Source organism: Neolamprologus brichardi, chromosome 3 (genome assembly GCF_056152115.1).
Source record: "Neolamprologus brichardi isolate AB-2024 chromosome 3, ASM5615211v1, whole genome shotgun sequence".
In the NCBI taxonomy this organism is placed as follows: domain Eukaryota; kingdom Metazoa; phylum Chordata; class Actinopteri; order Cichliformes; family Cichlidae; genus Neolamprologus; species Neolamprologus brichardi.
In genome coordinates this window covers 55,055,778-55,126,244 of record NC_142106.1, presented here as the reverse complement: position 1 = coordinate 55,126,244, position 70,467 = coordinate 55,055,778, and the positions used below count along the sequence as shown (strand labels likewise).

The 70,467-nt window shown below is 42.6% G+C and overlaps 6 protein-coding genes across 6 annotated transcripts; 5 read left to right on the top strand and 1 right to left on the bottom strand.

The window, feature by feature from the left end:
- Positions 1–8,725: 8,725 nt before the first annotated feature.
- Positions 8,726–17,990, top strand: LOC148105884 (protein NLRC3-like). The gene is made up of 8 exons (XM_087838408.1): positions 8,726–8,850; positions 8,935–9,033; positions 9,187–9,285; positions 10,050–10,151; positions 11,818–11,911; positions 12,805–14,642; positions 15,918–16,094; positions 17,795–17,990. Exons 1-8 carry the CDS (start codon positions 8,762–8,764, stop codon positions 17,988–17,990), a joined length of 2,694 nt encoding a protein of 897 aa, XP_087694534.1. The 5' UTR covers positions 8,726–8,761.
- Positions 17,991–48,055: 30,065 nt separating this feature from the next.
- On the top strand, positions 48,056–50,383 carry LOC148105883 (focadhesin-like). The gene is made up of 3 exons (XM_087838407.1): positions 48,056–48,334; positions 48,427–48,554; positions 50,317–50,383. The coding sequence occupies exons 1-3, from the start codon at positions 48,266–48,268 to the stop codon at positions 50,381–50,383; spliced, it is 264 nt and encodes an 87-aa protein (XP_087694533.1). The 5' UTR covers positions 48,056–48,265.
- A 253-nt stretch (positions 50,384–50,636) lies between these two features.
- Positions 50,637–55,435, top strand: LOC148105882 (focadhesin-like). The gene is made up of 3 exons (XM_087838406.1): positions 50,637–50,774; positions 50,889–51,023; positions 55,131–55,435. The coding sequence occupies exons 1-3, from the start codon at positions 50,637–50,639 to the stop codon at positions 55,221–55,223; spliced, it is 366 nt and encodes a 121-aa protein (XP_087694532.1). The 3' UTR covers positions 55,224–55,435.
- Positions 55,436–55,588: 153 nt separating this feature from the next.
- LOC148105881 (focadhesin-like) lies at positions 55,589–56,447 on the top strand. Its single transcript, XM_087838405.1, has 4 exons — positions 55,589–55,597; positions 55,796–55,915; positions 55,992–56,114; positions 56,219–56,447. Exons 1-4 carry the CDS (start codon positions 55,589–55,591, stop codon positions 56,402–56,404), a joined length of 438 nt encoding a protein of 145 aa, XP_087694531.1. The 3' UTR covers positions 56,405–56,447.
- A 273-nt stretch (positions 56,448–56,720) lies between these two features.
- On the top strand, positions 56,721–59,617 carry LOC148105880 (focadhesin-like). The gene is made up of 5 exons (XM_087839028.1): positions 56,721–56,785; positions 56,903–57,000; positions 57,230–57,481; positions 57,572–57,647; positions 59,400–59,617. Exons 1-5 carry the CDS (start codon positions 56,746–56,748, stop codon positions 59,471–59,473), a joined length of 540 nt encoding a protein of 179 aa, XP_087695154.1. The 5' UTR covers positions 56,721–56,745; the 3' UTR covers positions 59,474–59,617.
- LOC148105879 (very-long-chain (3R)-3-hydroxyacyl-CoA dehydratase 4-like) lies at positions 59,492–61,892 on the bottom strand. The gene is made up of 3 exons (XM_087839044.1): positions 61,805–61,892; positions 61,327–61,458; positions 59,492–59,781 (listed from the first exon to the last, which is right to left on the bottom strand). The coding sequence occupies exons 1-3, from the start codon at positions 61,884–61,886 to the stop codon at positions 59,705–59,707; spliced, it is 291 nt and encodes a 96-aa protein (XP_087695170.1). The 5' UTR covers positions 61,887–61,892; the 3' UTR covers positions 59,492–59,704.
- Between the last annotated feature and the right edge of the window lie 8,575 nt (positions 61,893–70,467).

The following is a 70,467-nucleotide window of genomic DNA, read 5'->3' as shown; positions in this document are numbered from 1 at the left end:
TAATTCTTCAAGTCCACAGTGTTGTTCTGTCTGTCTTCTGTCTTCATCAGGAGATTAACTGTCCTTTAAGCTTCTTCTCAGGATAAGGACAGGATGAGAGGTGAAGCTGTGAAATTTTAAACCAAAGCCTGTTTTCATCCCAATTCAGTTAATCTATCATTTTTCTGCTGTATTCTTCCAGGAGGTTGAGCAAGTCCATGGGCACCTGTATTAACGCACTAAGACATTTATTTAATATCATTTTCATTACTATTACTTTCATTCTCTAATTCCTCTGTTTTCATTTTGAAACGTCTCTCACAAACTCACAAGCTATATTCAGACTTCCTGCTTCACTTCCTGCCAGACACAAACACACACACACACACACTCTTCACTTTACTGGATTTTCATCCGTTTCTACAGCCTAATCGAGCTCTTATTTTATGTTCACACTCTGACCTAGTTCTTTCTCACATCTGGGCTTGGTTTATAAAGGCCTCTCTTATTAAAAATACATAAAACAATCTAATCAGAAAATAAGTACTAAGAATATATTTTTATCTTGTAACATTATTTAAGTTAATGAACAATTGTGTTGAAAACTGACATTACAATATCAATCAAGATAATTATAATTATGGTTTTTTGCTGTAATTAAACAGTCATGCGGAAATGTGTCAACCACAGAACTTTAGAGGCCTTTTGTTCAATTATGTGTGGACTGTTTCTTTAGTCTCATACACAAATTGTTCTCAGTGTCTATGAGACTGATGAAATATCCATGTGTGCTGAAAGAGACTGTGCTGGTCTGACCCCCTCAACCTAGGTATTGTGGGTAATGAAAGCGCAGATAGGTTGGCTAAAGCAGCTGTTAAAAAAGTAGACATAGATGTGCAGATACCATTGTTGAAATCTGAGGAAAAAGAATAGTTTGGACACAAAGTAAGAACTTGGGATAATGGAACAAAAGGGAGACATGGGGTACAAAACACAATAGAAGTTAAGAGGAGTAGTGGGTTAAATAGGTAGCAGGAGAATACAAACAGGTCATTGCTTTCTGAATGGTTCTCTTTTTATGATAGGGAAACATCCGACTGGGTTATGTGATGGTGTAATGCTATGGAGACGGTTGAACATGTGGTTATTAGTTGCAGGAAGTATAGAAGTCAAAGGAGAGTGTTGAGGGTGGGAACTGGTGGTGAAATGAAACTTACGTTTGAAAAAGTGGTTAATCAGTTAAGTCCTGATGAGGTGAAAGGAGTGTTTTTCATTTTTGAGAAATACTGATGTCATCAAGAGGATCTGAGGATCTGGAAGAGAAGTAAGAGTAAAAGCCAGGAGATGGCAGTAGTGCAACATCTTTGGATGCAAGCTGCTGTTAAAAATGACAGAAGAAGACGTTTGCTTGATCATTCCTCAGCTCGTCTGTGTGAAGCTGAGTGTAAAGAAGCTCCTGCTGTTAGAGAAACACTCTGACTGTTTAACAGAGTCAGACATGTTCAGACTGAATTTCAGTCAGAAACTCAGCATCACATTGATGAAGCTGCAGATTAATTGTGGTTAATTTCTGATTAATTTCTTTGCTACCAGCTGAAATTTAAATGTAATTTAACAGAAGGATTCAAGGTTATTGTGTTTTTTGAACCCAAAGATATCACATGAACGTATATGAATTGTATGATATGTCTCTTCTATTTTTCCATCCATCCGTTTGCTTCCACATCTCCTTTTCAGGGTCATGGGGGGTGCTGGAGCTGTCATCTTCTTCTTCTATTTTTCTATGATCATATTTTGATGTTGATTGTGATTGGTTTTATTTGTTTCTTCTGCGGTTGTAGTTAATATTTAGACTTTTTTCCATTATTGTAATTGTGTATAAAGTTTGATTTGAATGAAATTTACACTCAAATGCTTTCAGTGTTGCTGTGTTAAGTGTTTGCATGTCTAACGTTTGTATGGAAGACTGGTGGGGGAGGCTGTTACACCTTGCAGGAGGTCTCCTCTCTCCAGGAACTCACTCTGCAGGTGGGGGAGATACAGGAGAGGTGGAGGAACAACTCAGCCTGGGTGTCTATGTCTTGTGTAGTCTGGAGGATAAATGGATGACGGGGTGGGTGCAGTTTTCTCTGTGGTGGGGTCGGGTGGGCCGTCCTGTGGGGCCGGGCGGCTCTGCTGAACTGGGCCCTTTCCCTCGTGGGTTGCAGAGTATGGGGGTGCCCCCTTGCCCCTCCCTTGCTTCCCTCTCCATCTCCAGCTGCCTCCCTCTTCCCGCTCCACCACAATCACCCACACATGCAGGGCCTTGGGGTAAAGGTGTGTCACCAGGGTGCAGGGGAGGCATCCCCCCCTCTGCCCCCTTCTGGCTGCCTGTGCCTCAATTTTATCTTATACATTCACATTACTCACACTCTCATAACACATACATATAGGACCTTGGGGGTGGGCACACTACACAGCATCCAGAAGACCATCAGGGTGTACGACCTCACACCTGGCGCCGTTGCCCACCTCTCAATTTTGAATCCACGTAGACATTGAGGGCTATCAGGAGGGGCTCTGCTCTTACCTGCTGCTGAGTAATTGCATATGAGAGCATGAGGGTGGGAATGGATGTTTGTATCTGTGTGTGCCTGTTTGTCTGTGTCTATATGACAGGTCGGGTATCAGACGCCACCTCTCTGGGGACATCTCAGGCCCTCCAAGGTATGGAGGCCTATCTCCCCCCACCACTCCCCCTGCCAGTGGCAGACGCCCTCAGACATCGGTGCATTGGTTGTTCTTTGTGTCCAGGGATGGGCGTTCAGGTACGCAGCGGCTCACTCCTGGTGGCTGCTTGTCGGGGCCTGGAGCCTGGGGCTCGCTCGGGCTCCTTCAGGGGTGGGGTGCCTTTGGCCTCTCAGCCTGGGGCTCGGTCACTCTGGCACAGCTGGCTGCCGGCGGAGCTCACGGGCACGTCACATTTAAATCATGCTTTTTATCTGTTTTTGTTTTTTAATGTCTCTGTAAAGAACTTGGGATCACCTTGTTGTTGAATTGTGCGATATAAATAAACTTGCCTTGCATTTTGGCTGCTACCTCAAAGCACACTGTGCGCTGTCGATCTTACGTGCTGCACAATAATATTCAATATTTAGTATTTACAGTTATATTCACATAGATCATTGCGATGATGTTGTTTATTATATTGCTCTCTTTTTCTTTGATTGTTTTCTCTTTTTTCTTTCCCAACAGGTGATCCAGGTGATTGATATATGGATTTTTTGTCTGTTTGTTTTATTGTCTTGGACAACTTCCTACCAGACCCATGGAAGTGGAAGCTTCAATGAAGAAAGATTCCTGCTCCCAGCCGTTCATTGGCTCGGCATTTTAAACCCCTAAAGGGTCACCTGGCCTGTAAATAAACGGGGCCAATAAAAAAAAATCACAAGAATAATACAAAAATTTCAGACAGATGTTGTTTATTATATTGCTCTCTTTTTTTTGCTTGTTTTGTCTTTTTTTTTCTCAACTGGTGATCCAGGTGATTGATATGTGGATTTTTTGTCTGTTTGTTTTGTTTGTTTTTGTTTTTTGCCCTTTATCGCCGTACCTCTTCCCTGCTGTTTTTCTTTCCCTCTTTCTTTTCCCCAGTGATGTCTGTCCCGTGTTTAGCAAGTGAAAATAAAATAAATATTATAATCTTATTTAGCTTCTCTGGAGCTGTAACATACAAGTCTTTAATAGCACTTTGAATGGCCAGTAGTTTTCTGGGTGGTCATCAAACTGCAAATGTCCAGTACATTTCCCTTATTGTCAGGTACCTTGTAATATCCTGGACCCCCTGTGTCTCTTTTGATGTTTGAAGAGTGTTGTACAGATAAGGTTTGGGGGAACCCAGTCTCTCTATCTGTTGTGTTTGGAGTTCCACTTTAACATTAGCCTTTTGAGCACTGTGTGAGCCCTGATTGTGTATATCTGCATTCATGGCCATTTCGCATTGTTCACATGCAGTTTTGTGACAGGATAGTGGATCTACATTTAATTTGAATCCTTCAAGGCAAATGTCTGAGTTTTCTTGTACATACTTTGCTGTGCGTTGTTTTGGACTGGCGGGTGGTCCCACCAATGGATAGGGCAGTTCAGTTCACTATCTGAGGGTCCCTCCTCTTCTTCATAAACTGCAACCTCTGCTTCTGCAACTGCAACAGCCTTTTGACAACTCAAAACATGTAAATTAGCCTCAAGTTCAGTTTTTGGTTTCATTATAGCTGCTTCTCTTTCTGAATACGCCAGCTGTGCGCGTGCAATCTCTGCCTTTGCTGCAGAACTTGTGGATGAACGCTTGGATGTATGCGAGCGTCTAGACTCAGCCTGTGTGTCTCCGTTGCTTGCATTATCCTTGTTCTCCATATTCTCTGCGTTGTGCACTTGTTGTGTTTCTCTTTGGTCTGGTGTTTCTTCCTCTTCTGGAAGATCCAGTTGATATTGCTCTCCTGACCATAGACTCATAACTGATGCGCTGAAAATAGCTCCTCATGGTTGTGCCCACTGCGCTAATGTCTTTTTACTTTGCTGTCCTCGCCCTGAGTCTCTTAGTGTCACCAAATAACGATGCTCCAATAACTTATTTTACTTTTTGTGCTGATTTATTGAAGAATGGCCTCTGACCATTGGCTTCTCTTTGACCATTGTAAAACTGAAAGTACAAAATACTGTATTAGCTAACTAACATTGTAAACTAACTTGTTACACTCTTACTGCAAGCTAACAAGATAAAACTTTCAAATGTACAAATTATTCCCAAAGTAGTCAAACCCATATTACAAAGCAGCCACTAGAGGGAGCTCTTGGGCCGTTTATAACCATAATATCCAGTTTACCTTATAAAAGGCAGAACAGTAACTATAGTGTTTGCAATAAATGGAGACATTTAAAAACAGAAGGCTATCATCTATTGTGATTCAAGTGTATAAACTAAACCACATAAAATGGCTTAAACTGAATATGGTCACGTTTTATTTTTTGTGTGGCCATTACTGCATTTTAATGGTGTTATAGATACTGTCAAGGCTAAGGCTACATTTAAAGCCACTGAGCTGTTTGTTGGCAGGTTAATGCTTGGTCACTGGTATGAATAAACTTATTAAACTTAGTTCAATAACTGAAACCATATCTTGTCCTTTAGATTCTTTATTCCAACACAATTTAACATAACAGCGCAGCGGTCACAAACTGTTTGCTCCTTCCGAACAACAACACACCTGCTGCTAATTACGTACAAAAGAAGAAAGAAAAGAATTATCTAAACAGTTTAACTGCTATGTACAGATAAAGGTTTCATAGCTTTAAAACATTTGCTATCCAGCAAATATCAGTCAAACTCAACACAAAAGGTAACATAACAATTGTTCAAATTGTTTGGACCAGTGATCCAAATCAACTGGCGTTGGTCAAACAGATGTGTGGTAGACTTACTTTGAAGGAGCTGCTACCGACAAACCAGCAAATAAACACCAAATATTTCATCTGTGACATTTGTGAGGTTTCCTCAAACACACTCCGTCAGTCTTGTTGCTGTTGAACGACAAACTATTTAAAAATGTCGCGGGTTTACCTGGTCATATTCTCATTCCGGGGCGATCGCCAAAACAAAAGCAAACAATTAACACCATGCCGCTGCTGTTCACAGGACAGCAAGAGTAACGGTCAGGATCATCTTGTCTTCGTTATCGTTCCCCTCGTAGGTGTTATTACTGCGATTTTGCGCTTCACAACTAAAGTGTGCACTTTACTTTGTGCGCACTCAAATGGAGTCAAGTCAATTACCGCCACCTGTGGTCAAGTGCCATAGCCTACAGCCAGATTAACTTGTGACACACATCTGAGCCACGTTTGAATTCCTGTTTCATGCACAATACATTTGTAACTTTTCATTTTTTCTGTTTTTGTGTCTTGCAAATAAACCTTTAAAGTGATTGAAATGATGTTATGTATTTATTTTTGGCCTTTAACTACGGTGGCCCTGAGAAGCCAAACGGACTGCAACTTAAGAAAACACCAGCAATAAAAAAAAAAGCTGCAAAAGCACAAGAAACACAACTGAAATAGGAAAAAAGAAAACGGAAGTGTTTCTGGTGAGACAATAGTAATTAGTAATAAACAGAGCCAGTGTGACTAAGTGGAGCTTGTGAGAGTGAGTGGATTGAAGAAAATGAGGGACTCAGATGTGTCAGTTGGTTTGTCTTTGTTTTTGAGTGTGGAGGAGAGTTAGATTGGGTTGGTTTTAAAGCTAAGTTAAGAATATTCTGAATTTCAATTCAATTTTATTTATATAGCACCAAATCACAACAACAGTCGCCTCAAGGCGCTTTATATCGTACAGTTTAATTTCCAAAACTTGCATATGATCTTCAGTTTGCAGCTGGACTATCACATAGCAGCTGGAGCAGTCTCAAATGGAGGCCAGTCCACTGCTGCCACCTGTGGCCAAGTGCCATAGCCTACTACTAGATGAACTTGTGACACACATCTGCAGTACAGGCTGAGTGGCTGCTCTTACACCTGGAGCATCCAAATCGACCCACAAACACGTTGAAAGATGCAATGCCATCAATGTGGATTGTCAAGACTGAGAGACATCTTCCCTCTGACCCCTCCCCAAACCCTCAAACCCTCCTACCCACCTCGACATACAAACTCTGTGTGGCTTCACGTGTTCTGTTGATGTTTACATGATCAAAATAACTTGAACACAAACACAAACAAACAAAGAGGAAGGAAAAAACTACAAGTCCCAGCATCCTCTGTGTTTAAGGAGGAGCAGTGAAAGTGAAAGTATTGAGCCTCCGTTCAGAGCAGCAGGAGGAGGAAGGTGGAGCTGAGGCAGGTGAGTGTTAACATGAATATGTTTCTTCTTATGACATAAAATAATTCCACGCTGTTCGTGTCTGTGGGTGAAATGTGAGGCCGGTCGGCTCCTCTGAGCGCTGGTTTCCTGTAAGTAGAGAGGAAGTGAGTTTAGCTGAGCCTCCGTTTAGTGTGAGAGAGCAGGAGGAGAGTGAGAGCTGTGCTGAGGCAGGGTGAGTGTTAACACCGCTCTGACATTACTGTGTCTCTGTGGCGGGAACAACAGGCTCCGTCAGTGGAGGCAAAAATAATCAGACTTTGGTTTTTCAAAGGAAACAACTTTATGTCGGAAGTTCATTGGATAACGACTTGTCAATCTCGAGCTGTTAGCCAATGAGCGTGCGGATTCACAGAAAGACCCGCCTTTATCACGGGACTTTAAAAACTACAATGGCGACAGAAACTCCGTGAGTGGAGTTCAGGGTGACGTTATGAAACTGTGACGTTTGAGCCACTTCCTGTTCTCAGTTCCAGCGTCCTGATCACCGAGGTTTCTGTTGCTCTGATATCTGATATTGATTATATTGGTAAACAGGCTGTAGCATAAACATCAAACACGGCTGAAGCAGTTTTTGGATGGTTGGCTTCAAATGATCCGTTGGTTTAAAAAGTAAAAACAATTAAAAAAAGGTGAAGCTGATGCAGGATGAGTGTTAACACCAGGACTTTAGAGGGAAGAAGAGTCACAGCTCAGCATGTTGTTGACGGGTTGTTGTTTAATCGGAGGAAGACATCTGAATCATTGCAGGGGGAATGGCTTTCACAACTTTAATGAATTTACTCTGAGTACATGATATGCCATAATTATCTATGAATTTGTTATATGTTAACACATTTCCGTCATTGTCTAAAAGGTGTAAAACCATCCAAATTCCATGATCCATCCAATCCTTATAAAAGATGGATTTTCTTTTATCGTATACATCTGTTGTTCCAAATCGAATTTGTATGTGGGGAAAAAATATGCTTGTATATCATTTTCCAGTACTGGAGAACCTGTTTGTGAAAATTGGATAATTTAATTTGGAAATTTCAAAGTCACACTTTATAATAAATTCAATGCCACCCAGCTTCTCCAAAATTATTTTGGGGAAATAAAACCAAATACCGTTTGAATTATTTATGAAAGATTGCAACCATTTGAGTTTGATGGAACCATCATTGCTTCAAAATCAATCACATTCAAACCTCCTTCTTCAACTGACTTCACTATATCATTCTTCCTAACATAATGTTGCTTGTTTCTCCAAATGTAATTGAAATTAATTTGATTTATATTATTGATTAGTCTATTGGAAACATATAAACATTGTGATGGATAAATCAATCGAGAGATACCTTCCTTTTTAGTAAGCAAGACACGTCCAAACATGGAGAGGTGTCTTTGTAGCCAGCTGTTTAAAATCTTTTTAGATTTCTGGGTAATATGCTCAAAATTTAGATTTTCTCTATTATTTGTGTTCTTTGACATTGTAATACCCAAATAGTTAATGTCAGTTTTAATAGCTATGTTAAGAAAGCTACTAGGTCACAATCATGAATAGTTAAGCAGAATAGTGAATAGCAGTCAGACCACATATTTCTAAAGCAGCACATGAAGGTGTGGCTCACACACACACAGGTGAAGGAAACAGCTGCAGTATTAAAAACTGCTTCACTGTCTACAAATATATGAACTGAATGTTTCTTTCAGGCTGTAAAAACCTTATTTATCCTCCATTACAGTCCTGCATTCAGAGTATTCCTTCTGTTATATTAGTACATGTATTTTATTCTGATGAACACATGAAAGACACGACCTCTGCAGCTCTCAGTTGATGTGCACATGAATGATTTGTGTTTCCTCTGCAGGTGAAGGTAGAAAGTGTGTGTGAGCTGATGTGAATTGAGCAGCATGGATCAGTGTGAGGACAGAGAGGAGGGAGTCCCTCCCTCTAAAAGCACTCTGTGTGGGGAACATGAGAGCCAGACCAAAGCTCAGAGGTGAGATGACCATCTCTAACTGTCCATGACTCTTCTCCATGTCACAGCTCAGCACTCACATCACTGCTCCATCATTATTCACAGGGACCAGCTAGGACCTCCACCCAGAAGTGTGTCCTCTAAGAGCAAACGGGTGAAGGATTTCTTTCGTAATTTAGGGCGAAAAAAGTCATCTGACGAAAAGTAAGTTCATGTCAGTATTAAAATGTTTGAAATTTTAATCAGCTTTTTACTATTTAATGATTTAAATAATATACTATTTAATACTTTATACTTTTTATGTAATGTATTGGACACATTGTATGTGACACATGTTTCATGTTCACTTATTTTTAGCGTCAATCAGAAACCATCCAGCTCTGTGTCCTTAAAGAGTGACTGGTCCAATCATCGAGGCATTGATTTTAAAGTCCAGCCTGTGTCTGCTGCAGAGAGGTGAGCTGTTAGTAAAAAGAACTCTCTGATTTAAATGATTTTGATGTTTCCTGGTTTCTAAAATGCATCTCTGTAGCAGAGCAGTGTGTCCAAGGACACACAGGCTCAGCTGTAACTGTCAGTTTATCTGGTTTTAAGACACATTTGGACACAAGTGGTTGTTTTTAACTATTTATTTTAATCAGAGGTGTAAATTTAGACCTCACACATCTGGATCCTAAACTATGATAGAAACAGCTGCTAGCAGTGGGTAGTTTGACTTTGATACACTGCTCTAGAAAGCAAACAAAGGTTTGTGCAGCTCCTCTTCAGAAAAGTGTTCAGAGAGCAGCTGCTGTATTAGACAAAGGCTCGTTGTGTGAGCCCAGATGTGTGTAACAGCTGGATGAAGGAGAACCATCACAGTCACGTCTCCATCCCGGCTTTATTAATGAACTTCCTGTTGCTTGCAGATGACAGGAACACAAAGTGTTTGTGCCACGTGATGCTGCAGGATTTGTTAACATGTCCATGATGGTAACATCTCCTCGTCGAACTGCAAACACATGAGCGCTCCTAACGGCAGCTATCACAGCCACAAAGGCAGACTGTGTCTCACTGTTGCATTCAGGGACATTTGTTTTCCTGTAAAAAGCTGAACTCTAATCTAAGAGGACTGTTACTGACAGGAAACAGCTGCATTATCTGCAGTCTGTGTGATCACAGCTGCTTCAATCACTTCATCAGAGAATTGATCATTGAATAAAACATGTTTGTGTCTGCAGAGGTCAGAGGTCACAGTCTGCAGGATCCAGCTGTCCGTCTGTGAGGAGTGACAGGTCCAAACCTCACCCTCCAGACTTCAGTGCTGAACCTGGACCAACGAGGTCAGAGAACTGTGATGACTCCGCTACATGTTTATGTTTTCATGGATAAATATGGCCAAAGATTCATTAAAAAGATAAAAATATTAGACTTTGTCCAGTAGTGCTGTGTGGCAGGCAGGATTGGACCCAAACACAACAGGATGAAGTCAAAGAGGCAGCTTTATTTCAGCTGTGAAAATGCAAACAGCAGAGATAAGGAAACATAACTGTAGGTTTGCAGTGAATGAAGCCTCAGCTCGACGCTCCACTTTGTCCCTCTTTTCCTTCTCCAAACAGCCACATCAGGAGTCTTTGAAATTTTTAAAGTTTTATAAGTTTTAAAATATTTAATTACAAATGTCCAAAGATAGGTTCAGGATACCTGAATCCACAATTATCAAAGCTAAAATAGTTCACAGGGTTTGGACTTTGTTAGGTGAGGGGAGAACATCAAAGTGTTTTTTTTTCTTTAAACAGTATTTTTATCACTTCAGTTGCTCTCACAGCCCTGTTTGTTATTTTTCCAGAGCTCTTATGTTTCACTCAGTGCTCCCACCAAACACCGTGGAGGACACATTAGTGTGATTTAGATTTCATTGGTGTAAACACCAGTCACACAAGCTAACCCATGGAGGCAGCAGCAGGCTTTGTGTTTGGTAAAGTCTGTTGGCTTAAACTAAGAGAGTTTAGTTTGTTAGCACAAAGAGCTGTCAGCTAAAGCCCCGAATGCACTTTGAATACAGATGAACTGAGAAAAACACTTTAAATACAGCAAACAGTCAAACTGACAACATCTTTTTCTGCTGATCATCCACAGCAGTACATTTAGCATTCATGCTAGCAGCAGGCTATGACTGTCCACTCAGCACCAACATAGGTAGGAGTGAGCAGTGATGAAGCAGGACTGTGGGCAAGTTTGAGCTACAATCCTACTGGCTTCTCAGTTTCTCCAAAGAAAAGGGGAAAAATTCTTGGTGTTGTGAAGATGTGAGTTGGTCTTGTTGTCGTGGGGCTGGAAGGATGCTGGCAGTGAGAGGCTTTTCATACAGTGTTCAGTAACAGAATGAGAAGAAAGCCACTGCACATGAAACAAGGTGCTCGTAGTGTTTGTTTACTGTGTTTGTACCACAATGTCAGATCAGTTGTAGATTCACATGCAGACTTGTCCAGTGAAACCAATGCAAGTACTGCAATACAGAGCAAAGACTAAGCAAGCCAGGAGAGCTCTCCAACTTTCTGAAAGTATCAGGATATTTGAGTGATAAGAAAAAGTGGATCATGCAACAATGTCCCTCAGCACACAAAACAATCAAAGCAGAATAAATATAATGTTTTAGAAAGGCCGATCAAACACTTACAGGTTCCTGAAGAGAGAGAACCAACAAAATGTCATGGCTAACAGAGGAACTCAAGCACAGACTGAGTCCTGACAAACCAAAAGGTGACAGTTTATTCACCAAAGGGGTGAACCACAGTGCTCTATATATGTACAGTAAGTTGAGGAGGGGGTCCAGGGCTCCAGGGAAAAGAGGGAAGGGAGTCCACACTCACTCCTCTTCAGTCACTCTTGTCCTGCTCTCCACTCACACAGCCACACACGGGAGTCACAGGTAAACGTCTGTAACCAGGTCCAGGGAAATATATACTCAAAGTATACACAAAGTTAACCCAACTGGTGAATTTATAGAGAGATTTCTCAGCAAGGAGCTGAGATCATGAACACAGGAGGGTCAATGTCCCAGCAACAAACTGCTCCATGCCGCAGCGTTAAATGGTTACCAGTAAGCCCAGGTGAATCAGCAACAGGTGGTGTAATCATCATAACTGTGTGGACCAAGAGCGAGAGGCCATTACAAGCTCCACCCAGGCAGGCAAAACGCTAGCAGGAGAGAACAAAACATAAAACCTGAAAAGCCATCATGAGCCAGCCAGAGAGACACAGAGTTTTATACTAGAAGAGAAACCTGCTCATCTTCATCATGTTTGTTTAAATAGAGAAAATCAGAAGTCTCTGTGTGTCAGACCACGGCTCTACACGGACACTTCTAAGCTGCTTCAGAGTGAACTGACCCAGATAATCTGCACACAGCGGCTGTAAAACAGTGAAAGTCATAACTGTCTGTCTCTGATGGAAAGATTTTATTGTGAAGCCAGGAAGTCTGCAGGAAGTGTTGAGTTTGTATTCATCACTCAATGTTTAATGAGACAGGCAGACAGGAAGAGCAGCTCATTAGTGTTGATGAAATCAAAGGAACTGTGAGGAACTGCAGGTTGGTCAAATCTGGATGTTTTTCACTGACAGTAAATGTTTTTAGTGATAAAGAAAATGTGTTCACAGAGAGAGGAAGAGGAGTGGTGTTTGTGAGGAGGAGCAGCCGTCCTGCTGTGCTTTGTGTCAGGACGTCCTGAAGGATCCAGTCTCTACCAGCTGTGGACACTGGTTCTGCAGACAGTGCATCTCCTCATACTGGGACCAGTCTGCTTCATCAGGAGACTCGTCCTGTCCCAAGTGTGGAGAAAGATCCAGAACCATAGCCAGCTGTGTACAAAGTAAGACTGAACATCTGTCTGCTGATGGACTCATTTCTGAAAACTGGACTTCTTGTGTTGTTCAGACATTGAAGAGTTTTCTTTCTCTTTAGTCTCATTGTTTTTCTTTCTTTCAGCAGATGTTGGTCTGCAGGAGGTTTTAGATGATCATAAGATCAGTCTGAGGAGGAGATGTGAACGTGTGACTGAAGGAAGTGATGAAGCAGGAAGTACAACCCTCCTCAACAAGATCTACACTGAGCTCTACATCACAGAGGGACAGAGTGAAGAGGTTCATACCCAACATGAGGTGAAGCAGCTGGAGACAGCTTCCAAGATGGACGCCCTCCATGATGCTCCAATCAGGTGCCAGGACATCTTTAAAGCCTTACCTGACCAACAGAGACCCATCAGAGTGGTTCTGACCAACGGCGTGGCTGGTGTTGGAAAAACCTTCTCAGTGCAGAAGTTCACTCTGGACTGGGCAGAGGGCTTGGAGAACCAACATGTCAGTGTGGTGGTTCTGCTTTCATTCAGGGAGCTGAACCTGATCAGAGATGAGCAGTACAGTCTTCTGGAGCTGCTCCATGTTTTCCATCCAACATTACAGAAGGTCACAGTAGAGAAGCTGGCTGTCTCTCTGCTTTTGTTCATCTTTGATGGCCTGGATGAAAGCAGACTTTCATTGGATTTCACCAACAGGAAGCTGCTGTCTGATGTCACACAGAAGTCATCAGTCAGCCAGCTCCTGACAAACCTCATCCAGGGGAATCTGCTTCCCTCGGCTCTCGTCTGGATAACTTCCCGACCTTCAGCAGCCAATCAGATCCCTCCTACATGTGTTGACAGGCTAACAGAAGTACGAGGCTTCACTGACGCCCAGAAGGAGGAGTACTTCAGGAGGAGATTCAGTGATGAAGAGCTGTCCAGCAGAATCATCTCCCACATGAAGACATCCAGGAGCCTCCACATCATGTGTAGTATCCCAGTCTTCTGCTGGATCACTGCTACAGTTCTGGAGCACATGTTGACTACAGAGCAGAGAGGAGAGCTGCCCAAGACCCTGACTGACATGTACTCACACTTCCTGCTGGTTCAGACAAAGAAGAAGAAGAACAAGTACCATGAGGGACATGACACGAGTCCACAGAAGCTGACGGAGGCTGACAGGGAAGTTCTTCTGAAGCTGGGGAGGCTGGCGTTTGAACATCTGGAGAAAGGAAACATCATGTTCTACCAAGAAGACCTGGAGCAGTGTGGTCTGGATGTGACAGAGGCCTCGGTGTACTCAGGAGTTTGTACAGAGATCTTCAAAAGAGAGTGTGTGATCTTTCAGAAACCAGTCTACTGCTTTGTTCATCTGAGCATTCAGGAGTTTCTGGCTGCAGTCTACATGTTCCACTGTCACACCAACAGGAAGACAGAGGTGCTGGAAGACTTCCTGGGAGATTTGATGGTAGATGGGAATTTCCGAGAAGAATACAAAAACAGATCATTTTTTAAGAACAGGTTCAATTCTTATAGCTTCATATCACTGGATGTCTTTTTGACTAAAGTCTCGGAGAAATCCGTCCAGAGTAAAAATGGCCACCTGGACCTGTTTGTTCGCTTCCTTCATGGCCTCTGTCTGGAGTCCAACCAGAGACTCTTAGTAGGTCTGCTGGGTCAGACAGAGATCAGTCCAGGAACCATCCAGAGAGTCATCAACAACCTGAAGGAGATGAACAGTGATGAAATCTCTCCTGACAGAAGCATCAACATCTTCCACTGTCTGATGGAGATGAACCACATCTCATTATTTCAGGAGATCCAAGAGTTCCTGAAGTCAGAGAAGGAACTCTCTGAGATCCAATGCTCAGCTTTGGCCTTCATGCTGCAGATGTCAGAGGAGGTTCTGGATGAGTTGGACCTGCAGAAGTACAAAACATCAAAGCGGGGACGACAGAGACTGATTCCAGCTGTGAGGAACTGCAGAAAGGCTCGGTGAGTCCAGATGTGATCATTAACATCATTGATCAGTGTAGGTTAGTAGTTTAATTTTGAAAATGAAATCAGATTGTAACCACAAAGTGTTTGTGTCCATACGCTGCAACCTTCCACACCATTCCTTTATTGTACAGACTCAGCAGCAGCTCCATGCATCCCAAATCCAAGAGTGGAGAACAGATTTGAAGTGTGTCACATCCATGCAGTCACAGCTGTTTCCACCATGTTTCCACTGATATTAATCCTGTTCAATGACACGTTTCATATCAGTGAATATGTTCTTTAGGACGTCCACTGACATGTTTAAGTGTCCTGCTGGAAATCACTCAAATCATCCATGAAATCCATGAAAAATCCTTTTAGTGTTTCTAACTTCACCCTCTGTCCTCTCTCTCTCTCCATCCTCCTCACTGCTTCTTTCACTGATAATCACACAAACATCGTATTCAGCTACAAAATAACACAATAATATCATCTGATGATCATTATTATAAGAGCAGGATCAATATTTGATATCAGAGTAACACACTGCTTGGTTATGTGCAGTCATCATCAGTGACTGTGGGTCAAGCAGAAGCTCTCTGATTGGTTTCTGACCTTGGTCACCTGTCCACTCTCACCTGTTTGTGTTTGCTCTCTCTTTGCTGTCTCCATCCTTTCTCTCCTTTCTCTCCCTCTCTGTCTTTGTACCGTCACTCAGGTCCAATGGAAACAGTGACATTTACAAACCAATCAAAGACAAACTGATCCATGTCAGTTTATAACAGTATTCAAAGTGAATACAGGCTGCTGCTGGACACAGACAGGTAAAATCATTTTGACTTGCTGTCACCTGGATCTGGACTCATAAACACTGAAGCCCTGAACAGGAATACAAATCATTTTCTGCCAACTAGCGACACACCAGCAGATAATGGCTCAGAAAGCTAAAATGAGCCAATCATTTCTGTGTTTAGTTCCCCTGAAATCAGATCTGATATCAGCAGCTCTGAGTTCATTCATCATTATTGTCCAGTGATGAGATTTCTGCTCCGTTTGGTAACAGTCAGCAGGTTTTTCCTGCGTGTGGACGTGAACAGTCGTACCTGACAGCAGGTAGCAAACAGAGATCATCTTTCCAGCTGGAACTCTTCACTGAGCTGAACTCATTCAAAATGAGATTCATCAGATTATGACCTCACTCTGTTTTGTCTTCATATACATTCAGTCTGTGTTTATAATGCAGATTTTCTGCTTTTATAATAACACATTTTATATTTTCTATCATCACAGATTGACTAAGTGTGGACTCTCAGAGTCTCACTGTAAAGTTGTGGCCTCAGCTCTGAAGTCCAACCCCTCCCATCTGACAGAGCTGGACATGAGTAGAAATAATGACGTCCAGGATTCAGAAATGAAGCTTCTGTGTGCTGGACTGGAGAGTCCAAACTGTCGACTGGAGACTCTGAAGTGAGTTCACTGACTGCGGCTGTTGTAGTTTTTCTATATTTCAGGTCTTTGATTGATGTTTGAAACTTTCTTTAGTTCCTAAATGTTCAGGATGTGTCTGAAGACAAATGTGAAGAGTTTGAGTGCTTTCAGAAATGTTGTCTTTCCAAACAACTGAACAAAAGTTTTTCCTTTTGGCTCCAAACAGAAGTGACAGACTTGAGCAGGGTTCATTTAAAGGCTGACAGAAGTGGAGTGGTGACGGGGAGATGTTTGACAGGACAGTGTTTCAGCCTCCACAGGTTCATGTTGTGCTCCATCAGTCAGTGAAGATGAAGTCAGTGCTGATGAGGCTGTAGAGTGTGTGAGGGATGTGAAGGAGGATGATGAAGATCTGATGATAGCAGATAAAAACAGGGTGCAGAGACTTTGAGCCATACAGGGCACACAGTGTGTGTACAGAACAGCTGAAATCATTATGGAGGCCTCACTGGAATAAGGAAGCATCACAGTACAGCTTCAGTGAACCATTAAAGTCTCTGATATGAAATGAGAAATGAAGCAGCCAGAGCTTTTTCATGAGTGGAAATCCACTGTGACTGTGAGCTGCTGCTACAGCCTCCAGATTAGCCAGCACCTCATCCTGCTCAACATTTTCTCACCAACTTTAATGGAAGTGTGATGTTTTCAGCTAGAGTGATGGTCAGGGTGGCCTCCCTCTCCTCTCCTTCTCCTCTTCCTCATTCATTTGTAAAGCCACTTCTGCTGCTTTCATTCTTTTGGAAGTCCTGTAGCTGAGTTTGGGAGAGACTAACAGCCTCGGCAGCAGAGGGGAGAAAGGCTGTAACACCACCACTTTACTCTGTTCTACCTGTCACATCATTTTATCAGGAAACAAATATGCTCATGGTTTTACTATGTTTGTCTTGAAGATGTAAGAAGATCACATGGTGCTTTTTATTATTGTGTTGGTTTGTTTCCTGTCTCTTGGATGGAGCCAAGCTGTGCGTGGCCCCTGGGCCTGTGGTCAGAGTGTGTGCTGGATAATCCGGCCCAGGATGAGGCCAAACTGACATGGGATGCACAATTTAAAAACTACCAAAACTTTGTTCTGTCTTTTCTATGTTATACTATAGACTTTTTTTGATACTGTGTCCAAAAAGAGCAGCTTTTACTTTAAAGGGGAGCCGTCTCTCTTTCCTCTTCAGGTTGGATGATGGAAGCAAATTATTGTGTAATGTTCTTTCAGTGTTGCACTTTGTAGACGCTCCCTGAGCACTGATCTCACAGCCAGCTGCACATAGAGACCAGTGTTGTTAGTCCAGGTCAGAAGATGACTTGTTGGAATGAAAATGAGCTTGTAGTTTGTCTGCTTTAATAATGTGACTGGAAAAAGGTGTTGGACTTCAAATATGTCCATTTCTTTCACACTTCACCTTTAAAAGTGAAGCCTTGTGGTTCCTGGAAGGACAAACACGACTTTTTCAAGTATTTTTCCTGTTTTTATGATAAATGTACAACTTTAATGTGAAACATTCAGAGTTTTTTCTCTTGTTGTGTTTGTTTGAAGCTGCTTCCTGTTGGCTTCAGCTGTTTGGAGTTTCCATTTTCTAAACTTCTACATCCTGAACCTTCTTCAGCTCTGAACAGATGATGAAACACTGAATGATTTCAAGCTCACACTTTGTCTAATAAACTTACATCTTTCATTCTTTATACAGATTGTGGCGCTGTGGTTTGTCAGAGATCAGCTGTGATTATCTGGCTGCAGCACTGAAGTTCAACCCCTCCCATCTGAGAGAGCTGGACCTGCACTTCAACAACAAGCTGCAGGATTCAGGAGTGAAGCATCTGTGTGGTTTCCTGGAGAGTCCAGGATGTGGACTTGAAACTCTCAGGTCAGTCAGCATGTTTTAGTTGTGCTGAGATGAATATGATGTGAAAGTTGTGCTGACACTAAACTGCAGACATCAGGCTGATATTATACTGATCCACACTGAGGATCTTCATGGTAAAGTCTGTTTTCTTCTTCTCTGGTTTAGTCCATTGACAGAACAATGTTCACATTTCAAACAGTGATACTCAACGTATGGCCCACGGCCCACAAGGGGCGTGCCCACCTTTCCTGATTCAGAGAGAGGGGACCCTGATTAACTGTGTAGTGTTCTTCCTCACAGTTCTAAGTATCAGACACAACAATGAATAATCCACAGCTGACTGTCTTTAGCAGGTCAAAGGTCACGGCACACAGCAGACACTAGGAAATATTATAATTCTGATCATTTATCAGCACATATCAATATGTATAAAAATAAAGCTGACACTGTGAGACTTGATCAGAGGTGTGATCATCACAGCAGAGGCCTTTGTGTCAAAGTCACTGAGGATCAAACAGAAACACATGAAGCAGATTTTCCTGTTCTGGCTTTTTATAGCAGATAACCTTCAAAATATTCTGCAGTCGATCAAAAACTGAAGCAAACCTTGAATCAACATGCGAACATGACCTGATGCTGCTGAAGGGAAGCAAAGTTACAGAGGTTTAATTACAGACACAGCTGAGAGTTTGTAATCTGTCATCATTTTAAAAGGTTTAATTTTCTTCAGTATTCAACAGCAGAAATGAGGCTTTGTTTTCGGAGGCCGACAGCAGTGAACACAACAGCAGACTGGTGCGTAATAAGCAGTGAATAATGCAGAAAACAGATTTTTGAAGGTAAACTGTTCTTGAAGTACACTGAGAGAGAGAGAGCTGTGCAGGAAGTAAACGTCAAAGTCAGAGAGAATTCATGACGATGTTCATCAAACGTAAAGCGTAGTTTGGATCTTCTTTTGCTGCTGGTTCAGTCAGTTTTGGTTGGAGACAGATGAAACCTGCAGCTTCAGGATCTGTGAGCTGTCCACTTTCAGCCCCGACGGCGTGTCCGCGTACGTGCCGTCGAGTGAACGGTCCACGCTCTGTGTTTCCATCTTTGTGTGTTTAGCTTCTCTCATTTACTGTTTTATCTGTTTGGTTGTTGTTGAAATACTTTTGGGAGCTTTAACCTGAGATTCTGGCGAAATACATTTATATAAAAAATCGATTCAGGATTGAATGAATCAACATCGCTTTATTCAAATTAAAACCATTTAAATAGGAAAATCCATTTTTTTACACCCGCCTCTAATGCTGGGTAATGTCATGTGCAGCTGGCTGTGAGGCTCAGGGAGCTTCTACAAAGTGCAACACTGAAAGAACATCATCCATAAATATTGAGTAATAACTGGACTCTCATACAGCGAGACTCAAATGCCTTTAAGCATCAGCTTATCCTGTTGATCCAAGTCCAACACTGACTTTGTAAAAAGATGTTTGTCAATCATTTTGTTTGGTTTCTGAGGAAAATGATTCAATAACTTGCTGCTAATACACAACATTTCATCATATTTCCTCATAACCCTCTTTTGTCTGACCATTTGAATCCCATTTGAATTTGCAATAGAGTATTGTGGAGATTAGAGAAATGTTTTAATGCTATGGTTCATAATCATCATCATTACCATTGCATTAATCATACAGCTTACAGTATTGATATTGCATTCAGATGTTTAAACTTATTGGTACCCAATTAGCCTTTATTACAGGTGCAGTTATAACCACGTTAAAATGTTGAGTTAAATCAATAATCTTAAATGTGTATGTGCTGATTCTGATAAAAGTAAGGCCTTACTCTGAGTACACTCTGTGCCAAAGTAGACAGGAAGTGCAGGCTTTTGCAGAGCGTACTTGTGAAAGTTACTTTGAGGAGCTGTGGGGAGGATGCTATTTGAATAACCAGGTTATTCATTATTATCTTTTAGTTATTATATCTTTTCATTAAGCTTTGAAGTAGTGACATTCATTTACTCCGTTTATTCCATATATTATATATATATAGTTTTAGTAAACTGCTAACACATTTGAGGGTGGCCTCTGTCTGACTGTGAGCGTTAGTGGGTGAGGTGAGAGGTGAAACTGAGTGCATTTTATGCTGACACACACACATACACGTACACACCCACACACACACAGTAGATAGACTCATTTATAGGTGAGAGGTTAATCATGTTTGCTTGCAACTGCATTTTTGTGCGTGCAGAATTGCTAGTTTGTTGCAGAGCATGGCCTGAGGTTTTGGAGAAGCGAGGGTCAGAAGGTTGACAGGAAGAACCTGCCGTGGAGACGGAGACAATGTTCTTTTCAAACTGTGTTAAAAGTCATTGTGGTTTTGAAACCTATGTATGTATTGTATTTGTTTGACGTTGAAGGGGCGTCATTAAATTTATTAAACACCGATGGTATAAAACATCTGCTTATGCATTGTTAGTCGGAGATCAATGCTGTCTGAGTACAGCGGTGGTCCCCCACGCGTGTCATTAAAATCATCGTTTGACTCAACCCGGCCGGATCAGTGTTGTTATTTTGAAAGTTTATTACCTCCTGTATCCCTCCTTAATATTTGAACCTAACAGGATCCAAAGAGGTTGGTGACAATAATGACAGTAGATGTTTGTGTGAAAGTGCTGCAAGCAAATTAGTGTGTGATGTTCTTTCAGTGTTGCACTTTGTAGCAGCCAGCTGCACATAGAGACCAGTGTTGTTAGTCCAGGTAAGAAGATGACTTGTTGGAATGAAAATGAGCTTGTAGTTTGTCTGCTTTAATAATGTGACTGGAAAAAAGGTGTTGGAATTGAAATATGTCCATTTCTTTCATACTTCACCTTTAAAAGTGAAGCCTTGTGGTTCCTGGAAGGAAAAACTCAACTTTTTCAAGTGTTTGTCCTGTTTTTATGATAAATGTACGACTTTAATGTGAAACATTCAGAGTTTTTTCTCTTGTTGTGTTTGTTTGACGGTGCTTCCTGTTGGCTTCAGCTGTTTGGAGTTTCCATTTTCTAAACTTCTACATTCTGAACCTTCTTCAGCTCTGAGCAGATGATGAAACACTGAATGATTTCAAGCTCACACTTTGTCTAATAAACTTACATCTTTCATTCTTTATGCAGATTGAGTTTCTGTGGTTTATCAGAGATCAGCTGTGATTATCTGGCTGCAGCACTGAAGTCCAACCCCTCCCATCCGAGAAAGCTGGACCTGAGTAACAACAACAAGCTGCAGGATTCAGGAGTGAAGCATCTGTGTGGTTTCCTGGAGAGTCCAGGATGTGGACTTGAAACTCTCAGGTCAGTCAGCATGTTTTAGTTGTGCTGAGATGAATATGATGTGAAAGTTGTGCTGACACTAAACTGCAGACATCAGGCTGATATTATACTGATCCACACTGACGATCTTCATTGTAAGGTCTGTTTTCTTCTCCTCTGGTTTAGTCCATTGACTGCAGCAATGAATGAAACAATTAACAATGAAGCAAACAATGAATAATCCACAGCTGACTGTCTTTAGCAGGTCAAAGGTCACGGCACACAGCAGACAGTGGGGAATATTATAATTCTGATCATTTATCAGTGTGACAAAGTGGCTAGGACAGAAGTCATTTGCCATTTGTCACTTGTGTATATTGTTATTCGGTGTTCTGTTATCCTATAGACTATCATAATGCTTTAATGTAAACACAGCACATGTAACCTTGGCTCTACATACTATCCCGGGTCTGTTTGTGGTAGCATTGGTTATATTCATTTCATCTGTGCAAAGGTGCTTAAAGCTAAATGTCAGTTCATCATTAATTGATTTGAATCTTTCATTTGTTTATGTAGTTTGGTTATACTTACCATTGTGTGTTCCTCTGAACAGGTCCTATGTGTAAAACAGGTATGTGGGAATGGCCGCCCCAGTACTTCCTGGTTTTATAGGATATGATGTCACTGATCATGTCAATTGGGTGTAACCAAATGAAGGGGTGTTTCTTTTGTGTAAAATTGTTTATTTCATTTAAAATAACCCCATGAGTCAGAGTAAGTGAAGAGATTGACTTTTCAAACTGTTTAGTTGGATGAATGAGTTTGTTAAGTGGAAAAATTATTTTATTCCTGTTTCTTTGTCTAGACTGTGTTATTTAGTCTACCCTGTTTTCCCAATGGTGGAGGTTAATAAGATCCAGGTGTGAGTAGAATTCTATATAAAGCAGGTGAGATTTTGACTGAGAGGTTCTTATGTTTTTGTGAAATAATTGTTGAAAGGCGACGCCAGAAAATAAAGAATACTTAAAAGAAACTTGAACAGTCTGCAGATGCTGTCTTCCTATCACCTTCCATGCTGCTTATGTCATGCTACCTCACAATCAGCACATATCCATATGTATAAAAACAAAGCTGACACTGTGAGACTTGATCAGGCGTGTGATCATCACAGCAGAGGCCTTTGTGTCAAAGTCACTGAGGATCAAACAGAAACACATGAAGCAGATTTTCCTGTTCTGGCTTTTTATAGCAGATAACCTTCAAAATATTCTGCAGTCGATCAAAAACTGAAGAAAACCATGAATCAACATGTGAACATGACCTGATGCTGCTGAAGTGAAGCAAACTTACAGAGGTTTGATTACAGACACAACTGAGAGTTTGTAATCTGTCATCATTTTAAAAGGTTTAAATTTCTTCAGTATTGAACAGAAGAAATGAGGCTTTGTTTTCGGAGGCTGACAGCAGTGAACACAACAGCAGACTGGTGCGTAATAAGCAGTGAATAATGCAGAAAACAGATTTTTGAAGGTAAACTGTTCTTGAAGTACACTGAGTGAGAGAGAGCTGTGCAGGAAGTAAACGTCAAAGTCAGAGAGAATTCATGACGGCCGTGCTAACATCTGCTGCTCTCTGGCAGCAGTACCATGCTCTCCCTTGTTTTAAATTCACTTTAGAGCAACACGCAGCAACACTAAACATGAGAGGGAGGAGGGAGTACACGTCAAAGCCAGAGAGAATTCATGACGATGTTCATCAAACGTAAAGCGTAGTTTGGAACTTCTTTTGCTGCTGGTTCAGTCAGTTTTGGTTGGAGACAGATGAAACCTGCAGCTTCAGGATCTGTGAGCTGTCCACTTTCAGCCCCGACGGCGTGTCCGTGTACGTGCCGTTGAGTGAACGATCCACGCTCTGTGTTTCCATCTTTGTGTGTTTAGCTGCTCTCATTTACTGTTTTATCTGTTTGGTTGTTGTTGAAATACTTTTGGGAGCTTTAACCTGAGATTCTGGCAAAATACATTTATATTAAAAATCGATTCAGGATTGAATGAATCAACATCGCTTTATTCAAATTAAAAACATTTAAATAGGAAAATACATGTTTTTACACCCGCATCTAATGCTGGGTAATGTCAGCTGGTCCATTTGCAGCTGGCTGTGAGGCTCAAGGAGCGTCTACAAAGTGCAACACTGAAAGAACATCATCCATAAATATTGAGTAATAACTGGACTCTCATACAGCGAGACTCAAATGCCTTTAAGCATCAGCTTATCCTGCTGATCCAAGTCCAACACTGACTTTGTAAAAACATGTTTGTCAATCATTTTGTTTGGTTTCTGAGGAAAATGATTAAATAACTTGCTGCTAATACACAACATTTCATCGTATTTCCTCATAACCCTCTTTTGTCTGATCATTTGATCCCATTTGAATTTGCAATAAAGGATCCACACAGTTTGGTGACAATAATGACAGTAGATGTTTGTGTGAAAGTGCTGCAAGCAAATTAGTGTGTGATGTTCTTTCAGTGTTGCACTTTGTAGACGCTCCCTGAGCACTGGTCTCACAGCCAGCTGCACATAGAGACCAGTGTTTTTAGTCCAGGTCAGAAGATGACCTGTTGGAATGAAAATGAGCTTGTAGTTTGTCTGCTTTAATAATGTGACTGGAAAAAGGTGTTGGAATTGAAATATGTCCATTTCTTTCATACTTCACCTTTAAAAGTGAAGCCTTGTGGTTCCTGGAAGGAAAAACTCAACTTTTTCAAGTGTTTGTCCTGTTTTTATGATAAATGTACGACTTTAATGTGAAACATTCAGAGTTTTTTCTCTTGTTGTGTTTGTTTGACGGTGCTTTCTGTTGGCTTCAGCTGTTTGGAGTTTCCATTTTCTAACTTCCACATCCTGAACCTTCTTCAGCTCTGAACAGATGATGAAACACTGAATGATTTCAAGCTCACACTTTGTCTAATAAACTTACATCTTTCATTCTTTATACAGATTGGGGAGCTGTGGTTTGTCAGAGATCAGCTGTGATTATCTGGCAGCAGCACTGAAGTTCAACCCCTCCCATCTGAGAGAGCTGGACCTGCACTTCAACAACAAGCTGCAGAATTCAGGAGTGAAGCATCTGTGTGGTTTCCTGGAGAGTCCAGGATGTGGACTTGAAACTCTCAGGTCAGTCAGCATGTTTTAGTTGTGCTGAGATGAATATGATGTGAAAGTTGTGCTGACACTAAACTGCAGACATCAGGCTGATATTATACTTATCCACACTGAGGATCTTCATGGTAAAGTCTGTTTTCTTCTTCTCTGGTTTAGTCCATTGACTGCAGCAGAACAATGTTCACATTTCAAACAGTGATACTCAACGTATGGCCCGCGGCCCACACGCGGCCTGCCCACCTTTCCTGATTCAGAGAGAGGGGACCCTGATTAACTGTGTAGTGTTCTTCCTCACAGTTCTAAGTATCAGACACAACAATGAATAATCCACAGCTGACTGTCTTTAGCAGGTCAAAGGTCACGGCACACAGCAGACAGTGGGAAATATTATAATTCTGATCATTTATCAGCACATATCCATATGTATAAAAACAAAGCTGACACTGTGAGACTTGATCAGAGGTGTGATCATCACAGCAGAGGCCTTTGTGTCAAAGTCACTGAGGATCAAACAGAAACACATGAAGCAGATTTTCCTGTTCTGGCTTTTTATAGCAGATAACCTTCAAAATATTCTGCAGTCGATCAAAAACTGAATAAAACCATGAATCAACATGTGAACATGACCTGATGCTGCTGAAGTGAAGCAAAGTTACAGAGGTTTGATTACAGACACAGCTGAGAGTTTGTAATCTGTCATCATTTTAAAAGGTTTAAATTTCTTCAGTATTGAACAGCAGAAATGAGGCTTTGTTTTCGGAGGCCGACAGCAGTGAACACAACAGCAGACTGGTGCGTAATAAGCAGTGAATAATGCAGAAAACTGATTTTTGAAGGTAAACTGTTCTTGAAGTACACTGAGAGAGAGAGAGAGCTGTGCAGGAAGTAAACGTCAAAGTCAGAGAGAATTCATGACGGCCGTGCTAACATCTGCTGCTCTCTGGCAGCAGCACCATGCTCTCCCTTGTTTTAAATTCACTTTAGAGCAACACGCAGCAACACTACACATGAGCGGGAGGAGGGAGGTATGGGGTCTTCACACACCCCCGTTCTCTACTAGCCATCGGGGCGGGGGGGCTGCGAGGAGATGTTGGCTGTCCAATTGGCCTCCCTGCTGCTGCGGAGCCTGGGACGGTCTTTTTGCTTCCACCCCGGAGGCAAGGGTAACATCTCTTGGGTCTCGGTGCCGTTTCCCCCTCCCGGGCCTCCGGCCTCTGGGCCTGCTGCTCGGTTCACTTTGGCACAGCTGGCTGCCGGCGGAGCAGGCACGCCGGTGCAGCCCCCTCTAGCTTCTTCTCGGTGGCTACTGGGTGACCCCTCGTCTGGGGATCCTCAGCCCTTCCCATGAGGGTGGCACGGATGCCCCTCCGGTGGTCCTCCTTGGGTTCTCGCACTCTGGGCCCTCTGGATGTCTGGGGCCTCGATCTCCTCCATGCCTGCTTCATGCCCTGGGCGACAGGGCTATGGCTCTCTACATCCTCTTGCAGACCATTACATGGGGAAACCATTTGAATACAAGCGCGCCGATCCACACAGGTGTGCACACGGGTGTTCACTGTTTGTAGACTTAAATCACACCTTTCTTGGCTACTACTTCAAAGCACATTGTGCGCTGTCTGTCCTGCGTGCTGCACAACAACAGTCAATATTTAGTATTTACTGCTGTTTACACTTAGCTAGATTAATGCGATGGTGTTGTGTTTAGTATGTTGCTTTGTTTTTTTTTTTTGCTTGTTTTCTATTTTTTTTCTCTCAACAGGTGATCCACGAGATTTTTTTACCTTTCTCACTGTCCCTCTCCCCTTCTGTTTTTCTTTTCCTTCCTCTTTGTTTCTCACTTTCCTATCCCTCACTCATGTCTGTCCCGTCTGTAACAACTGAAAATAAAATAAAATAAATAATAAAAACAGAGGTCGTCAAAGGAGCTTCCAAAGAAAAGCGTCTGGACTTCTTTAAGTTACTTGAAGGCGTTTCACCTCTCATCCGAGAAGCTTCTTTAGTTCTAAGGTCAAATGGTGGAGAGTCCCAGATATAAACCTAGTGGGAGTGTCCCCCCACAGAGGGACAAAAGGACCCCCTGATGATACCTCCTGTTTGACTCCCATCACCCTCTAGAGCACAAACTTGGAGTAATTAGGACCCTACACCATCGGGCAGAACATGTTCCCTCTAAGCCTGAAGGGAAAAAGAAGGAACACACACATGTAAAGGAAGCACTCAAAACATGCGGCTATCCTAAATGGGCATTTTTAAAGTCAGCAAAGAGGCACAGAAAAGAAGATCAGACACCAGCGAGGGAGGATAAGAAGGACAGACGCAACAACATTGTCATCCCCTATGTAGCCAGTGTATCAGAGAAACTCAGGAGGGTTTTCTCTAAGCATGACATCCCGGTGTACTTCAGACCCAGCAACACACTCAGACAAAAACTGGTTCACCCGAAAGACAAAACGCCAAAACACAGACTTAACAATGTGGTGTATGCCGTACAGTGCAGCGAGGAATGCCCAGACCTCTACATTGGAGAGACCAAACAGCCACTTCATAAGCACATGGCACAACACAGAAGAGCCACCTCCACAGGACAAGACTCAGCTGACCATCTGCATCTTAAGGATAAAGGACACTCTTTCGAGGATGCCAATGTTCACATTTTGGACAGAGAGGACAGATGGTTTGAAAGAGGAGTGAAAGAAGCCATCTATGTCCACTGTGAGCGACCATCTTTGAACAGAGGCGGTGGTTTACGACACCAACTCTCTGCCATCTATAATCCAGTTTTGAGATCCCTTCCCAGACGCCTTAACGCCCACTCACATCCTGGGCCATCTGACCTCAGGAATTCGCATGATAAGGTGGGGCCAGGTTTCACAATGAACTCACCCGAAACTCTGTCTGATTGGGACCCACACCCAGTTCCACACCTTGGCTCAGGCGATTAGAGGATCATCAGGGGGTCCTTTTGTCGCTCTGTGGGGGGACACTCCCACTAGGTTTATATCTGGGACTCTCCACCATTTGACCTTAGAACTGAAGAAGCTTCTCGGATGAGAGGTGAAACATCTTCAAGTAACTTAAAGAAGTCCAGACGCTTTTCATTGCAAGCTCCTTTGACTACGATGACCTGGATGACTGAGAACCTTCACAGACAAAAACAGAGGTTGATCAAATGGACCAATACGGCAATGCCATGATGATCCATTTGGCAAAATAAATCCATTGGGTATCCTTGTTGGTCTTCAGACAACAATTCTGACGGCTAAAGAACCAAATGGGACAGGAACAAAAAAAGAAAAAGGAGAATTCATGACGATGTTCATCAAACGTAAAGCGTAGTTTGGATCTTCTTTTGCTGCTGGTTCAGTCAGTTTTGGTTGGAGACAGATGAAACCTGCAGCTTCAGGATCTGTGAGCTGTCCACTTTCAGCCCCGATGGCGTGTCCGTGTATGTGCCGTTGAGTGAACGATCCATTTCCATCTTTGTGTGTTTAGCTGCTCTCATTTACTGTTTTATCTGTTTGGTTGTTGTTGAAATACTTTTGGGAGCTTTAATCTGAGATTCTGGCAAAATACATTTATATTAAAAATCAATTCAGGATTGAATGAGTAAACATCGCGTTATTGGATGTGCTGGTTGTAGGACGCGATGGGGTGCGAGGGCCCTCATAATGCTGCTTGCAGCTTTAATTATTATTAGGGCCAGAGCACTGAGAGTGCGAAGGCCCTATTGTATCTGCTCCGTTTCTTCTTCTTCTTCTTCTTGTTCTTCTTGTTCTTGTTCTTGTTCTTGTTCTTGTTCTTGTTCTTTTTCTTGTTGTTGTTCTTGTTCTTCTTCTTATTATTATTATTATTAGGGCCCGAGCACTGAGAGTGCGAAGGCCCTATTGTATCTGCTCCATTTCTTATTATTAGGGTCCGAGCACTGAGAGTGCGAAGGCCCTATTGTATCTGCTCTGTTTCTTATTATTGTTATTACGGCAAATGAATTGGCTTTTTGAGGGCCTAAACATACTCAAAATACTCAAAAAACTCGTGAAATTTTGAACACGCGTCAGGTCTGGTTAAAATCTACATATTTTAATGTCCTCAGACATGGCCAGGAAAAATTGGCTCAGTAGCGCCACCTAGAAAAATGAAAAACGCGAGCCCCCCGTGTGGGTATGACCTACATGTTCGAAAGTCGGAACACATATCTAACGTAAGAGTCGAACAAAAAAGTCTGTAATGGCCATGTCCTAAACACAACAGGAAGCCCGCCATTTGGACGTGAATATGGCATTTTGGCTCTAATTTTGCCATTTCCATGCCTCGAACTTTCTCAGATTTCTCCAGGAAAGCCTTAAGGAGTTGGTCTTGGGTTACAGTGAAAACTGTAACTTTTCGCGAAAGGGTGTGACCCCAAAAACATGGCGAACTTTGATGTCTCGCCATGAAGAGACAAATAGTATAACTCAATGAAATCCAGTCTGATCAGAACCAGACTTTACAGGCATGATGTCAGACCCGCCCTGAACAGATTGATGTGACCATTGTCAGGAATACGCAGAGCGCCACCTAGTGGCAACAGGAAATGTCATGTTTTTTACTTTGTTGTACTGATTTTCACAGGTTCATCGTGGCCACTGCAAAAGTGGGGAATATTACCATCAGTCCCTCATGATGCTTCAGTGCGAAAATTGTGACTTTAAACTGAACGGTGCACCCTGGTGGCAACGCGGTTCACAATGAAAAATGAAGTAGCTGTTGAGGGGCTTGGAAAATTTTAAAGAGTCTTGAAATTTGGCGCACAGCTTCAATGTGACAAAGGCTTTGTTGTTATGTGATCATTTTCATTGAATAGCGTAAAATGGCTCCACAGCGCCCCCTACAAATATTCAAAACATCAGCCCCTTCTCTGTGTTTCATCTATGAATCTGAAACCTTGTAAGCTTATAGGAGATAACAAGATGTACAAAAAGGTCTCTTGAAGAAATATCCCAAATCCAACAGGAAGTCAGGAATTTTAAAATTAATGTGTAATTTTTGCGACAATTTCCCTTCTTTTCAGGCACCGTTCTTTGACGAACTCCTCCAAGGGATTTCATCAGATTGACGCGATCTCCAGTGCGTGGAATCCAAAGACCTTTGTGTTGTTAAATTGTAAAGCATTTTACGTTCAGGGAAACGGGGTGGTCTTGGCAGCACGTGAAGTTTTAATCACTCGCCAAAAAGCAGTAATCTGCTGTCACTCGAAAACACAATGTCCAATCTCTCCCAAAGTTTGCAGGAGTGATGAGAGTCGAGCTCGGAAATGTTTGATATGCGATTTGTCAGTAATGATTAGAGCGCCACCTAGTGGAACGACTATAATCATGATTGAATGAGATTAAATGTTAGCTGGTGATTTAATGCATGAATTCCATCAATAAAACATCAGATCGGACATGCTGGTTTTAGGTGTTGGGCGTGGCTCGTTGCGTCGGGGTGGGAGGGCCCTCATAACGCAGCTTGCACTTTTAATTCAAATTAAAACAATTTAAATCGGAAAATCCTTTTTTTTTTACACCCGCTTCTAATGCTGGGTAATGTCAGCTGGTCCATGTGCAGCTGGCTGTGAGGCTCAGGGAGCGTTTACAAAGTGCAACACTAAAAGAACATCATCCATAAATATTGAGTAATAACTGGACTCTCATACAGCGAGACTCAAATGCCTTTAACCCTTTAAGACCTACCATAGAACCAAGTCCGCCAGAGCTTATATCATATTTTTACATGCTGTGGAGCCATTTTTGGGAGCATTTCAAATTGCTATACATCAATACAACCATTACAGCCCAGATTTTAATAATATGTCTGCATTAAGTCCATAGTAACTACACTAATTGCAAAAAAGTGCAATAAACTACAAAAGATTTGAAAATCGTTTTTGTTTTTTTTACATATATTTCTACTTGGAGAAATTTAAGAGGCTTATCCCTCAAAACTGTAAATACAAAAAAGTTGCACAAAATAGTTTCCCACCACAGGAAATTTATTTTGAGTGTCTTCATAGTTTTATTTTTGAGATACAACAATTTTTATACACTGCAGGAAAAACGAAAAACAATCCTATGATGCAAATTTGCAAAAAAGCCGCATATGCATCAAAATAAACTATTTCCAGCAGTGCAATATGAGTCCTAAGCATCCCAGAAACGACACAGAAAGTCATAAAGTCAAACATGACTTATAAAAACACCAGTATAGGCTTTCGAGGCCTACAAGTAAAAACCTACATTTTCCGCAAAAATGACGTCACTTCCGGTTTCGGGCAGGAAATGGCGGACACGCGATCGTTCGCGCTGGCGTCTGTTTCAATGTAGGAAGTGTTACAAACAGCTGATCGGATCGACAAAGCGTGTTTCTGGAATATTATGTTTTTGTTGCTGCAAGTGCTTTTTATGCAGTTTTTGCAAAGCTTTATGTGGAAGGAAACTGTGACCGAGGACAAGCTGATGACATAAGATGTAAGTACAACTCCTCAGGTTTCATATGCAAAAAAAATTATTGCGCTAGCTTACGTGGTTGCAGAGCTACCGGGATTTAAAAATAGTTACGCAAAACAGAGCGTGCCCGCTCCGACCGGCTTTAAAGGGTTAAACATCAGCTTATCCTACTGATCCAAATCCAACAATGAGTTTGTAAAAAGATGTTTGTCAATCATTTTGTTTGGTTTCTGAGGAAAATGATTCAATAACTTGCTGCTAATACACAACATTTCATCATATTTCCTCACAACCCTCTTTTGTCTGACAATTTGAATCCCATTTGAATTTGCAATAAAGGATCCACAGAGTTTGGTGACAATAATGACAGTAGATGTTTGTATGAAAGTGCTGCAAGCAAATTAGTGTGTGATGTTCTTTCAGTGTTGCACTTTGTAGACGCTCCCTGAGCACTGGTCTAACAGCCAGCTGCACATAGAGACCAGTGAACAATGTTGTTAGTCCAGGTCAGAAGATGACTTGTTGGAATGAAAATGAGCTTGTAGTTTGTCTATTTTAATAATGTGACTGGAAAAAGGTGTTGGACTTCAAATATGTCCATTTCTTTCATACTTCACCTTTAAAAGTGAAGCCTTGTGGTTCCTGGAAGGACAAACACGACTTTTTCAAGTATTTTTCCTGTTTTTATGATAAATGTACAACTTTAATGTGAAACATTCAGAGTTTTTTCTCTTGTTGTGTTTGTTTGAAGCTGCTTCCTGTTGGCTTCAGCTGTTTGGAGTTTCCATTTTCTAAACTTCTACATTCTGAACCTTCTTCAGCTCTGAACAGATGATGAAACACTGAATGATTTCAAGCTCACACTTTGTCTAATAAACTTACATCTTTCATTCTTTATACAGATTGTGGGGCTGTGGTTTGTCAGAGATCAGCTGTGATTATCTGGCAGCAGCACTGAAGTCCAACCCCTCCCATCTTAGAGAGCTGCACCTGAGTAACAACAACAAACTGCAGGATTCAGGAGTGAAGCATCTGTGTGGTTTCCTGGAGAGTCCAGGATGTGGACTTGAAACTCTCAGGTCAGTCAGCATGTTTTAGTTGTGCTGAGATGAATATGATGTGAAAGTTGTGCTGACACTAAACTGCAGACATCAGGCTGATATTATACTGATCCACACTGAGGATCTTCATGGTAAAGTCTGTTTTCTTCTTCTCTGGTTTAGTCCATTGACTGCAGCAGAACAATGTTCACATTTCAAACAGTGATACTCAACGTATGGCCCGCGGCTCACACGCGGCCTGCCCACCTTTCCTGATTCAGAGAGAGGGGACCTTGATTAACTGTGTAGTGTTCTTCCTCACAGTTCTAAGTATCAGACTGAGAGCTCGTGCACACCGCACACCTCTGCCTAGCATCCTGCTCGCCAACGTCCAGTCACTGGAGAACAAGCTTGATGACCTCAGGGCCAGGATAAAGTTCCAGAGAGACATTCGGGACTGCAATCTCCTCTGCTTCACCGAGACATGGCTGAACCCAGCGATGCTGGACCACGCCATCCAGTCGGCTGAGTTCTTCTCGGTTCACCGCATGAACAGGACACGGGTCTCGGGGAAGTCAAGGGGAGGCGGCGTGTGTTTAATGGTGAACAACAATTGGTGCAACAGTGCGAATGTTGTTCCTCTCACATGTTGCTGCACATCAAATCTGGAACTACTGTCCATCATGTGTCATCCTTTTTATCTACCTCGAGAGTTTACATCGGTCATTATAAGTGCCGTTTATATTCCACCACAAGCGGACACTGTCACCGCCTTATGCGAGCTGCATGAGGCACTCACACAGCACCAGACACAACACCAGACACAACGCTGCGCTTATTGTAACGGGGGACTTTAATAGTGCCAACCTCAAACGCACAGCGCCGAACTTTTATCAACATATCACCTGCCCCACCAGAGGTGAAAGGACACTGGACCACTGCTACACTACGGTCAAGGACGGCTACAAGGCACAATCCCGCCCTCCGTTTGGCAAATCCGATCACGCCGCCATCTTCCTCATGCCAAAATACAAACAAAGGCTGAAACAGGAAGTTCCGGTTCAGAGGAAGGTTGCGCGCTGGACGGATCAATCGGTGGCCGCGTTACAGGATGCACTCGACGACGCAGACTGGGACATGTTCAGAAACAGCTCCGATGATGATGTCAACGTGTTTACGGAAGCGGTTGTGGGATTCATCGGGAAACTAGCGGATGATACCGTGGAAACAAAGACTATCACAACGTTTCCCAACCAGAAGCCGTGGGTGCATAAAACCATCCGCGACGCTCTGAGATCCCGCACCACTGCCTACAACACGGGACTCACGACGGGGGAACATGGACCCGTACAAAGCCGCGTCATATAACGTGTGGAAGGCGGTGAAAGAGGCGAAGCAGCGCTATGGGAGGAAACTAGAGTCACAACTCCAACAGAGTGACTCTAGGAGCCTGTGGCGGGGACTAAGGACAATAACGGATTATAAAGCACCAACAACTGGTATGACGAACGCGGCCGTGACTCTGGCAGACGAGCTGAACACTTTCTATGTTCGCTTCGAGGCTGCAGCTAAGGACTCCAACGATGCTAGTGCTAGCGGCGCTAATGGCAGCAGACAGGAAGATACTGCCAGCACCGGAAACGTGCTCGTCATCTCTGAGCATGAAGTAAGGAGAGCCTTCAAGAGAGTGAATACCAGGAAAGCAGCAGGACCAGACGGCATCCCAGGTCGTATCCTCAGAGACTGCGCATACCAGCTAGCTCCTGTGTTCACTGAGATATTCAACATCTCTTTATCTCAGTCGGTGATCCCCACATGCTTCAAGGAGTCCATCATTGTTCCTGTCCCGAAGAAACCCCACCCTGCTTCTCTCAATGACTATCGCCCTGTAGCCCTCACCTCAGTAGTGATGAAGTGCTTTGAACGCCTGGTCAGAGACTTCATCATTTCTTCACTACCAGACACACTGGACTCACTACAGCTCGCTTACCGTCCAAATCGTTCCACAGACGATGCCATCTCTCATCTCCTCCACACATCACTTACTCACTTGGACACTAGAAGGGGGAATTATGTTAAAATGCTCTTCATATACTAAAGCTCTGCATTTAATACCATAGTTCCCTCCACACTCACCACCAAGCTGGAGCACCTGGGACTCAGCTCATCTATGTGTCAGTGGATCTCCAACTTCCTAACTGGCAGACCACAGGCAGTAAGGATGGGCGGACATGTCTCAGCCTCCACCACTCTCAGCACTGGAGCCCCCCAGGGGTGTGTTCTGAGCCCCCTGCTGTACTCTTTGTACACATATGACTGTGTGGCCACTACCAGCTCCACCACCATCATCAAGTTTGCTGACGACACCGTCGTGGTGGGCCTGATCTCTGACAACAACGAGACGCCCTACCTGAAGGAGATTAGGAATCTGGAGAACTGGTGCCAGAGGAACAACCTCCTTCTAAACGTCAGTAAGACAAAGGAGTTGATAGTGGACTTCAGCATTAAGCAGGAGAGGAACTACCAGACCCCCGTCATCAACGAGTGCCCAGTGGAGAGACTGGACAGCTTCAAATACCTCGGAGTTCACATCACGCAGGACCTGTCATGGTCCTGTCACATCAACACCGTGGTGAAAAAGGCCTGACAGCGTCTCTACCACCTCAGACGCTTGAGAGACTTCCAACTGCCCTCCAAGGTGCTCAGGAACTTTTACTCCTGCACCATAGAGAGCATCCTGACGGGAAACATCTTAACCTGGTTCGGGAACAGCACCATGCAGGACAGACGAGCTCTACAGAGGGTTGTACGTTCAGCTGAGCGCACCATCCGCTCCCAGCTCCCTGACCTGCACTCAATCTACAGCAGGCGGTGCTGGACCAAGGCCAGGAAGATCGTGAAGGACCTTAGCCATCCCAACAACAGACTGTTCTCTCTGTTGAGGTCAGGAAAGCGATTCTGCTCCCTGAAGACCAACACAGAGAGACTGAGGAGGAGCTTCTTCCCGCAGGCGATACGGTCTCTCAATCATACCACCACACAGTACTGACCCACATATATGGCTCTTACACACACTGGACATTCTAGACATTGTTTTCACTTCATCACTTAAATCACTTTAAGCATATTTGCACTGCACAAGACACCAAATAATGTGGATTGCAAAACACTGGACATTATATTCCTCATTTCCAGTTAATACATGTACAGCTGCTGTTATTGTGTATATATATATATTTATATTTCTTCATACATTCTTATATATTTCTATACTGTGTATTGTGTATTTTGTTGTACAGTTATTTTATTTTCAACTTTAATTTATATATTTTATCTTATTCTTTCCCAGTTAAATTTACCCTTCATTCTAATTTGTGTTGTACAGTTACTAAATTTTTAACTTTAATTTTTATATTTTATTTTATTCCTTCCTAGTTAAATTTACCCTTTTTAATTTTTATATTTATTTCCTATCTTATTCATAGCCTATTCTTTTTTTCTTTAGGTCACGAGCAGTTGTCTAAGCATTTCAGTGCATATCGTACTGTGTATGACTGTGCATGTGACAAATAAAATTTGAATTTGAATTTTAGACACAACAATGAATAATCCACAGCTGACTATCTTTACCAGGTCAAAGGTCATGGCACACATCAGACACTGGGAAAAATTATAATTCTGATCATTTATCAGCACATATCCATATGTATAAAAACAAAGCTGACACTGTGAGACTTGATCAGAGGTGTGATCATCACAGCAGAGGCCTTTGTGTCAAAGTCACTGAGGATCAAACAGAAACACATGAAGCAGATTTTCCTGTTCTGGCTTTTTATAGCAGATAACCTTCAAAATATTCTGCAGTCGATCAAACACTGAAGCAAACCATGAATCAACATGTGAACATGACCTGATGCTGCTGAAGTGAAGCAAAGTTACAGAGGTTTGATTACAGACACAGCTGAGAGTTTGTAATCTGTCATCATTTTAAAAGGTTTAAATTTCTTCAGTATTGAACAGAAGAAATGAGGCTTTGTTTTCGGAGGCCGACAACAGTGAACACAACAGCAGACTGGTGCGTAATAAGCAGTGAATAATGCAGAAAACAGATTTTTGAAGGTAAACTGTTCTTGAAGTACACTGAGAGAGAGAGAGCTGTGCAGGAAGTAAACGCTAAAGTCAGAGAGAATTCATGACGATGTTCATCAAACGTAAAGCGTAGTTTGGAACTTCTTTTGCTGCTGGTTCAGTCAGTTTTGGTTGGAGACAGATGAAACCTGCAGCTTCAGGATCTGTGAGCTGTCCACTTTCAGCCCTGATGGCGTGTCCGTGTATGTGCCGTCGAGTGAACGATCCACGCTCTATGTTTCCATCTTTGTGTGTTTAGCTGCTCTCATTTACTGTTTTATCTGTTTGGTTGTTGTTGAAATACTTTTGGGAGCTTTAACCTGAGATTCTGGCAAAATACATTTATATTAAAAATCGATTCAGGATTGAATGAATCAACATCACTTTATTCAAATTTAAACCATTTAAATAGGAAAATCCATTTTTTTACACCCGCCTCTAATGCTGGGTAATGTCAGCTGGTCCATGTGCAGCTGGCTGTGAGGCTCAGGGAGCGTCTACAAAGTGCAACACTGAAAGAACATCATCCATAAATATTGAGTAATAACTGGACTCTCATACAGCGAGACTCAAATGCCTTTAAACATCACCTTATCCTGCTGATCTAAGTCCAACACTGAGTTTGTAAAAACATGTTTGTCAATCTTTTTTTTTGGTTTCTGAGGAAAATGATTCAATAACTTGCTGCTAATACACAACATTTCATCATATTTCCTCATAACCCTCTTTTGTTTGACCATTTGATTCCATTTCAATTTGCAATAAAGGATCCACAGAGTTTGGTGACAATAATGACAGTAGATGTTTGTCTGAAAGTGCTGGAAGGAAATTAGTTTGTGATGTTCTTTCAGTGTTGCCCTTTTCACACGGTCCCTGAGCCCTGGTCTCACAGCCAGCTGCACATAGAGACCAGCGTTGTTAGTCCAGGTCAGAAGATGACTTGTTGGAATGAAAATGAGCTTGTAGTTTGTCTGCTTTAATAATGTGACTGGAAAAAGGTGTTGGACTTCAAATATGTCCATTTCTTTCATACTTCACCTTTAAAAGTGAAGCCTTGTGGTTCCTGGAAGGAAAAATATGACTTTTTCAAGTCTTTTTCCTGTTTTTATGATAAATGTACGACTTTAATGTGGAACATTCAGAGTTTTTTCTCTTGTTGTGTTTGTTTGAAGCTGCTTCCTGTTGGCTTCAGCTGTTTGGAGTTTCCATTTTCTAAACTTCTACATTCTGAACCTTCTTCAGCTCTGAACAGATGATGAAACACTGAATGATTTCAAGCTCACACTTTGTCTAATAAACTTACATCGTTCATTCTTTATATAGATTGAAGGACTGTGGTTTGTCAGAGATCAGCTGTGATTATCTGGCAGCAGCACTGAAGTCCAACCCCTCCCATCTGAGAGAGCTGGACCTGAGGTACAACTACAACCTGCAGGATTCAGGAGTGAAGCATCTGTGTGGTTTTCTGGAGAGTCCAGACTACAGACTGGAGACTCTGAGGTCAGTAGAGTGATGGAGTGAGTGGGTGGTGCTGTCAGCAGTATTGTACTAAACACAGTCAGTATGAAACAAAGATCCAGTGTTTCCTGTAAAGCTGCAGCTTCTCAGTGAAGCTATGAGAGGAGAATGGTGACAGGCTTCAGGATTGGACACAAACACTTCCTGTTTCTGACCTTTATGGTCACCATAGTAACGGCTGACACGCTCTGATCAAACACTGTCAACAGCCAATCAGCTCTCTGAACAAAGCAGCACGCAGACCAATGACTGCATTCATTTCCAAGTTTAAAGCAGTGAAGAACACAGTCTGTAGGTGAGGAAGAATTTAGTGAGAGCAGATGTTTGGATGGAATTCCTCCTGTTAACAGCTGGAACCGTCCATCTGGATTGTTGGGCTTGTTGTTGGGGTTCCTACAGAGCTCAGAGTGGACACACCAAGGTTCTTCTAATGAATGAAAGTCCAAACTCAAACTAGGAGTGAAAAACATCTTCATCAACTTCAATAAAAATCCAAAGATTAGAAAAAGTGAAGCAACAATGAGTCCTAGTACAGTCCCAGCACTGAAGTCCCTGCTGCTCTTTATACTGGATGTGCTGCATCACTGACTGACAGCTGATGAAGAGTCTCTGGAAACACTCGTTTATCTCCTCTGCTCTTCCTTCTTCTCTCTGCAGGTGGAGGCGAGGATGGTAAACAGGACGGTGTGTGTGCTGAGAGAGGAGGAGCTGTGTCCTGATGATCCAGAGAGGTTGAAGCAGCAGCAGCTTGTGTGTAGAGACGCTCTAACTGGGCCATGTTACTGGGAGGTGGAGAGGAGAGCTTCATCCAGCAGTGACTGACAGAGGAATGAGAAGAAGTGCAGATGACTGTCAGTGCTGCAGAGTGAACTGCTCTGAGAACAGCTCCACTGTCAGACACAATGTAGAGTCCAGCATCATCCCTGTGTGTCCCTCTGGATCTGACAGAGGATCATCAGTGTATCTGGACTGCTCTGCTGCTGCTCTGTCCTTCTACAGTCTCTGCACAGTCTCTGTCTGACTCTGGCTTCAGACCCTCCTGGATCAAACTCACCTGGAAAGACTTTCAAACATCACTCAATGGATTTGAATACAGAATATATTTGATATATACTGTAGATGTACTGTAGAGTTGTAGTTTGTCACTTGTAAATACAGTCTGTGAGCAGCTATGAGCTGAAAGATCTTTCTAGAAACACGAAATGTTTTCACTCTTCTGTTGCTTTTTCATATATTTCCACAACATTAATATTGATCCCACCTGTCTCACCTGTTTCATGCTTTTATACATAATAACAGGACACGTGTGATCTGAGCGCTGCTGTGGTTGCTGTGCTGCACGTCTTCATTTAGATAACAGAGACATCTAGTGGTTCAGAGGGAGAACTGCAGGAGGTGGAGCTGTGTTTTAGCATGGAAAACTTTAGGCGCAGATACAAATATGACAAGTATCAGTGTAAGATACAAAAGGTCACATCAGTTAGCAGAGGGAACAGTGATCACACAGCAATGTAAGAATAGAAACATAACAGTGTATCTGGACATGTATACAGATGGAAGCAAACAAACAGGATGTAACACTACATTAAAGCCACAAATGGGAAGAAAACAAAGCCAAAGGAAAATATATTTGATCTCAGGAATCCAAATCAGATGGTTTAGAGCAGGGGTTCATAACCCAGGAGGAGCAGAGACCCGAGGCGGCCGCCGGTCCGAGTGTCAGGTGAACTGAACTTCAGGTAAGAAGTTATGACCTGCAGTCTATCTGGGTCAGATATAAACCAAGTTTAGGTGGAGTTTATTTTCCTTGTGCTGACTTTTTACAGTTAGTTACAATAACTCGTACTGCGTACTAGCTAGCATGACGGAGTTTCTATACAGCTGGGTGGGTGCTATGATGTTACTGATAGTGAACTTTATTTTAGTAGAGTTGCCAACCGTCCTGTAAAAACAGAATCGTCTCGTATTCAGAGAAAATATTACGCGTTTCGTGTTGAGCTGAGAAGGAACACAGTTTGTCCCGGACTTCAGCTAGAATGGAAAAGACACAAAGCTGGATTTATTTTGTGTCTTTACACTGTCATTCTCTCCCCTCCCTCTCCTGTTGCTACTTCAATCATGAAACTGATCAATGATCAGCTGATCGGCTTTTCTCTCTTGTTTTTTTTATCGCTGAATAAGGAAACCAGCGGATGTCGCCCTAAACAACAGCAGCACGTTTAAGCTTGATCAGCTGTTGTTAGAATTTATTTAATATTACTTTCTAGTATCAGCTGATGTTTGCTGGAGCCACAGCTGTAAAAGCTGCTGGTCATGATGTCGGTTTGGATATGTGGTGAGAGGGAAACATGAAGATGAAACCAGGAGATGTCCTTACTGAATCATCAGAGCTGAACAGGTGATGGAGAAACAGGTTTACCTTTTAGGATCTGTGTGAGCAGATGTTCTCTCACGTGAAGAGAGTCCTCAGGTCTGAATGCTGGACACTCGGAGACCTGTGTCTCTGAGTGGGAGACCAGAGATCACATTAACATGTGTGTCCCTGTATTAACAAACATGACATATTGGCCCTGTTTATTTTTCTTATCATTGTTGTGAGGAGACCATAAATAGCATTTGTATTTTCTGTTGTACAGTTCATTTGCTGTTATGGATAAAAAGTCTTTTTTTGTTTCAAAATAGCTGATAACTATTCGCTGATAGCTGCCAACATCTGCGCACAAATATAATCCTATAAAGTGGTTCTATATAGTGTGTAATTTATTGCTAATGCAATCATATGGCACATTGACTTCTGAGGAAATTTCAGATGCACTCATCATCAGAAAGGTTGCTGACCTAAACCAGGGGGTTTAGAGTATCATAGAGTTTTTGTGGTTTGTTTTCTTTAAGTCATTTCACAGATTTTCTCTATAATTTCAATTCCTTGAATAAAACAACAAATTTAGGGGATGATTTTGTAATCCGACTTTATGTATGAAAGATTTGACTAAACATAAAACAATCTTCCAACTCAGTCGTCATTCTTATCTTGTGAAATCAAACCAAATGTTCTGTTGTTTCTAAATCAGGGATTGATGAAATCTTTGGTTGCATCCATTTATGAACATGTTCTCATTCATATTAAATCGTAGTCTAAGTCATTCTTTAGAGGGATAAATGTCATTCATTATCTTCAAATGTGTTTCTGTTGTTTTGGGGGGAAGTTTGAAGTCCATTGTTCAAAGTCTGTTAATGAAACTTTATGAAGTTTATGTAGGATGTTTTTCCTATTTTGTATTTGTTTGAATTATTATGTATTTTTGACTCTTTCTGCCATGATGCCAGGTCTCTCTTGAAAACAACATTTTTAATCTCAATTAAATTTTCACCTGGAGAAATAAAGGATGATAATAATAATTTTGTCTTCAGGGAATCATTTCTCTGTAAAACAGCTTCTTCTGAAACTCTTGTTACATTTCTTGTTTATTGTTTGCTGGTTTTAGAAAAATGTCATCGTCTCTGTGTGAACTTAAACTCTACATGTGGTGTCAGCTATAATACGAGCTCTAGAGTCTAATAACGATGCTTTTACTATTGTCTGGTATCCAACCTAACCCTGGGCCTGTGGCTGAATGTGAAACACCAGCAGATGTTAAAAACTGTCTGGGTTACACATGCATCACGTCGTGTGCTTCCTAACATGGATATGATTGGAATCTGGGCCTGTTCAACCGGTGCTGGTATCATTGTTGTTTCTGAGACTTTCCAAATCTTTACTGGATAAAAACGTAGCAACTGATGGATTTAACATTTAGCACTCAGACTGTCCCAGAAAAGGCGGAGGTCTGGAAGTTTATGTGAAGGTCTGTCTTGCTGCTCAAGTCTTGTTCTCTCGATCTGCACCTCAGCGATTTGAAATCTTGGCCTTAACTATTGATCTGTTTGGAAATCAGACTGTTGTTGGCTGCTATCAGCCTCCATCTGCTTCCCCCAGCACATCACCGTCTCTGGTTCAACTTTTATCTGAACTGCATTTTAATGACGTCTTTCAGATGGATGATTTTCATTGGGACTGGCTTTCTTCTGTGTCTGATGATTTTAAGGCACGCTGCTTGTTTTTAAAACTGACTCAAATTATTTAAAGCGTCACACGCCTTGATCCTAAACACCCAGATAAATCTGCTCTTCTTGACCTTTTTTAACTAATATGCTGCGTAAGTTTTCCACATCTGCAGGTTTTGCCAACGACCTGAGTGATCACTGCATAGTTGGTGCTGTGAAAAACACTAAACTCTCACGCTCCGAGCCCCGCATCAGTTTGAACTGGGGTCGTATTAAACAGGCTGACGATGTCAGTTTGGGAATATTTACAGGAGAGTTGTGTCTACTTTGTGGACAGACATGCCCCTTTTTTCCAGGTCAGGGTGAAAGGTCGGGACAGGCCTGGTTTGGTTCAGTACCGGCCGATCTCCTACATGAGAGAAACCAGGCCTGGGCAGGAAGTCTGGCTCTGATGCTGATTGGCTACGTTTTCATTAGCTGTGTAATCGGATTACTGCCTCCATCATCAAGATCCAATGTAACTATTTTTTACTTTAACGACTGACAGTCCAAACGACCGTAGGAGGTTTTGGCAAACTATAAAGTGTCTCTGCCAGCTGTGACTCCTCAGAGCTACCTCCTCACTTAAATATCGACTCCACTCCTGTGTCAGACAAAACTGAAATGTTGCTTTAACAAACACTTTGTTGCTTCTTGTTCTTTGTTCAGCACAGTATCTGATGGTAAACCTCTTGCACACAACTCTGCTCGTAGTTCCTGGTTACTGATACCTTTTCCTTCACACCTGTCACAGTAGAAGAGGTTTGTAAGGCTTTGAATAGCCACAACACCAGAAACTCGGCCCGTCCTCACAATCGTTCTCCTTCCTTCTTGCACTTGGCTGCAAATATCATAGCTGAGCCAGTGTCTTATATTTTTAATCTTTCTCTACAACAGAAGGCTTTACCACAGATGTGGAAGTGTGCCTCTGTACTCCCCCACTGAAAGCTGGTGATTCTTCAACAGTTAATAATTACAGGCCAATTTCCAAACTCTGTGTCTTATCTAAGGTTCTTCAAAGGCTGGTAAATAATCAACTTCAAAGTTATCTGGATGAAAATATGATTTTATCTCCCTTCCAGTCTGGTTTTAGGAAACTGCACAGTACTGGAACTGCTTCGATAAAAGTTCTCAAAGACATCTATGAAGCGCTGGATGCAAAGAACTACTGTGCAGCTCTTTTTATTGATCTATCAAAAGCCTTTGACACTGTTGACCACAACAAAAAATCTTCTGGCACAACTTCACCTACTTCCAGGTTGCGTGGAGAGGATGAGGATCTAACAGCACAGGAACTCCAGCAACACTCAGTAGCAGCTGCTCCCAGTCCCTTGGTTTATGAGCTGAGCTGCTGACCACAGCATTTTTTGTCATAGATTACTGGAAATAGGCCTTTCAGACTGAGCAGCTGGCTGCTTCTCTAATGTTCTTTTGGACATCAGCAGTGCGTTCAGCTCAATGGTCTCTCTTCCAGCTTTTTAAATGTCACTAAACGAGTGCACAGGGTTCTGTCCTGGGCTACTTATGTCAACGGTGTGGCACAAAATCTAGATGCATCTGTTCATTTTATACCATCAACATAGTTTTCAAACCATTACAGCAGCTGTTGATAGTATTCAGTCTCAGCTGGCTCAGACTGGCTTTAAATGTAGAAAAAAACAAAGTCATGTTGTTCACAAACAGAAAGAGGGTCCGGCTTTATTTCCTTCTCCTGTATCTGCTCATAGTATTTCTATTGAAACTGTGGCCTCGTACACATACCTCAGTATTGTGATTGATGACAGTCGTTCCTATAAGCCACACATTGAACATCTAATAAAGACACTGAGGCTGAAGTTGGGCTTCTCTTCCAGGAACAGATCATGTTTCACAGGAAAAAGCTTGTTGCTGCCACCTTTTTTTTACCTGCCCTGGATTACAGTGACATGATTTATATGAATGACTCTGCTCGCTCTCTTCATCTGTTGGATTTTGTCCATCATGGGGCATTAAGATTTATAACTGTCTGTAAACCTTTAACACACCACTGTACTCTGTGTTCTCTGGTTAACTGGTCCTCATTGGTCTTACACAGGATGGTCCATTAGTATCATTTTATCTATAAATCTGTTTCTGGTTTACTGCCTCCTATTTATCAGAGTACATGTTAGGCAAACAGTTTAGTCATAGCCTGCAGTCTCAGGACATCATTACATTCACTGTTCCATCAGTTCATGCAGAGCTTGGGAAGAAGGCGTTCTCCTTTTCTGCTCCGTCTTCATGGAAAACATAAGCTAAGGATTTAAGGCTCTCAGTTGATTTCACTTGCAGACTTCAAAAGACGTACACATGTTTTTGTGAAACCATCTCTGGGAACTTGTTCTCGTTTTTAATATGACTGAGTACATTACACAAACTTTTCTTTTATTGTTGTAATTTTAATATGTTTGTCTGGAACAGGTCTCTCTTGTAAATGAGACATTGAGTCTCAATGAGCCGACCTGTATAAATAAAGCTTCAATTACAAAGTCCTTTGTTTAAAAGTTCCTGCAGCTGCCAGTGGGAGGTGCTGTGGCTCTATCGGTTGCTGAGCCTTTATATTGTTAGTTAGAAACTACAAATATAATGGCTCACTGTATTTCAGAATCAGAGAAACTTTATTAATCCAGGAGGGAAACTGAGTTGTCATAGCAGCAAATATACAAGAAACAACAAGCACTCATAAAGTGAGTGTAGAAACAGAGTTATGATGGATAAATATTCAGATAAATAGAGAAATATAGGTATAAATATACATACCAGTATTAAAAGGACAAGTTTCAATAAACCTTGGACACACACAATTAACAGGAATAACATCCCCCACTAATCTGCCAACACGGACGATGATGCAATTCTACACTGCAATCATTGAGTCCATCCTCACCTCCTCCATCACCGTGTGGTACACTGGAGCCACTATCAGGGACAAACAGAGACTGCAGCGTGTTGTGCGCTCCTCTGAGAAGGTGATTGGCTGCAGACTCTCATCTCTGCAGGACCTGTACACCTCCAGGACACTGGGGCGTGCAGCTCGGATCACAGCTGACCCTTCTCACCCTGGACACAGTCTGTTTGACTTGCTCCCCTCAGGCATGAGGCTCCGGTCCATTCGCACCAGAACCTCTCGCCATAAGAACAGTTTCTTCCCTTCTGCTGTTGGACTCATGAACAATAACCGTATGACTGTTCCCACCACTAACACATGACCTACGCTGTGTTCACTGCATCATTCCATGTTTGGCACTGATCACCACATGCACTCATGTTTATATCTATCTACTTAGCACTTTTAATTCTTATGTTTATTTTTATGTCTATTTAAGCGTTATATGACAGTATGATTGCACTAAGTACCGCAGCAATTTCCTAATGTTGGAAACCTGCTCAACATTTGGCAATAAAACCCTTTCTGATTTCTGATTTTCTAAACCAATTTCTAAATCAAATTAATGATGTTCCTTTCAATAAACCTTGGACACACACAATTAACAGGAGTAACATCCCCCACTAATCTGCCTGTTAAACCTAACTAACTCAGCCTAGTCTTCCGTACATACTGGCGATGGGTATTTATGTACCTCCATACCGTCAGCTGTGAGGAAGACAAACTGTCTTAAACACAAACTGCGGCGGTACTCCCAAGCCAATGGCTTCAGCCGCCTGATGCACAATAACTAGAAAGCAAATCAGTAGACTAGAAACGCCTAATGCAGGTGAAACTGCTGAAACCTAACAGGGGGAATAAGACTCCTGATTGAAACCAGCTGTGTGAAGCCACAGGCTTACTCTAAAAGGCAACAGCGAACCATAAAACTCTCACCAATAAAACTATATATAAATAATCCAATAAAACCTACAAACTCTTCTGTTGACAAGTTGTTGTGGCTCCTCCAGCAAACGGCCGCAGCAGGCTAAACATGAGGACGCTGATGACAACAACAAGAAACACATGAGATGCACTTCTGCACTATTTGCTCCTTTAATTCCACATGTTACTGTCCACTATACAAATCAGCACATCAAACTATTAAACAAATGCAAAGACTGCACAAACACAATGACTGCAACTCACAAAGAATGACACCAATTACTACACCAAACTTCAACATCGGCCTATGGCATCAATTAGTGCATAAAACATACATCAAGTTACAGTCAAAAATGCATCAAAATGACTCAAGCTGGGGTCAACAGGTTTCCCCTCGTGCTCACCCGACCTTTCTGCTCATCAGGTGCGGTGAACAGATGAGTGCAACCACATTTATCACCTAACACGCCCACGAGTCATGCCCCACACCCGTGCACCAATACAAGGTGTGCATTTAAACCAACCCTCTTAATCCAAAACAAAAAGGAACAACTCATATGGCTCCTACACTTGTGCTCAAGAACTCAGTCCTATATTTGAGGTTATTCTGAATAAATCGTTCATGCCCTCTCTTTGGAAAGAAGCTGTTGTGGTTCCTGGTCCTAAATCTAGTCGTCCAAAAGTTCTAAACAACTTCAGGCCTGCTGCCCTCAACTCAGTCTTTGAAAAAATCATCAGAAATGTGATTATGGAAGACACTGAACTTCAGCTTGATTCAATGCAGATTGCACATAAGCCCAATAGAGGAGTGGAGGACGCGCTGTTGATTCTACTTCACCTGATTGTCAAACATGTAGTGAGTAAAGCACTTCAGTTCATCGATTTCTCTTCTGCTTTCAATAACACAGCCCCAGATTTGAATCAAAAGACTTTTAGAACAGTTTGAAATCTGGACAAACCTGAGCAAGTGCAGTCATATAAATATCTTGGGGCCATTGAGTCTGTTTTATCATGAGAATGATGCAGGACAAAGTCTTATAAAAGCAGCTTTGTCCCTGCTGCCGTCACTAAACTTAATAACTAATAACTGTTTTTCTGATTTGATTCATCTCGTCTAATTTCCAAATATGTGTCTGTCAGGTTTAAATCGATGTGTGTGTTTGTGAAGGGATGACAAATGCTATTATTTTTCTGTAAAGCAAATTTACCTAAAAGTAAAGTAACCTTGATATGTCAGGATGTAGCTGTCCCACCCAAAAACGTCATCCAGCCCTGAAACATCGGTACTGTTCAAGGCAGCATTGCTGTCCACACGTCCATCAGAGTGTTAGAGGTGGCTGTCACGGATGTTGCAGTCTGCTCTCTGTTTCCATGAAACAACCACACTTGAAATGATCATTAAAGCTACCTGTACTAAAGGAAGCTGAGAACATGGCAGATGTGGGACTGACTGTGATCAGACTGTGACGATTGTTCTTGAGCAGATCTACAGGTCAGCTGTTCCACATCATGTTTCTAGGATGGAGCCGTTTGGAATAATGCCGCCCTCTGCTGGACAGATATCGTGTTGTCCCTGAGTCCTTCTGATCCTCAGCACTTTCTATCAGGAGACAACGCACCCAGGTCCCATTTGACGTTGTTCACTTGATGTTCTGAAGCCCAGTACGGACCTTAACACGGGCCCCATTTGGACATATTAGATTAACTGTTTTTTAAGACCAGTTTCTTAAATTACATGACGGTGTGATTTTTATTTTGTGCTTTTAGTGCAGAGAGAGTCTCTGTGGAGGTTGGATGTTCTCCCCGTATAAAAGACATATAAAAGACAATTGAACAAAGGCTAACTAACATCTGGGCAATAAAACAGAATGGAATAGAGAATATTAGTATTTATACATATATAAAACTCTCTGTGACAACCTTTACAATGTTTTTGCAGGTGGAATGAGAGACATGAATAAAGTGCAATATGCAGTTAATGGAACAATGTGCATTGATGTTACAGATCGTGAAAAGTAGTGAAGTGAATTTGTTCATAACAAGCAAAAATCAAATACGTTTGAAACTGACCACTAAATGCTAACCAGAGGTGTCAAAAGTGCACATTCTTACTAAAGTTTAGATACCTTGGGGGTCTGACCGTTGTTGTAGTGCTAACAAAGTGCCAACGTAATCAGTGTAAGCAAACTAGATGATTCCTACAATTATATAATCATTAACGGCAAATTTAGACATGAAAGACTCTGTAACAACCTTTACGATCCACTTGCAAGGTTTCCACAGTCGATGATCCATGCAGGAACGTATTTCCACCTACTGTGGAGGTCACGTGTTTCCGGCTACTGTGGAGGTCCCAATATGGCGCTCCCCAGTGGCTGCAGCCAGATTTGTGTTGAGGTCGCAATATTAGCACCATTAGCAGGACACTGTGTGTGGCAAATGTTGGTAAATCAGTTTGTGCACATAACTGAAATGTTCCCCTCTCGATATTTAGCATTTTGACAAAGGAGCAAAGAGAAAGTCCCACGTCTTCCACACAGTTTTCTCTGTGTGAACACAGACAGTGTTTCTTGTACCCAGTTTGTAGGAGCTGGGATTGGACCACAGCAGCCTCTGTGTGGGATAGATGCAGTGCTCTGTAGTATAAAGCACTCTGTCAGTGAGCTGGACTCTCCAAACCAGCAGTCATCGTCTAACATCTGCCTTCTTCAGCTGTAACCGTGTGTTTCTCTTGTAAACTTGGCTCTGATCATATGTGCTGTAATATTCCAGCTTTGCTTCCCGATCGTGCTGCACAGTCTGCACATGCTGGCCGGCTCCCCCAAGCTGAGAGCAGTGGGACTGCGCCTCATGACCGCTCTGTGGAAGAAACAGGTTTGCAATAATAATGCATTACTATAAATGTCATATTCATGTGTTCAAAGCTTCTGTTTGTCTTTGTGTGCTGCTTTGGTCATGTCTGTAAGGACCGGGTCTACCCAGAGCTGCAGCGTCTAATGAGCCAGCAGGACAGCAGGGTGGTGCTGGGGAGGGACACCCAGTGGGAGCAGATCCTGGCCAGGGCTGCCTGTGTCAGGGACATCTGCAGAGAGAGGTGGGTCCTCCCATACTTACAGAAACAGTGGGCACTTCCTACATTCACTGGTTCATTCATTCAGTGGACTTTGCATGCACAGTGCAGACAGTGTGAGCTTCCAACACCAGGACTCTTCATCTTCCCTTCTGATGAGTAATAATCACTGACTGGACTCTTCATAGATGTTTCTGCTCAACAAGCTGATAAAAGTTCAGAAAAATCTTTGTTTTTTCAGTCACATCAACTTTGCTTGTTAAGATAAATGAATGCACTTTGTAGCTTTGCAGTGAATGAAGCCTCAGCTCGACGCTCCACTGAGTCCCTGTTTCTCCAAAAATCAGCAGGAGTCCAGTTTTAAATCTTTCAGAGCAGCTACACGTGACTGAATCCAGAAGGAAGTCTTACAAAGTTCATTTCAAACAGAGAGACTGAGAGGCAGCTAACTTCCTGTCTCTGCCAGACTATCAAAATAAAAGCATACATTTGAAGCAAAAGAAATCAAACTATGATTATGTCAGTGTGTAAGCATTGCTTCCCATATAATCAGTGTTGGTCAAGTTACTTGAAAAAAGTAATCAGTAATTAATTACTGATTACTTCCCCAAAAAAGTAATCCCGTTACTTTACTGATTACTTATTTTCAAAAGTAATTAATTACTTAGTTACTTAGTTACTTTTTAAAAACATGATTTACAACCTGAATAGGTGATAAAGCGATAGATCTTTCAGCCCAATTCTACTTTTTCTACATAATCCATCATACAAAATGTAATCAAATGGAAAAGTCTCTTTTTAAAACTTGTTTTGTTAGTTTTAATCTTTTAACTTTATGCATGAAGCAAAATTTTAATTATATGCACCATTCTCTGACTGGAAGAAATTAGTTTAACATTTAAACCTATTTTCTGCACATTCCAGCACATAATATATATATATATATATATATATATATATATATATATATATATATTTGTGTTTACACTCACGCTTTCAGATGCAAGTAAAACACAGCAGAAAATAAATAAAGTCAAAGACTAGTGGTCCTTTTGCTCTATTTTCACCTGTAAAGCAGGAGTAGAGTAGGCGGAGGTTTATCCTGGTGCAGGTGTGCCGCAGCGGTCAGTGGAAGGATACGGCAGTTTCTCTGTGAGTTTCTCATTACGTCGTAGCTACTCGGTTTTTTTCGCTGTAAAAAGAAGTTTTCTTCCCACGCACAGCGGACACTAATGTTTTTGTCACTTTTTACGAATCAAACTCAAAGTAAGGTCAGTACTTCCACGCTTTAAACGCTGCACGCTCATACTCTCTCCCGCACTTGATATATGATCCATTGTTGATCTGCACACAGCTGTTGTCACGAACGTCACACTCGCTTACGTCACTGTCATGAGACATTCTCGCAAGAAAATCACGGTTTTAGTAACGCAGTAACGCAGCGTTCCTACGGGAAAGTAACGGTAATCTAATTACCGTTTTTGCAATAGTAATCCCTTACTTTACTCGTTACTTGAAAAAAGTAATCGGATTACAGTAACGCGTTACTGCCCATCTCTGCATATAATACAACTCTAAGCAAGTGAGCCATAACTTCATACTTTTAACCTTCAACCCAAAAACTATGTTGATCATATAAACTCCACAAACTGCATCCAGGCTCCTGCACACGTCCTTTACATGTTAGCTGTTAGCTAATGCTTGTCAGTGTTTGTGAACTGGCCTTTATGTGTGTTGATGAAATAAAACAATGATTTTATTTGATTATTTCCTTTGTTGTAACCAGCTGGTGCACACTGCTCATCGTCCCGGGGCCTGTTACACCTGCTAACATGTACATGCAGCTTTGTTAGCATTAGTGAAAACCTGGGAAACCCTCTGGATGGATGCTACAGTACAAATTTAGCAAATCATTGAGCTGTTTCTTGTTTTCACAAATGCTTACGTTTGCTTTTATTGTAAAACATTTGCAGCCAGAAGAGTTTGCAATGATAAGAAGCTGTGTTTGGCATTTACTTACTTACACGTGTCCTGGCACTTTTAATGCTTTTTAATAAAAATGGTAACAAAATGAGAAGAAACACATTTTCCACTTTGTCCACGCTGATGTGTGTGTTAACCAGGCCTTACCAGCATGCAGTGGTGGCTGCCATTTCACTCACTTTAAAACAGTGCAACAGACCAGACCTGGCAACCCCGGCTGCTCTCGTCCTGCAGGGACTACAGGAGCTGTGTCGAGCAGAGGTACCTCGTCTGTCTCCATTTGTCTCTTTAAATTCAGGAATCATCTTTTTTCTGCATCATAACTTTTGAATCTTTTCCAAAGTTCTGGTCTTAAAAGAAATGTTTCTTTCTCAGGTGGTGGATATTATCTCAGCATGGAGAACTGTTTGGCCTGAGCTCAGCTGTCACTCACAGCCAGAGGTGGTTCAAGCCATCGCTGAGCTTTTGGCTCTGGTGCCTCAGCTCACAGTTAAATCAGAGCAGTACGAGGTGCGTCGTAACGTTCATGTTCCTCTGTGTTGAGGAGCTAACAGAGTGACACAGGAACTCCACCAGGTTCTGTTTTTCTCTGTGGTTCTGTCTGTAAACAGGACTCTCACCAGCTGTTTGTATCACCTCACTGTAGAGTCACATCTCTACATCACTGTGTTTGGTAGCTAAAGTTAGCACATCAATGTAAAGTTGTGTAGAAGCACAAAGTACAGACGTGTGAGGGTCCAGTCCTCAGAGTCCTGTTCTGCTCGGACTTCACAGTAACTAATAAATGGATCAGCGAGTGTGAGCCTCTTTTTAAAAACAGACGTTTTGGTAATTTGTTGCTCTGGAGGATTCAACACAGCAGCAGAGGCCGTCCCAGCAGATGAATCCTAGACCATGCAGTGCTGCTTGTTGGAAAGCTCTCCTCCTCTCTAACAATGATATGGCAGTACAGCTTAGGTTTGCAAAGTGGCATCTAAACAAACACAAGACCAAAGGCCAAAACCAAACATGGCGTATTAGCACAGGACGCCTGATAGGGATGCTTTTGGGTTGCAGCCACAGGACCTGTGCAGCACCTTGCAGTCACTGAGTCAGACACAAACTTCTCTGCTGTGTGAACTGAAGCTTAGAGAAAATCGCTTCATGCAAAATGCCAAAGATCCAGAGCACAGCAGCAACTTTCATATACATGAAAGCTAATTCTGGGTTTCATTAAGAGCGGCGTCCACCTTCACTGTGTTTGAAGGAAATGTCGTGCAGATCGTGCTTTAGGTCAGTGCAGCGATTTGGCTGAAAGAAAGTCTGCAGAAAACATAAGAAAAGGTTGGAAAACTCTGTTGATTCTAGTGTGTGTGTGTGTGTGTGTGTGTGTCTGTGTGTGTGTGTGTGTGTGTTAAATGTGCATTAAATTCACTTCTTATTTTTGTCATTAGAAATTAAAAGAAGAGGTGGTCAGCATTCTCTGGACTTATGCTCTGAGCGAGGTCTGTATATACTGTATCCACACACACAGCTGACATGATGACTCCTACATGCACAAATATGCTGTGATGTCACATAAGTTTCATCCTCTTGTAGGAAACAGAAACATGTGTCTGCACCTTTGTGTTGTAACTGGATCCAGAGGTGGCCAGCTGTGGCTACAGGGCTTTGGCAGCCTTTCCTGAAACAGATCACACCATCAACCACCTTCCTGAGGCAGTTAAGAGTCCTGCTCCACTCTCATAACAACATCAGAACAGTTTCTAACATATTAGCCAGATCATTTTGCAATGTTTCTTTATTAATTGTCCTCAGACGTTAGTCAGGTGTAACTATGAGGCACTAGTTAATGAGGAAGCTGATGTTTCAGTTACTTTAGCGTGTTCAGAAACGTCCCTATACGCCGCCGTGTGTCAGCTCTCTCTCCTCTCTGATTGGAAGGCCCGACCACCTGCAAAGCTCCCTGAAAACGAAGAAGATGAACAGAGTAAAGAAAAGGAGGAAGATGAGAAGGATCTCTCCGTCCCAGGCTCATCTTATGTGAAGCTGATGACTCTCACCACCTCGTCTGTTCTTCCAGGTAAACTGGAGCAGCCAACAAACCAACAGGTCGTATCCTGTCGTCCCGACAGAATAAACTGCTTCTAGAGATCCATCCAGGATCTACTCTCGAGACAATGAGTCTGGGACAACAGCAGGACCCGACATAATCCACGTCTACTGTTTAAGAAGCGTTCAGTGATCAGCGGTCTATAGATATGGGGAATGCTAAAGGCACGAACACAGGACTGAACCGTCCTGGCCATCAAACCACGGCCCGATAACTCGCCTCTCCACGACACAGGAGCTACTGAAGCTGTGGAGGCACATGAGCCAGTACATGAGCAAAACTCTGAAAAGCATTAGAAACAACACAAAAGCTCAGCTGCTGGTTCGTAGGGCTGCTATCGTGTCATTCTGACAGTACAAGAGCACTTAAGACTAGGCAGACCAACCTGACTCTATGCCCCATTCATGCACACTGACCTGCTTGTTACTGTGCTTCAGTGCACTGATAACATTCATCAGGAACTGTGGGAGACAGTACTGGAGTGTGCAGTGTCCCAGCTTCTGTCTGCAAAGGCTTCAATCCCCAAAGCCAGCTCATCACTAAGAGGTGATGTCATCAAATGTCATCCTGTAGATGACATCAAGCTGTATGGGAGGAGTCAGTGAGATCCACCTGGTGAGGCCAGCAGGATGAAGATCAGTCAGAGCCAAATCCGTGCAGATGCTGAAACAGATGCTGAGAAGCCCGATGAATGGTAGAAAGATCCAGATGCTTAGAGGTGAGCTGTGGTAGGAGGGAGTCTACCACGGCTGCAGACTGTGCAAAGGTGCTACGGACATTTTCCACCACGTAGTAGCAGGATGGAAGATGCAAGCTGGGATAGCATAAACTCAAAGCACAACCAGGAAGCTGTAGTGTATAGAAACACCCGCGCCACATGTGGACTAGAAGCCCCGTCGAGCCGGTAGTAGGAGTAAGGGTCGGGGGTGCTTCAACTTCCAGAGTAGCAGCGACTGGAGAACAAGAACAAAGTGGTCTTAGTGGCAGTAGGAGCGTTAGAGGCTGTAACCCTGAAAGCAGCTTCCAGGAGAGTGCAGTCCTGGGACCGCTAAGATACTTTAGGAACACATGTACGCTGCATGATGTTACAACATTTTTGTTTAGCACAACTGTTCATAACCATCAACATCACAGCTGTTTGAGCTGTTTGAGCTGCACAGAAACAGACATCAGGTGTTTGGTGTGTTTCCTGCTGGAGAGATCGTGGATCTGTCACATCTGCGTGTGATACTGAGTAATGCTGATGATGCATTGATGGTGTTTCTTTTATGTTCCCAGCCTTCGACCTCTTCTTGACGTCACTGGTGAGGCAGGAGATGAGTCAGATGCCGCGGGGAATCTACTTCTCAGCCCTGAGGGGGGGTAACCTCCGCTCAGACCAGGGTAAAACGGTGGCAGGGATCCCGTCGTTCATGCTCAAGACCTACGAGAAAAACAAGCAGCCTGGGCTGAAGCCAGGACTGGCAGGTGACCCAGTGACACCTCTCATTTAGTTGGTGTCAGTGATATCGACTGTGTGGTGTCGTTGAACGTCACTATGAACATGTTGCTGCTTTGCCTTTAAACTCTGTAAAATCTGTCAGTCAGCATATCAAAGTTGTGTTTCTTAAATTGGTGAGGAAGAGAGAATATGTGGAGCTACAGGAAGGGACGTCTTTCTGAGGAGAGGTTTGGAAGATGAAGATATTCTGCAGATTTAATCTGTTTGGTTCTCATAAAGCCAGGACATGGTGGAGATTTCAAACAGTGTGTCTGTACCAACACGTCACTGTTGGAAGCACCATTATAACTCAGCCTCTCTGTCTGTGGTGCAGCTGGGCTGCTTCTGTCGTACAGTCTGTCTGTGCAGAGCGATCGTGCTGGGAGACCCATCAGCCGCTTCCTCGTCAGCCGCAGTTACCAGCAGACGCTGACAGCCCTCGTTCATGAAGTACGTGTTGTCTTCTTCCATTGCTTTCTCTCTTGTTCTTTGTCGTGCACGCAGAGCTTGAAAGAGGAACTGTTTCCTTCTTCTGTGTTTTGGTGCACAGGTCAACATCCAGCCCTCTGAGTGGCACCGTGCCCTCCTCCTGCCACAGGCCTGGAGGGGCTTCATGAGCCGAGCTTTCTACGCCGTTATGGAGGTTTGTGCAGGTGTTACAGAAGCAGCACTGAGTGCTTCATAGAAATAAATGGTGTGGACAAAGAATTCAGCGACTAAAATGCACATCGTGAAGCGTGACTTCACCAGCTGGTAGTTCTGCCCTTTCCATGTGGCACCAGGACACAGTAAGACATACTGGGTGATGTGCAGCCTAACTGGAACCTACACAACACAAATGTCAGCCAGTCTGTCCTCCACAGGCCTCAGAGGCCTCTGACCTTACAGTAAAGGCCTCAGAGGCCTCTGATCTTACAGTTAAGTCCTCAGAGGCCTCTGATCTTACAGTAAAGGCCTCTGATCTTACAGTAAAGGCCTCTGATCTTACAGTAAAGGCCTCTGATCTTACAGTAAAGGCCTCTCAGGGTTTGGTTTCTGTTGGCAGGGTCGACGTGCTGAGTTAGAGATGCTCCAGAAACAAGGCAAAGAGGATCCACAGGAGCTGCAGTACAAGCATCACTGTGCCTGGCTGTGGTGAGAACCACACTCATACTTGCTTGTATATGTGTAGACTGTGTGTATATAAATGGTAGTGCTTTTGTACAAGGTCTCTAATCTTACTGTAATGACTGTAGTGTGTGTGTTTCCCTGCTGTGTGGACCAAACTTTACATCAACACTTTGTGGTAACACCTGCACTATGTAGCCAAAATAACTGGTTCTGAACCAGCAACCTCCTGACCAGTAGACGACCTGCTCTCCCTCCTGACCATGAAGAAAGTGAATCATGGTTTTCAGGCTGTCAGTCACAGGTGTATAAAGTCTGTGGCTCGCTGTCAGGAGCTTGATGCTGATGTGTGAACTTTGACCTATGACCTCGAAGCACTAAAATGTGTATCTTATGATGTTTACCGTACGATTGGAACAGATTCGGCTTCTATAAGCTGTGAAAACGTGTCGTCGTGACCTTGTAGAGCAAATAAAAAGTGTGTGACACAGATAAGCTTTGTTTACTGTCCAAGGTGGAGACGTTGCACGGCCAGTGTGGGGTGAAGGTTGAAAACTGTGCCGTATAAAGTTTTCACTGACCTTCACATGTGTGTGTGTGCAGGTGTTGGCGTACTCTGTGGCGTGTGTGAGCGTCTCAGCGTTCAGCGCAGGTCTTATTGACGCCGCCAAGGCCGAGGAGGTCACGGACACGCTGCGCAGCCTGACTGAGGAGAGCCAGCAGGTCAGTAGGAGAGCTGATGGGGTCATTCTGGCTCCAGCAGCTCTTTGTGGTTTCATTGATGACCCTGTGTCCCCAGACCCCGGGCTTCTCCCTGGCTCTGGGGTTAGCGGTCCACGGGCTGTCGGTGTGCGGCCACGGCAAAGCAGAGCACATCCACCCTCACCTGCTCGCAGCCTGGATCAGAATCTTACTGGCTGAGGTACAAAACCTCACTTTCTGCATCTCAGCCTAAATGTTCATGTAAACGATGTCCAATCACGTGAAAGGATGTTTGGGGTCCCAGCGCTGACCTTTGTGTTACAGGGCTGTCCCACCATGCAGCGGCTGGCTGCTGTCAACGGGCTGGTGGCGTTGGTGGGATCAGAGAGTTACCTCGTTCAGGTAAGACGCTGCAGCTTCATGTTATCACCTGCTGTTGTGTTTCTGAGGATGTCTTTGTGGTTTCAAGCATGTGGAGCCATAGATGATCGAGCTCATGTGACCCTGTAAGGTTTGAGGAATCACCATGGTTACCATAGGAACACACTGGCAAACCCAGTATTTAAAAAGATGTGACGGATGCAGATCTGTGTCTTCTGTGCAGCCATGTGAAGCGTCCCCGTGTTCATAAAGAGATACAAACACACCTTTAGTTGCAGCTGAAGTTAGCGACAGTGATGCTGATTCTCCTCTGATGCAGCTGAAGAGCGAGACGGAGCTCGTGTCCAAGCAGCTTCGTCTTAGCCTACCTGACCTCTCAGGGACGAGTGCCCCTCCTTAGTCTTAATGATGTCATTGCTGGTGTCCTCCGTGGTTGGCCGAGCCGCAGAGTGGGGTGGCTCCTCCTGCAGATGTTTTACCAGTGTCGCCTGGCAACCAGCATCAACACAGGTGAGACAGGAAGGCGTTCCTACTGCGTGGAAAGTGGATCTCTCCTGATCTAACAGACGACTGACACCTGTGTGTTTTACCATGATGGTTTTCATTTAGTCAGCATCTTTGTCACAGGCATCTCCAGACGGGTGGAGTGGCTCCTGGAGCTGATGGGACATATCCGAAATGTTGCCTACAGCGTAACAGACGTCCAGCGTGGAGACACCAGATCGGTATGTTTCTGAGTGACCGCCATGTGACTCCCACACATCCTCCTCTTCCTCCGAGCAGCTGAGCTTAGCTAAATGCTGGTCCACCATGACGGTGCCGTGTTAACTACAGCGAGGCTGCTCTCGAGCATCAGCAGTAGAGCAAAGCTTGCTGCTGTTTGCTTCTTCTGTGTATCTGAGTTGGTGGAAGCAGATTCTGTGTCGTGTGTTTCTAACTGAGTGTGCTCTGCAGGCCACCGACTTCCTGTTCCAGCTCTTTGCTGCTGCAGTAGTTTCCTGGAGTGACCACATCATGCCACTCCTCTTTGGCATCCGGGTCCAGTGGTTTCCATGGCAGCCAGACCCCAAGCCTCAGGCTCTAACACACGGCCTATATGGCGAGGAGTCGTCGGTGGACGGCGCCCTGTCCCGGTGCCTGTTAGCGATGTCCCACAGCCTCCCTCGGCTCCTGGACAAGGAGCCCTGGAGCAGCCAAACGCCCAAGGTCAGTGTTTGTGCTGTGAACTTTGACCTTTAGCTCAAATGTCACTCGTTGTAAACGTGCAGAAGGGATGACCCCGTGTGTGTGTCTCAGTTCATAGACTGGCTTCTCAGCATCATGGAAGCTCCTGACCAGAGCGTGTCAGCATCAACGGTCAGCACAGCCAGAGGTGAGCAAAGCAGCCTTTTTCCTACTTACACATTTCATAATATTTCACTCTGTTTGAACCACAGCAGTACACAGACTGTTGTCTCCATAAACTACTTCATGAAATCACATCGAAACAGTTTAATTAGATATAGATTATTATTATTACCATCCTTGTGCAGGTCTCATTGAAATTAAGACCTGGCCTGAGTTTTGTCAGGTTCTTACATCCTCGAGGTAAAAACGTCACTATAAAGCCAAAAGTACTCCCCTCTCCAAACCACTGAATGCAGGTGTTCAGTCACTGGTGGCCACAGGTGTATAAGCCCGAGCAGGTGTTTGTGCTGCTGATAGGATGGCACCTGAACACAAACTCCAGTTGAGGTGACAAAGTGGAAGCAACTGGGAACGACAGCGTCTCTGCTGTGAAGTGATGGGCCATCTAAAATCGAAGGGCGGGGACAGCCACAGCGTGCACTAAGCACTTTCTAACATTCATCCATGTTCAAGGATGGCTGGCGAGCAGACTGGGATCAAACCACCAACCTTCCTATTAGCAGATGGCCTGCTGAGCTGGAGCTGAGCTGTGCAGCGGTTTAAAGCACAGCAACAGCAGAGACCATGACTCAGACTTCATGTGACAATCGAAGCAGTGTGGGCGTGGTGGAGAGTTGTCCAAGTGTAAAGCTTGGAGGAGAGGGCGATTATGGTGTGGTATTTTACACAGCTTCGTGCGTCCAGCCAGGTTTGGTGTGGAAGAACTTGACCTCTGTGGGATGAGTTGGAGCGAGGACTCAGCCACACCTTCTGATCCAACATCAACCTGACCTGCTGAAGCTGTTATAGTTGCAAACTAAATCATATGTATTCAGGATGGAAAGTCAGAGAAGTTCACGTGTGTGAAGGTAGACGAGCGAACATGTTTGGCAATAGTGTATTTTCATAGGTTTCACTAAAGTGACCAGTACACCACCAGCTGTGGTTTCGTCTTTACTGGTTTTGCCCCAGAAGCTAAACCTTCGTGGTAAAGCCTGTATGTTCGGGTCTCCTTGTGAAATGCATCGTGTTTCATGGACTGGTTCTTATGCAGCACTGTTCTTCTCTGAGCGGTTTATACTCATCCACACACGGCTTTCTGTGCTTACATCGCACTGCTGTGGATGCAGATGTGTGTATTCAGGTTAGAAGCCTGAATTTCAGCTCAGACACATGCAGTTTGTAGTTTCTGCTGAAATATTTCTGTCAGTGATCACAGAGACAGAGCAGTCCAACCAATCATGGCCTCCAAGAACCTGGTTGTGTCGGAGCTCCACCCTCACCACGTCCCTCAGACAGGGTCGTTGGGCTGTTAGTTTCTCTGCACTGTTGCAGGTTATCTCACAATATCAAGTTACCACAGAGGGGACTGTTGTGATTCAGCTCTATATACACAAATGATGATGTTTGTTACCAGTAATTGTTTTTGGCCAAATGAGCTTCACATTCTGCTAACAGGCCTCATCTGTGGCAGTCTTTACATGAGAACTAATGCACCATGTTTATTGACACTCAGCTGACAGCACTGTTGGAAAAGAAGGTGTGGAAAGAGCAGGTGGTATTTTAAGAGAGGTTTACTCAAACATCAGTGTTCATACAGGCAGGATATGCTGAAAAAATGATCTGGTCTTCAGAGCAGCCATCTGATCTCTCTGATTTCTCTGATCTCTCTGATTTCTCTGATCTCTCTGATTTCTCTGATCTCTCTGATTTCTCTGATCTCTCTGATTTCTTTCAGCTGCTCTGTTGGCACTCAGGTCCTCTGCAGAGTTCAAGAAGAAAGCCGTGTGGACCAGAGCGTACGGCTGGTAGCCCAGAGGAGCCTCGGTGTCGTGCTCAGGCGTTGCTGCTCGTACACAAAGACACACACGGCTGCTGGTCTGAGCTGCTGTTTAATGTTAGACAGTAACTGTACTGTAGGAATCTGTGCTGTCAATAAAAGTGCAACAGAAATCATTTTGGGTCTAGAACATCCTTTTCTCTCTTTACAGCAGATCGTTAAATTCGACTTCATCCGTAACTCCAACGAGCTGTGACTTCATGTTACTTCCTCTTCCTGTTCCACTTCTCCAGGTGGTGGTGCCTCTCCTTCAGCAGCTGCCCGACTGTGAGCGAGGCTCCTGAAAACCAAGCAGTGTTTTATATCACAGTTACACTACAGTTACACCACAGTTACACAGTCACACTACAGTTACACAGTTACACTACAGTTACACAGTTACACTACAGTTACACTACAGTTACTGTACAGTTACACTACAGTTACACAGTTACACTACAGTTACTGTACAGTTACACTACAGTTACACTACAGTTACATCACAGTTACACTACAGTTACACTACAGTTACACTACAGTTACATCATAGTTACACTACAGTTACACTACAGTTACACAGTTACACTACAGTTACACAGTTACACAGTTACACCACAGTTACATTACAGTTACACCACAGTTACACCACAGTTACACTACAGTTACACCACAGTTACACCACAGTTACACTACAGTTACTGTACAGTTACTGTACAGTTACACCACAGTTACACTACAGTTACACAGTTACACTACAGTTACACAGTTACACCACAGTTACACAGTTACACCACAGTTACACAGTTACACCACAGTTACACTACAGTTACACTACAGTTACACAGTTACACCACAGTTACACTACAGTTACACCACAGTTACACAGTTACACCACAGTTACACTACAGTTACACCACAGTTACACAGTTACACCACAGTTACACCACAGTTACACTACAGTTACACTACAGTTACACAGTAACTTCATTCATGACACCAATTTAACATCCCCAGATAGAAGACCCTCCTCAGTGTTGTCACCACAGACCTGGTCAGAAAGCTCGGACACCAACTATGATGATATGACAGTGAGGCCTGTAACTGTTCTTCCTCAGGAAACTGTCACTCGTAGTTTTCCCAACAGTAACAAATCAGGAGAACCTGAGAACGTTTTGTGTTCTTTTCCTTCAGTCTGTTCTAGTTCAGCTGGATTTAGGTCGTGTTAGTGAAGCGACCGACCTTTGTGTCTAACATCTTTTTGTCTTAGTTAAGGTTCATCAGCCTCACAACGGCACGACTAACCGTCTCATTAACCCTCATCCAACCAGCATGTTTAACATACAAGGACGAGCGACTGAGGACCACAAGAGTTAAAAAACTAATAATGGTAACATATTTCTTAGTTCTGTAACGATTATGCAGTATCTAAAGAAAAAAGTAAAACTGTCTCTGCAACGTTGCAGTGGCCTATGCTGCAAGTCTGAAATGTATAGTTTAATCTATCTTACAGCTTTTATTAAGTTTAATCCACATTATTACTCAGAAAAACTCACTGGTATCAGAGCTTTCAGTCATTTTAAGTATCATTTGCACAGGGAAGTTGTGTGTAAATATGGACAGAATCAGATCAATGCCCACCAAAAGTGAGTCTGATTTATCGAGAAAAACTTTAACGTGGCTGCACGCAGAAGCTGAAACAACCAAAGCTAATGAAAGTAGTGGCCGACTGAAGACGACTGCAGTGACCATACATGTAAAGGAGGAGCTTGGACTCAAACAAACGTGCTCCTGTGCAGCACGTCCATCAGGTGACTGTAATGTCACAAAGGGTTGTTCTCCGTCTTACCAAGAATGAGGACAGGCAGGTAGAGCGCCAGCACCACGGGCAGGTGGCTGTTTGGAGCTGTCGTTGAGTTGAGTGGACACGACTGGGAGGCCGTTTGCTCAACATAAGGCAGCGCCTGATAGATGGTGGCAGCTGAGAGAGAAACAAAAAGGGGAAAAAACGCTTCACTTGCTGTGCTTTTACTTCATTCACTATCACAGTGTTATTGGCCTGTGTGTCGCTGATATACAGAACGTTCCTCCAGCACTTCTGCTTACAGCACAGAGGTTACTCACTGCAGCTGGAATGCACTGTGCTCATTTCCTGGCTTCATATCATCAGCTCTGCTTGGCTAACCCATTTCCTGTTGGCTCCCAACACTTCCCTTACACAACACTCTGACCACACAATGAACCTCGTAATGTTGAGAAGTCAAAGTACTTATGAGCTCAGCTTTCAGTGTGTTGGAATAAAAGATGGAAACTCGATGATTTAACACCTTCAACGATGACTGTGAGGATGTATAAGGGGATCCAGAGCATGTAGTGAGTCCACAGCATGGTGATGGACGGCTTCTCCATGACACACAGCAGCTTATTATTATCATTTTTATTATCATTATCATTATTATTATCATTTTTACTATATTATCATTTGTATTATTATTATTATCATTATTATTATTATTATCATTATTATTATCATTTTTATTATTATTATTATTATTATTATTATTATTATTATTATTATTATCATTTTTATTATTATTAGAGACATTGTTGAAGTTCTGCCTTCAGAACAGTCAGTCTGTCCACAACACTGGAACAAATGTGGATGTTTACACTTCAAATATTTCGATGTGAGTGTGTGTGCACGTTCGTGACCTTCTACTGATACACACATCATCATTGTTCATATTAGTATTATGTGTGTGTGTAAATATACGCTCCCTCCTCAGGCCTGGTGTTATGGTGCTCACCATGAATCAGAACACCAACGCCCGGGTCACGGGCCGGTGCATGAGTCGTTTGAGGCTCCGCTGTGACATTTGTGGTTTTCAGGGTTTTTATTGTTACTCTGTTTTTTTTCCTGTGTTATGAATAAATCTTTGGTACTGGTTTCATTTTGTTGTGTTTATCTGCAACACCTTAAAGGCTGGTCTGTGGTGCCAAAAAGGTTGGGGACCGCTGGTGTAAATAATGAAAACTCATTAAAGCTCCAGTCAGATATGCTTGGTTGCCCTGTTTTTTTTTTTTTTAATTGTCATTTTTTTCTATTTTTCTTGTTTGTTTGCACATCATTATTGTGTGCATATTGCATATGTAACATTATTTTTATTGTTAATATTATTATTAGATACCAAAGATACAATTTGATTAAAGGTTTTCCTGTCAAAATGTCAATAAAAATGCAATTACACGCGTAAACAATAGGATCAAAATACTCTTTTAAAAAGTCTGTTGATCAAATACTGATTTTTAAAACATTCTAGAGGAAAATAGAGATAAAATAATCTGAATACTAACAGTGATCTTGGATGATGATGGAGGCTTGAATGGATTATTCTGTTTCAATCAATAGGTTCATATCTATGACAATAATTTGATAAGTTTAACAGGTTGGTTTAGGCCTGGCAATACAGCAAATATTCACAAACTTTTGTTTTTGAAGAATGTTGATCTTTTTTGGGATGAAGCTATCTGGCAACATGACACAGCCCTTTAACCTCATCTGTATGTCTATCATGTGGCTATGGTACTGGGTTTTGGTTTGATGCATATGCAGGTTACAGCTGGGGAATGGCAGTATGTTGTGGATTGATTTGGCATGTTCAACCACTGTTACACCAAACTCTCTCACTTATAACATGATCAAGGCCTCTTACCCAGTGTCATGGATTTTCTGTAGTTTTGGGGACACAGGTCCAAAGTCTGAGGCAGTAAGTCAGAACAAAGAAGGCAATGATTCTAAAATGGGAGTTTACTCGTGTCATTGTATATATCCAGGAATATGTGCCTGAGGATAGTTGTCATGAAATCAATATTAAATCAAAGTATTCCTTAATTCCCACAGCTGGCATGAGTTCTCCAAAGCTGCCTGCTGTCTCAGGAGCTGTCTCCATAAAGAACCAGGGAGCGCTAACATGTTATGTTCTAAACTGATGAAGAAAATGTACATTAAACATAGTATAAACTTACTATGTTAAGTAATGTGAAGAGGATGCCTTTAGCTCCTATTGGGTTGGTTTCTTGATCAGTGCAATACAGAATCATTCATCTGGTTTGATGTAATGTCCTTAAAACACGTCAACATGAGGCTCTGTAGTCTGTGTGGCCTCCACATGCCTGTATGACCTCACTACAACACCTGGGCATGCTCCTGATGAAGTGGCAGATGGTCTCCTGATGGATCTCCTCCCAGACTCCAGGACTAAAGCATCTGCCAACTCCTGGACAGTCTGTGGTGCAGTTGGTGGATGGAGTGAGACATGATGTCCCAGATGTCCTCAAATGGATTCAGGTCTGGGGAATGGGCGGGCCAGTCCAAAGCATCAATGCCTTCGTCTTGCAGGAACTGCTGACACACTCCAGCCACATGAGGTCTAGCGTTGTCTTGCATTAGGAGGAACCCGGGGCCACCCGCACCAGCATATAGTCTCTCAAGGGGTCTGAGGATCTAATTTCAGCACCTAATGGCAGTCAGGCTACCTCTGCCAAGCACATGGAGGGCTGTGCAGTCCCCCAAAGAAATGCCACCCCACACCATTAGTGACCCACTGCCCAACCATTATGCTGGAGGATGTTTCAGGCAGCAGAAGGTTCTCCAATATGTCTCCAGACTCTGTCACAAGTACTTAGTGTGAACTTGCTTTCATCTGTGAAGAGCACAGGGCGTCAGTGGCAAAGTTGCCAATCTTGGTGTTCTCTGGCAAATGCCAAACATCCTGCACGGTGTTGGGCTGTAAGCACAACCCCCACCTGTGGACGTCGAGCCCTCATACCACCCTCATGGAGTCAGTATCTGACCGTTTGAACAGACGTGCATATTTGTGGCCTGCTGGAGGTCATTTTGCACAGCTCTGGCCTTTCTTTCCTACCCCACAGTACCTTTCCTTATCTTTTGTTTTCTACTCTTTTACTTAGTCTTTGATAACGGTTGTCTTTCTAGATAATTAATTTCATTTGTTCTGGGGCGAGTCACTGGCTCGGTGCATTCTGGGACTGTCAGTTCACCAGTGTGCTGGCATGCTTCTTAACAAACACACCACTACAGCAAACATCTCAGTTGTACTTGTTGATTTCTTCAACAAAACAATGAACAAAAAATGTCCTTGTGAGTGTGCTGCCTGGTGCTTATACATTTTGTGATAATTTGAGCATCCCATGAATTAAATGATGTTATTGTATCTGAACATGTACACTAGTCATTAAATTAGATGGGAAAGAATGATTCAGGGTAAACAACTGCACCAAGGGAATTCCATTTTTCTTCTCAACATGTAAAATGTCTGTTGATAAGCAATTTCTAAAACAGACATTATAAAAATCACATTAAACAGATGTGATTAACTTTTTATTTTACCAAACATAACATCAATGATGACACAATCAGTCTTCATCAGAAGTGCTCAAATCACTCTCAGGGGCATCGTCTGGAATGTCCTCCTCCTCCTCCGAGTCCATTTCCAGGAGTGGTTGGTGTCTGAGGATTCTCTTGTACACGTCCTTTACTTTGAGCATTTCAGCTTTCAGTTCACTTTGTTTTTTTAAACCAGGCTATGGAGTCCTTTCTGTGCATCCTCCGACATGCCAACAAGGGAGGCTGTAAAAAGAACAAAACTATTAAATAGAAGTAAAACAAAAACAAAAAAAACCTCACCTCATAAACACAAGGAATTAGGATCATGTAATTAAACTTTTTTTAAGGGAGAAGGCAGTGTTAGCTAGCAACCCAAATATAGGTAAAAGATCCAGTAAGACTTTAGCATCTGCTATTATTTTCAATCAATTCATCACCAAATGTATAAATAAATAAAAGATGTGCTTACAGTCTGAGGAGATTGTCCCCAACACCACAGATCGCATTCACAACACTGTCCAGTGATGCTGCATCTCCCTGCAAAGGATCATCTCCTCCTCTCTCAGGCGCCTCACAGCCATCACCTTCTCAAAGACCTTTCTCTTTGTCCGGAGGTCAGCAGCAGCTACAGTTTAACAACATCAGATGGGAAAACATAGTAGCACATTATGATTCAAGAACAAAACATTCAACTACTGCTCAGATACTGGGAGTTTGTTTAAAAAGGATATTTAGAAATCAAGAGCTTACGTTCACTTGTGCTCTGCCAGGGCCAAACGTCGGTCTGGATGAGGGCATCACTGGATACGATTTGCTTTGTTGGTTCAGCGAGCTTGTTGTAGTCGTCAACAGCAGCCGCCAAGCGTTTCTTCTCATCTAAGATGACCTTGCGAATTCTGTGTCGCCTCTTGTTGCTATCTGTAAATAATCATAAAAAAGGAACACCTTCACATAATGTATATATTTACATTTTAATCTACACTCATCAATTTGTTTGCTAGAACAACTCACATCCAGCTTAAACAAACCTGATCTGATTTTATTCTGTTTACAAAGTAGCTGTACAAGCTGTACAAACTGAGCATCAAACGGTCCATTTCAAAGAAACTGTGACACCATTTTGTCTGTAAAGACTTTGTGTTCGCACTCTGATGATGACGACAAGCTCCTCTATTTGTGCCTGCAACGCTCCAAGGCTGCCATCAGTTTGATCCGTTTGTAAGTGAGAGGGCCGTGTGCCTGAAAAACTCCAAACAGATTTAGGGAAGTAATTTTATAATAAACATTTTAAAAAACTAATGGAGCAGTATAACATCACACATTTTTCAACCTTTAGTGAAATGAAATCATGTGTGGTAGAGCGTTTTAACCGCACCTTAAAGGGGAAAATGTGGAAATACTTAACATCAGTTAACTCGCGAAGATATGTTAATGTGATCCAAGATCTTGTACAGTCCTATAACCTGTCTTATCACAGCTCTATCAAAATGACCCCCACCGAGGTGTGCAAAGATAATGAGAAAGCAGTCTTTAACACCCTGTACAAAATGAAACCCCAAAAACTGGTGACTTTTAATTTTAATGTGGGCGATACAGTGAGAATATCTAAACTACGAGGCATATTCTGAAAGGGTTACCATCAGACCTACACAGACGAGTACTTTACCATAAAGGAGCGTTTAGGAAGAGACCCTCCCGTATACAAACTAGAGGATCTGACAGGAGCTGCAGTGAAAGGTGTATTTTACTAACCTGAGATACAGCAGGTGACTATTGACAAAAACAAAAGTTTTAAAATAGAGAAAAAACTTGGCAGAAAAAAAGAGGACCGACAAAAGTTAGCGCTGGTCAAATAGCTCGGTTGGCCTTCTCATTTAAATTCATGGATCCCTGAAAAAGACATCATTGAAGTGTGATTAACAGAGACGCCGCAGCTCTGCATACTTTCATTCTGCACTAGACAAAGACTGAGGAAGGAAGGAAGGAAAGGACAAAACAAACAACAACAATGCAGGCTTTTATGTGAGCCTCTTCTCGAATGCTTCAGCACATGTTTATCCAGGCAATAAGAAATCTAATTTTAGAACAAAGCTAGCAAAACCTATTGTTTTAAATGAACCGTATGAGGTCGGTGTTATAGAATTTCAATACCCAAAACTATGGTTGTCTTTTCCACAATCAGATTCGCGAGTGGAAATTTATGATCCAGTCAAAGATGGAGCATTGTCCATAACCGTGATTGAGCTGTCTGTGGGGCATTATGCATCTGTGGCGCAGATAATAAAAGAATTACATTTTAAATGTCAGCAACATCAAGCCACTACCGACATTAAAACACAATACAGTGAAGTTAGTAACTATGTTAGTGTTATGGGCCCTAGGGGCACAGTTCTCACATTTAGAGGGAGACTGGCAGAAATCTTAGGATTCAAATCAGAAGACCCGTTTGTACTTCATTATAAAAACACATACGCACCACATCCTGCAGACATATACGGCGGAAAATATAACATTTTTATTTATGCAGATATCGTTGATTACCAGCTTGTGGGCGACGCCCATGCACGGCTATTAAGAGCAATAAATATAACAGACGATGACCGTCGGGGAGCCATTCTTCAATTTGACAGCCCACACTACACACCAGTCTCAAAATCCTTAATCAATGACATAGAAACTGATTTGAAAGACGACCAAAATCAACACATACCCTTTTTATACGGGAAGGTGTTTGTCAAGTTCCACTTCCGACCCATAAGACACCATTTTTAAAAAATAACGATGTCTGTCTACAACACAGATGAAGCAAAATATGTAAGATATTATTTAAATCAGGCTGGTGGTGAATTGAACGGTTATATTGGGACTAGCACGCAATATGGCGCAGGTCTGGAAGGTTTGTTCCGCAGCCTGTTTAGATTTGCTGTACCGTTGTTTAAAAAAGGAGTCAGCATAGTCAAACCCCACCTAAAAACAGCAGCATCAGGCATAGTGTCTGATGTGATATCCAACATAACCAAGCCAACATCTACTAAGCAGGATGGCAACGGCTTGTATGTGTATACACCCAAACCTTCTAAGACCCCTCCCACTGCACGCATGCGTTATACACCACTGCCTACAAAGCGTAAAACGACAAAACCTGCCAGGAAAGCCACCAAACGGAGACAACCACGCGGAGTGAAAAGACCCAGAACCAGTCGTTCAAAAACTACAGCATTTGACATCTTCTAAATGGCTCTGTTACACAACCAATGAGGAGAATGTCTAAAAACAGAGCTCGATCTTTTTACTGTCCCATACACACAAACGTCCATAGAGAAAACGACCAGTTTCTGCAATCACAGACGGAGGTCCAATCGAGTTTTACATCTCATCGTCCGGAGAGGATTACCTGGATCTAAACGATTCCTATATCTACACACGAGTAAGAATCACAAATGCTGACGGCACAAACTTAGGCAGGGATGCAAACGTGGGACTTGTTAATTATCCAGGTTGTACCTTATTTAGTCAGGTAGATGTAAATTTGGGGGATCGCTTGATTAGCCAATCATCCAACACGTATCCATACAGAGGCATAACAGAATGTCTTATCAATTATAATAAGGAGACTTTAGACACACAGTTCAGCAGCGCTTTATTCTGTACAGACACAGCCTCGCACATGAATGATACATGTATAGAAGGGGAGAACCAGGGTCTGGTGACCAGAGGTACTTATACAGCGAATAGCAGTATTGTTGAATTGATTGCTCCAGTACACGCAGACCTGTTTTTTCAAGAAAAATTATTACTTAATGGAATCGATCTGTCGCTGAAATTTGTGCGCTCTAAAGACGAATTTGCTCTCATGACTGGAGCTAACACCGCGTATAAAGTTAAAATTGTCTCTGCCAGCTTATTTGTGAAAAGAATCAGTGTCTCACCAAGTGTCAGGCTGGCACACGGCAAGGCGCTGCATCATGCAAATGCAAAATATGCTGTAGACAGAGCTTCTTTAAAGACCTTCTCCATACCTGCTGGGGCAAGAATATCAACTAATGACAATTTATTTATGGGCAGGTTGCCTAAATTCGTCATCATCGCCTTCGTGGATAACGAAGCTCATCCTAGTTCTTTTACAGGTAATCCATTTAATTTTGAAAACTGTGATATAGAATTCATGTGTTTATATGCTGATGAACAGTCGTATCCGGCCAAACCATTCCAGCGAAATTTTCAGAGAAAACACTATACCAGAGAATTTTATCAGCTGATACAAACCACTGAAGACATTTAAAGGATAGACCATTGGCCATAACACGTGAGGACTTTGGTAACGGCTACACATTATTCTGTTTCAATCTGGAAGCTGATGAAGGACACTCAGGGAATGTATCGTTAGTTAAAACTGGGAACGTGAGGCTGGAAACCCGTTTCAGAAATCCGCTACCCCGAACAATGAACCTGGTGTGTTACTCTGTATTTGATTCAGTCATCGAAATATCTAATATGAGACAAGTGCTGCTGGACTACTAAAGATTCAAAATGAATACAATAGAACTAACCAGCATTGTTAAAAGGATTAGTAACAAGGCTCATCTTCTAGGCGTCTTAGCATGTGACCAGCTGCCAGCAAAGACCATCAGATATCCATGCATGGGCATTGTGAATACAGATCCATCAGACTTACCTGGGAAGCACTGGTTGGCGTTCTATATCACAAAAGACAAGCAAGGGTACTTTTTTGACAGCTTCGGTAACTCACCTGATAAGTTTTCACCCGAGATAAAACTTGTTCTTTTAAAAACACCGCTCGGATATTGTATTCTGGGAGACAGGTTCAGAATGACTTTTCGGTAACCTGCGGACAACACTGTGTGTTTTTTCTATATCATGTGCAAAAAGGAGCGTCTTATTCAAGACTAATTAATATGTACAGTGATAACCTTGTTTGTAACGATGCAATGGTTTGTCATTTTGTTAACAAAATAAGACCTGTTTCTGTATGTTTTGAAAATAACTTTGATTGTGTGCAGTGCAGATACTGATTCAAGTAACAAATAATAAAAGATAACAGAAGAGAATATCGTTTCATCTGATATTTATTTTCACCTAATTGTTAAAAACATTATTTAGTAATAATACAATCTTTAAACATCAGCATAGAGTTCAAAAAGTAGTAAAAAGAGAAAACTGTCATCCATTTAACAAAACAATATAGACATAAATAAGAAAAAAACACATAAGTAGTAGTATATAAAAAGGGAAACAAATGTGAGGGTAAATGATCTTTTTTTCAAGAATAAGAAAAACAAACATAATTTTAAAATTCATTAAAAATCGATCCACCCGCTTCTACTCTGCCTTGATTTTTTATGTGTGGTAAATAAGCTTTGATCACTCAGTGACCGCTTCTTGTGCAAACCATTTGTTTCAACACTCGGGTCGCCAGTGTCGCCTTTATATTGGCTAATAGTCCTCCTCACCTCAGCATTAGGAAAAGCAGACAGAGGAACATTTAAGCGGGCGAGTGTTTTTAAAAATGTCGACCACCCTGCAGGCCATGAAACATCTGTTGCTCTACGCGTTGCTGTTGCA

Excerpts from the sequence above, each read along its gene's own strand:
- LOC148105884 (XM_087838408.1), top strand. The coding sequence starts at position 8,762 with ATGGATCAGTGTGAGGACAGAGAGGAGGGAGTCCCTCCCTCTAAAAGC. Across the intron at positions 14,643-15,917 it reads AGGAACTGCAGAAAGGCTCG|ATTGACTAAGTGTGGACTCT; the intron begins GTGAGTCCAGAT and ends CTATCATCACAG. Across the intron at positions 16,095-17,794 it reads TGTCGACTGGAGACTCTGAA|ATTGTGGCGCTGTGGTTTGT; the intron begins GTGAGTTCACTG and ends TTCTTTATACAG.
- LOC148105883 (XM_087838407.1), top strand. The coding sequence starts at position 48,266 with ATGCTGGCCGGCTCCCCCAAGCTGAGAGCAGTGGGACTGCGCCTCATG. Across the intron at positions 48,335-48,426 it reads CCGCTCTGTGGAAGAAACAG|GACCGGGTCTACCCAGAGCT; the intron begins GTTTGCAATAAT and ends CATGTCTGTAAG. Across the intron at positions 48,555-50,316 it reads AGGGACATCTGCAGAGAGAG|CTGGTGCACACTGCTCATCG; the intron begins GTGGGTCCTCCC and ends TGTTGTAACCAG.
- LOC148105882 (XM_087838406.1), top strand. The coding sequence starts at position 50,637 with ATGTGTGTGTTAACCAGGCCTTACCAGCATGCAGTGGTGGCTGCCATT. Across the intron at positions 50,775-50,888 it reads AGGAGCTGTGTCGAGCAGAG|GTGGTGGATATTATCTCAGC; the intron begins GTACCTCGTCTG and ends TTTCTTTCTCAG. Across the intron at positions 51,024-55,130 it reads TTAAATCAGAGCAGTACGAG|GGTCGACGTGCTGAGTTAGA; the intron begins GTGCGTCGTAAC and ends TTCTGTTGGCAG.
- LOC148105881 (XM_087838405.1), top strand. Across the intron at positions 55,916-55,991 it reads TGACTGAGGAGAGCCAGCAG|ACCCCGGGCTTCTCCCTGGC; the intron begins GTCAGTAGGAGA and ends CTGTGTCCCCAG. Across the intron at positions 56,115-56,218 it reads TCAGAATCTTACTGGCTGAG|GGCTGTCCCACCATGCAGCG; the intron begins GTACAAAACCTC and ends TTTGTGTTACAG.
- LOC148105880 (XM_087839028.1), top strand. The coding sequence starts at position 56,746 with ATGTTTTACCAGTGTCGCCTGGCAACCAGCATCAACACAG. Across the intron at positions 57,001-57,229 it reads AGCGTGGAGACACCAGATCG|GCCACCGACTTCCTGTTCCA; the intron begins GTATGTTTCTGA and ends TGTGCTCTGCAG. Across the intron at positions 57,482-57,571 it reads GGAGCAGCCAAACGCCCAAG|TTCATAGACTGGCTTCTCAG; the intron begins GTCAGTGTTTGT and ends TGTGTGTCTCAG.
- LOC148105879 (XM_087839044.1), bottom strand. The coding sequence starts at position 61,886 with ATGGAGAAGCCGTCCATCACCATGCTGTGGACTCACTACATGCTCTGG. Across the intron at positions 61,459-61,804 it reads CCTCACAGTCATCGTTGAAG|CTGCCACCATCTATCAGGCG; the intron begins GTGTTAAATCAT and ends TTTCTCTCTCAG. Across the intron at positions 59,782-61,326 it reads CCTGCCTGTCCTCATTCTTG|GAGCCTCGCTCACAGTCGGG; the intron begins GTAAGACGGAGA and ends CTTGGTTTTCAG.